This window comes from Ranitomeya variabilis, chromosome 1 (genome assembly GCF_051348905.1).
Source record: "Ranitomeya variabilis isolate aRanVar5 chromosome 1, aRanVar5.hap1, whole genome shotgun sequence".
NCBI classification, from domain to species: Eukaryota; Metazoa; Chordata; class Amphibia; order Anura; family Dendrobatidae; genus Ranitomeya; species Ranitomeya variabilis.
The window spans coordinates 854395225-854467313 of NC_135232.1; the positions used below are offsets into that span (position 1 = coordinate 854395225).

General features: G+C 41.6%; 1 protein-coding gene across 1 annotated transcript; it reads left to right on the forward strand.

Moving 5' to 3' along the window:
• The first annotated feature begins 17293 nt into the window (after nt 1–17293).
• On the forward strand, nt 17294–47330 carry LOC143787851 (albumin-like). Its single transcript, XM_077276961.1, has 15 exons — nt 17294–17425; nt 17879–17942; nt 18416–18548; nt 23397–23602; nt 24950–25082; nt 25429–25529; nt 26204–26333; nt 26738–26952; nt 30680–30812; nt 30895–30992; nt 31375–31513; nt 37298–37521; nt 37808–37940; nt 46714–46768; nt 47199–47330. Exons 1-14 carry the CDS (start codon nt 17347–17349, stop codon nt 46756–46758), a joined length of 1833 nt encoding a protein of 610 aa, XP_077133076.1. The 5' UTR covers nt 17294–17346; the 3' UTR covers nt 46759–46768; nt 47199–47330.
• The last annotated feature ends 24759 nt before the right edge of the window (nt 47331–72089 follow it).

Here is a 72089-nt window from a genome sequence, read left to right on the forward strand (position 1 = left end):
TATCTAATGTATATATACTGTGAGATTGCAGCCGGACAGGTCCGCTACGGGAGATATGTGTCACCAAGGTGGTTTGCATCAGTGAGGTAAAGCCTAGAGAAGCGGACTCCTGCACTTTAGTGCTGATAGTTTTTTTTTTAAATAGGGCAGTATGGGTATGGGTTCTTGAAAGAAGTCAGAAGAGATTGGTGGGACTGGCTGCTTCCTTATCTTCTTACCTTTCTTATCTCCACCCAGTGAGCTGAATGGCCTATTTAAGGCAGCTCAGCCACTTTAAGCCCCCGTCTCACTAAGCGAGATCGCTAGCGAGATCGCTGCTGAGTCACAAGTTTTGTGACGCAACAGCGACCTCAGTAGCGATCTCGCTATGTGTGACACGTAGCAGCGACCAGGCCCCTGCTGTGAGATCGCTGGTCGTGTCGGAATGGCCTGGACCTTTTTTTGATCATTGAGGTCCCGCTGGGTAGCATACATCTTTTATTATTACAGTCATGAAGCACCAATATACTTTGTATAAATGAGTGGTAAATACCAACTCTCTCTAGGCACTCCTCAGGTGCCCTTCTGGGACTACTCCAAACCAATAAATAAACAAGAACACGGAGGAAAGAAGTCCACTTAAACATATTTAGAAAACAATATTCAAAAGGTTTATTAAGTAATGACAATCATATACAAATACAAATATGTAAGATACAAAACATGGGTGTATTGTCAATACAGCCATATAGCAGAAGACACATAAAGGAGAAAATGCGGCAATGACCAAGTCAGAGGGGAAGCACACAAATAAACCTTTCGGGTGGCAGCATCAATTCGAAGTATAGAGAAAACGTATGACCAAATGCAGTCACTATGTCCAACTCACGTGGCTAAATTACCCAAAATACATGATCACATATTCATATATACATATAGTCGCTGCTTACCCATTGTGAATCAGGTATGGCCTCCCCACCTCACTCGGTCCCCCCGGACGCGCGTTTCGCGTAGCTTTTTCAACAGGGTTCTCCTTTATGTGTCTTCTGCTATATGGCTGTATTGACAATACACCCATGTTTTGTATCTTACATATTTGTATTTGTATATGAGTGTCATTACTTAATAAACCTTTTGAATATTGTTTTCTAAATATGTTTAAGTGGACTTTTTTCCTCCGTGTTCTTGTTTATTTATTGGGTAGCACACATCGCTGTGTTTGACACCTTACCAACGACCTCGTTGACGACTCAGACACTGAATCGTCATAATAGCTCCCATGTGACATCGTTGTACAGGTCGCTACAGGTCGCTGGTGAGATGTCAAACAGTGAGATCGCAGCAGCGATTGTTGGGAAGATCTCACTGTTTGACATCTCACCAGCGACCACATAGCGACGCAGCAACGATCCCTGACAGGTCGTATCGTTGTCGGGATCGCTTTAGCGTCTGTTGTGAATTTGTTCTTGGGCTCTGTTGTGAATTTGTTCTTGGGCTCCCTCTGGTGGCCTTTAGCTTTATGGCTGGTCTTGGCTGGGTTCAGCTGTTTCATTTTTGCTGCTAAGCGGGGCCTATTTAGGCCAGCTGGACCTTTACTTGTTGCCTGCTGTCGGTGTATTCAGTCCTGATTCATTGCTTTCCTGAATATTCCTTGTGACCAGTCTTCTGCTAGGAGAAGCTAAGTTTGCTTGTTTATTTGCTCATGATTTCCTTGAAAACATTTCTCAGTATATTATAAGTTTAGTCCAGCTTGCTTTAATGTGATTTTTTGCTCGCTGGTTAGTTCTGGGGTGCTGAGGTGCTCCCCCCACATCGTTAGTTGGTGTGGGGGTTCTTGCACCCTCAGCGTGGATATTTTTGGATAGGGTTTTTTACTGACCGCATAGACTCTTTGCTGTCCTCTGTCTATCTAGTGATTAGCGGGCCTCCTTTGCTGAATCTGTTTTCATTACTGCGTTTGTGCCTTCTCCTTTACTCACCGTTATTATTTGTAGGGGGCTGTTCTATACTTTGGGATTATTTCTCTGAGGCAAGTGAGGCTTTGTTTCCCTTTAGGGGTAGTTAGTTTCTCAGGCTGTGAAGAGACGTCTAGGATTTCTAGGTACGTTCCACGGCTGCTTATAGTGTGTGCGGTTAGGATCAGCATTGCGGTCAGTCTAGTTACCACATCCCCAGAGCTCGTTCTATGTTCCTACTTAGCTGGTCAGATTTGTGATCCTAAGCCACAAGGATCATAACAAGCGTCGCTAAGTGTGACGGGGCCTTTAGTCTTGGTCTGTGTTGACAGGTGGAAAGACCTGCTGTGCTAGCCAGTCCCGATCAGAGTCAGATTAAGCATTGTGTTATCTGAACGAATGAGCCATTTTGCTGTATGGACTATTTTTGCTTCAGCTTCTTGCCAGAAGGCTGTACATTTGTGTATAGTGTAAACTTAGGACATTTAATAAATCATTGAACAAATGTACCTTGAGCCTGTGTGATACACTACCATATGCCAAAGAGCTGATTTTCTACTATATATATATATATATATATATATATATATTATATCCATTGCTATTAAGTGTACAAAAAGGAAGCAAGGGCAGCACATAATAAAAAAAAAATGCTCCCCCAGCAGCCAGGCAGCACCCTCACTACCTGGTTGGGTGCATATATTACATATAGTTCATAAACCAGTTATTCATCAACAGACCCTGGTGCAAGCTCTGAGTACTTCAAAATACTACCTGTTCACACATTCCCTAATAGACCAGTGTGTTATTTGATTCATTCGCAAGCAAAAAGTCAGTGATTTAAATCGAGGAGTGGTCATGAAGATTACCCAAGAAAAGAGAAAACGTGTCATCCAGCTCATCGATAGCGATCTCTCGGCCAAGAAAATTGTCAAACTGCATGATGTGAGTGCCATGTCAATTGGGAGAATATGAAATAATGTCTGTCCATCCATTCAAAAGCCAAAAGGTGGATATTCAGGCAAAATAACGAATAGGTTCATCACAAGGTCTATCAGTTCTGGTGTGACAAATAAGGTAGTGAGGTGTCTCATATGCTTTGAAATAGTGAGATAAAAGGCATCCATGCAAGCACCATGTGATGCACTTTACAGATGTCTGGAATGATGGCTTGAAAAAAAAGGTGAAGAAGCCTTGACTTCAATATTGTCATAACAAGTGTTGGCACGAGTTTGAGAAAAAGTATGAAAACTGCACAGTAGAAGATTGGAATTGGATGATTTGGAACGATGAGACAAAAGTCAATAGAGTCTGGAATAAACAAAAGAAAATGGGGCTAAAGGATTGAGAAATTGAAGAAACTGTCAAGTTCAGTGGAGGAAGCCTGATGATATGGGTTTTTTTCACAGCCAAAGGCATTGGATACTTGACCAGGATCAATGGTGGTCTCAGTGCTGAGCTGTATGTGAGTATCCAACAAGACGAGTTACTTCATACACTCGAGAACTATGGGTATGAACAGGACGACATAGTGTTCCAGCAAGATAACGACCTGAAGCATATGTTGTGACTGGCAAAGAAATGGTACATTGACAATGAAGTAGAGGTGCTGGATTGGCCCCCACAGTCCCCACTCCTCAACCCAATAAAACACTTGTGGGTAAAGTTGAATACAAAGCTACATACATACCTAAATAAGTCAACCATTATGCACCAACCTTGAGAACGTGTAGAAGAGACCTCGGATCAGATTTTTGGTTGAGAGTTAAGACATGTTTGAATCTGATTGAGAGCAGCCCAGAATGATACAGACAGTGTTGAAAGCCAAAGGTGGATTTACAAAATAAGAAAAATTTAAATTTAGATTTTTAGTAGCAAAACAGTAACAATGCAATGACATGACAAGAATCTGCATTACTAATCATATGCTAAATAGTTGCAAGTCAAGTTTATGTATGAGATAGCCAAGACATTGTTACCCTCATCAGTGTATACTCGTAGTAAACAAAAACCTAACTGACAAACATGCGTGTTTAGACCCCCTAAAAAAAATATATAAAATTTTTAAAAGCAGCATCTAGAATCCCACTCCAGTGATTTTCACGTATGGATAAATAAACTGTAAAGTTTCTCCTAAGCATTACAGTGTTAATCATGGACAGCAGCACAGGACTGCACACAGATAGCATCCATCTTCTGTCCATGATTTTCATGTACTCATAGACTTGTATTAGTATTTTTCATCCGTGATGCCCGTAAAAAATCAAGATGTCTCCGTAAGTGTTGCACGGACACACGGTCCGCCAAAAACTATGGATATGTGAACACAGCCTCATAGATCATAATGGGTACATGAAAATCATGGATACGTGAAAAACAAACTTCTGAACGAGGCCTAATAGCGAAAAAAAAAACACATTCACAATGAGATATATCAGTGTACAAAGTCCCAGATGACATAAGAGCTACTGCAAGGCCAGGATTATAAGCAACAACCTGGCATGTCAGCACTTCTGTTTGCTTTATTTGAGGTTTGCTTATACCCCTGCTCCCAGAGCAGCCTCTGATGCTTTGTGTACTGATTTATTAATGTGTGAATGTGCTTTTCTTTCTAAAATGATACACGGGGTTTCCTGATTCAATATATGCAATGTTTTTATTTACAGCATTATATTTTTGTTAGTTGTTTGTTATTGGCGTTTACTGATAATATACAGAAATATTACTATCTGTCATTGCTCCGGTAATTTTACCCTATACACTAAATTAATTAGAATCTTGATTCCTGTAAGCGCGGTGTGCCTTAGACCTTGCTCACATTCATGTTGTTCAAAAGACATAAATGGACTCCAGCTCCACGACCACAGTAAATAATGTATTCTCAGTGCGAATGAGTACACAGACATCAGCGCAATTAAAATATCATGATAGACAAATGAAAATTCCATCTACGCATTTCAGGTAAATATACCATTAGTCATCATGGCATGTGCACACAAGTCAGATTTTTTATATGGCCTGAATTTCCGGCTAATTAATAACTTGATTAGATCTCCTGTTGCTGCACTTGTTCTGACACCATAGAAGAAATCTAGAACCGGAACATACAAACATTACAGATAATGAGATATTCCAGTGTACAGGAATTAGTAGCTCTATTTCAAAATGAATAATAGCGAGTACGCTATGCATGTTACAAACAATCACTTTTCCTCTGCAAAAAAAAATTCTCCTCTATTGCTAGACTGTATTTCTCGATGGCATACACCTTCATTGATGGCGTATTTCCCTGGTGTTGATTAATGAAGTGTTTTGAAGCTTGTGATATCCTTTTATTTGTACTACTGTAATTATTAATGCCATAGACATGTTTTCTGACCCGCATCATTTCCCGCATGGTGCAGCCTACAGACTTTACAACGCACAGATTTCCATTTAAAAAAGTACAGTAACTATTCCCCACTTTTGCGGGAGTACATTGAAAAGGTTGTTTCCTTTTTGATGAGAAACATTTTTTTCAGCTTCAATAATAAATATTATTACAGACAACTGGTATTTCTATGGGGGCTAAGGGTATGTGCACACGTTCAGGAATTTTTGCGTTTTTTGCACATTTTTTCACGATAAAAATGCTATAAAATGCATAAAAAATGCTTAGATATGCATCCTATCATTTAGAAGGCATGCCGCAATTTTTGTGCAAATGATGCGTTTTTTGCAGATTTTTTGTGGATTTCCAATTGTTTTGGAGTGTCAGGGAAAAAACGCAAAAAATCCACATAAAATCCGCAAAGAAAACGCATCAAATCCGCGCAAAAAACGCTAAAAAAAACACGAAAAAAATGCATGCAGAATTCCTGCGGAAAACCTCAGGTTTATGTCAGGAAAATTCTGCATGCATTCCGGACGTGTGCACATACCCTTAATCTTCCCTTATTTTAGCAAACTTGGTTATGAGTTGGTAGGAGGAGTTTTAAATATTTAATTGGGATAATCCATGTATTAACCCATTAACCCCCAAGCCTGTTTTCACCTTCATGACCAGGTCAAATTTTACAATTCTGACCAGTGTCACTTTATGTGATAATAACTCTGGAACACTTCAACAGATTCCACTAATTCTCAGATTGTTTTTTTTGTTACATATTGTACTTCCTAATAGTGGTAACATTTCTTCAATATGACTTGTGTTCATTTGTGAAAAAAATGGAAAATTTGGCACAATTTTTGAACATCTTGCAATTTTCAAACTTTTAAATTTAAACCCTTAAATCAGAGAGTTAAGTCACACAAAATAGTTAATAAATAACATTTCCCACATGTCTACATCAGCTCAATTTTTGAAACATAACTTTTGTTTTGTTAGGAAGTTATGAGGCTAACAGTTGACCAGCGATTTCTAATTTAAAATTTACAAAACTATTTTTTTTGGAACCACATCCCATTTGAAGTGACATTGAGGGGCCTACATGACAGAAAATACCAAAAAGTAACACCATTCTAAAACCTTCACCCTTCAAGTTGTTCAAAACCACATTTAAGTTTATTAACCCTTCAGGTGCTTCACAGGAATTAATGGAATGTGGAAGGAAAAAATGAACATTTAATTTTTTTTCAGCAAAAAATGTCATTTTGGCCTAATTTTTTTATTTTTGCAAAGGTAATAGGAAAAAAATGATCCCAAATTAGTTGTGCTATTTCTCCTGAGTATGCCATTACCCCATATGTGGAGGAAAACCACTGGGCACACGGCAGCGTTCTTAAGGGAAGGAGCGCCATTTCACTTTTTGAATGTAAAATTTGCTGTAATAATGAGAGGATGCCATGTCGTATTTGGTGAGCCCCTGATGTGCCTAAACAGTGGAAACTGCTATTAAATGACACCATTTAGGAAACTATACCCCTCAGGGAACCTATCTAGATGCGTGGCGATCACCTTGAATCCCAAACACCCCTTCACAAAAGTTAATAATATTGGCCTGTGAAAATAAAAGAAATCACATTATTCACACAAAAATGTTTTTTAGCCCCAAATTTGCATTTTCACAAGGGTAACAGGAGAAATTCCACTGTACAATTCATCGTGCAACTTCTCCTGAGTGCGCCGATAACCCATGTGTGGGTAAACCTACTGTTTAGATGCACGGCAGGGCTCAGAATGGAAAGAGCGCCATTTGACTTTTTAAATGTAAAATTTGCTTGAATAATTAGCGGACGCCATGTCATATTTGGAGAGCCCCTGATGTGCCTAAACAGTAGACACCCCCCACAAGTGACACCATTTTGGAAACTAGACCCCTCAGGAAACTTATCTTCATGTGTGGTGAATACAGTAGAATTCTTGTATATTAAATTAACAGGAAAAAGGCAGGGGAAACAATAAACAAAAATAAAATTTGTTTCTAAAAAATCTTCCGTTACTTGAGACAGATGAAAAGTAAGACTTTGAAAAAAGTGCATAGGGTGGTATGTAAAAAAGGCACCTTACTTAGGCAATAATTTATTAAATAAAGGACTAAAAAAAGTCTAAAGTAAAAAAAGATTTGCTCTTGTAAAAAGTTTCTTTTAAATGCGGAATGAAAGCTTGCAACATGCGCACATACATTATAAAATGCAGAACCATTTTCAATCATGTAGTCTATATAATTCAATGCACTGAATGCATTGTAAAGTATGTAAGCTGCACCATGCGGGAAATGATGCGGGTCAGAAAACATGTCTATGGCATTAATAATTACAGTAGTACAAATAAAAGGATTTCGCAAGCTTCAAAACACTTTATTGATTACCACCAGGGAAATACCGCATCAATGACGGTGTAGTCCATTAAGCAAATGCAGTCTAGCAATAGAGGAGGTGATGAGAAAGAAATAAAAAAAAATAGGGAAGCTTGGTGGATTTTTCGAACTAAACACCAGACTCCCACATGGTTTAAATCTTAGGAAAACATTATGCTACACTATTTATGTCAATAAAAAAAAAATCAATAAAAAATGTAAAAAAAGGAAAAAAAATCCAATAATTTTTTTCCTACAATTTTTTTTTTTTTGCTGAGGAAAAGTGATTGTTTGTAACATGCATAGCTTACTCGCTATTATTCAAGTTGAAATAGAGCCACTAATTCCTTTACACTGGAATATCTCATTATATGTAATGTTTGTATGTTTAAGTTCTGGGATCCAAGAAGTATAATTTCTACTTGTGGAGAGTGACATGTTAAGCATGTCGAGATGAGGAGACTTAAAGCCGCAATGCTTCTCTGGGAAACATGCAAATTGTCTCTTCAGAGAGGAAGAGAACTAGAACTCTAGTGCCACCTATTGGAAGCAGAAATCCTAACAGTCAATGTAAACTCTTTAACCCCTTAAGCCCCAAGGGTGGTTTACACGTTAATGACCGGGCCAATTTTTACAATTCTTTCTGACCACTGTCCCTTTATGAGGTTATAACTCTGGAACGCTTCAACGGATCCCAGTGATTCTGACATTGTTTTCTCTTGACATATTGGGCTTCATGATAGTGGTAAAATTTATTTGATATTACCTGCGTTTATTTGTGGATAAAATGGAAATTTGGTGAAAATTTAGAAAATTTCGCAATTTTCCAACTTTGAATTTTTATGCCCTTAAATTACAGAGATACAGTACAGACCAAAAGTTTGGACACACCTTCTCATTTAAAGATTTTTCTGTATTTTCATGACTATGCAAAAGGTGGCTACTTTGAAGAACCTAGAATATAAGACATAATTTCAGTTGTTCCACACTTTTTAGTTAAGTATATAATTCCACATGTGTTAATTCATAGTTTTGATGCCTCCAGTGTGAATGTACAATTTTCATAGTCAAGAAAATACAGAAAAATCTTTAAATGAGAAGGTGTGTCCAAACTTTTTGTCTGTACTGTATGTCACACAAAATACTTAATATGTAACATTTCCCACATGTCTACTTTACATCAGCAGAATTATGGAACCAACATTTTTTTTGTTAGGGAGTTATAAGGGTTACCAGCAATTTCTCATTTTTACAACACCATTTTTTTAGGGACCACATCACATTTGAAGTCATTTTGAGGGGTCTATCAGATAGAAAATAGCCAAGTGTGACACCATTATAAAAACAGCACCCCTCAAGGTGCTCAAAACCACATTCAAGAAGTTTATTAACCCTTCAGGTGTTTCACAGGAATTTTTGGAATGTTTAAAAATAAATGAACATTTAACTTTTTTTCACAAAAAATTTACTTCAGCTCCAATTTGTTTCATTTTATCAAGGGTAACAGCAGAAAATGGACCACAATAGTTGTTGTACAATTTGTCCTGAGTACGCCAATACTCCATGTGTGGGGGTAAACCACTGGTTGGGCACATGGCAGAGCTCGGAAGGGAAGGAGCGCCATTTGACTTTTCAATGCAAAATTGACTGGAATTGAGATGGGACACCATGTTGCGTTTGGAGAGCCCCTGATGTGCCTAAACATTGAACCCCCTACAAGTGACACCATTTTGGAAAGTAGACCCCCTAAGAAACTTATCTAGATGTGTGGTGAGTAGTGTTGAGTAGTGTTGAGCAATACCGTCCGATACTTGAAAGTATCGGTATCGGAAAGTATCGGCCGATACTGGCAAAGTATCGGATCTAATCCGATACCGATACCCGATACCAATACAAGTCAATGGGACTCATGTATCGGACGGTATTCCTGATGGTTCCCAGGGTCTGAAGGAGAGGAAACTCTCCTTCAGGCCCTGGGAACCATATTAATGTGTAAAATAAAGAATTAAAATAAAAAATATTGCTATACTCACCTCTCAGACGCAGCCTGGACCTCACCGAGGGAACCGGCAGCGTTCTTTGCTTAAAATGCGCGTTTTTCCTTCCTTCCGTGACGTCACGGCTTCTGATTGGTCGCGTGCCGCCCATGTGGCCGCGACGCGACCAATCACAGCAAGCCGTGACGTAATTTTCAGGTCCTTCTAGGCATTCAGTATTTTAAAATTACGTTCCGGCTTTGTGATTGGTCGCGTCGTGGTCACATGGGCGACGCGACCAATCACAAGCCGTGACGTCACGGGAGGCAGGAGATGCGCGCATTTTTAAAATTACGTCACGGCTTGTGATTGGTTGCGTGCCGCCCATGTGACCGCGACGCGACCAATCACAGCAAGCCATGACGTAATTTCAGGTCCTGATGCCTATTTCTGCATTCAGGACCTGAAATTACGTCACGGCTTGCTGTGATTGGTCGCGTCGCGGTCACATGGGCGGCACGCAACCAATCACAAGCCGCGACGTAATTTTAAAAATGCGCGCGTTTCCTGCCTCCCGTGACGTCACGGCTTGTGATTGGTCGCGTCGCCCATGTGACCGCGACGCGACCAATCACAAAGCCGGAACGTAATTTTAAAATACTGAATGCCTAGAAGGACCTGAAAATTACGTCACGGCTTGCTGTGATTGGTCGCGTCGCGGCCACATGGGCGGCACGCGACCAATCAGAAGCCGTGACGTCACAGAAGGAAGGAAAAGCTTGCATTTTAAGCAAAGAACGCTGCCGGTTCCCTCAGTGAGGTCCAGGCTGCGTCGGAGAGGTGAGTATAGCAATATTTTTTATTTTAATTCTTTATTTTACACATTAATGTTGTATTTTACACATTAATGTTGTTTCGATACCGATACCCGATACCACAAAAGTATCGGATCTCGGTATCGGAATTCCGATACAGCAAATATCGGCCGATACCCGATACTTGCGGTATCGGAATGCTCAACACTAGTGTTGAGCATTCCGATACTGCAAATATCGGGTATCGGCCGATATTCGCTGTATCGGAATTGTGATACCGAGTTCCGATATTTTTGGGATATCGGACATCAGAATCGGGATCCATATTCATGTAAAAAATAAAGAATAAAAATAAAAAATATGGATATACTCACTCACCGATGGCCCCTGGCTCTCAGCGGTGCAACCGGCAGCCTCCGTTCCTAAGAATGCAGTGAGTGTAGGACCTGCGATGACGTCGCAGTCTTGTGATTGGTCGCATGACCGCTCATGTGACCGCTCATGTGACCGTGACGTCATCGAAGGTCCTTCACTCACTGCATTTTTAGGCTGCCGGTTGCACCGCTGAGAGCCAGGGGCTGTCCGAGGGTGAGTATATCCATATTGTTTATTTTTATTCTTTATTTTTTACATGAATATGGATCCCAGGGCCTGAAGGAGAGTTTCCTCTCCTTCAGACCCTGGGAACCATCCAGGATCGCTCACTATTACGTTCCGATATTTGTGTCCCATTGACTTGTATTGGTATCGGGTATCAGTATCGGCGATATCTGATATTTTTGGGATATCGTCTGATCCAATCCGATACCGATACTTTCAAATATCGGAAGGTATCGCTCAGCACTAGTGGTGAGCACTTTGACCCCCAAGTGCTTCACAGAAGTTTATAATGCAGAGCCATAAAAATAAAACATCAAATTTTTTCACAAAAATGATCATTTTGCCCCAATTTTTTATTTTTCCAAGGGTAAGAGAAGAAATTATACCTCAAATTTTGTTGTGCAATTTGTCCAGAGTACGCTGATACCCCATATGTGGGGGTAAACCACTGTTTGGGCGCATGGCAGAGCTCGGAAGGGAAGGAGTGCCATTTGACTTTTCAATGTAAAATTGACTGGAATTGAGATGGGATGCCATGTTGCTTTTGGAGAGGCACTGATGTGCCTAAACATTAAAACCCACCACAAGTGACACAATTTTGGAAAGTAGACCCCCTAAGGAACTTATCTAGATGTGTGGTGAGCACTTTGACCCACCAAGTGCTTCACAGAAGTTTATAATGTAGAGCCGTAAAAATAAAAAATAATATTTTTTCCCAAAAATAAATTTTTGCCCCCAATTTTTTATTTTCCCAAGGGTACCAGAAGAAATTGTACACCAAAAGTTGTTGTGCAATTTGTCCTGAGTACGCTGATACCCCATATGTGGGGGTAAACCACTGTTTGGGCGCATGGCAGAGCTCGGAAGGGAAGGAATGCAGTTTGACTTTTCAATGCAAAATTGACTGGAATTAAGATGGGACACCATGTTGCGTTTGGAGAGCCCCTGATGTGCCTAAACATTGAAACTCCCCCATAAGTGACACCATTTTGGAAAGTAGACCCCCTAAGGAACTTATCTAGATATTTTGTGAGAGCTTTGAACCCCCAAGTGTTTCATTACAGTTTATAATGCAGAGCCGTGAAAATAAAAATTATTTTTTCTTCCATATAAATTGTTTTTTAGCCCCCAGTTTTGTATTTTTCAAAGGGTAACAGGAGAAATTGGACCCCAAATGTTGTTGTCCAATGTGTCCAGAGTACGCTGATACCCCATATGTGGGGGAACCACCGTTTGGGTGCATGGCAGAGCTCGAAAGGGAAGGAGCGCCATTTGGAATGTAGACTTAGATGGATTGGTCTGCAGGCGTCATGTTGCATTTGCAGAGCCCCTGATGTACCTAAACAGTAAAAAAAACACAATTGACCCCTATATTGGAAACTAGACCCCGCAAGGAACTTATCTAGATGTGTTGTGAGAACTTTGAACCCCAAGTGTTTCACTAAAGTTTATAACGCACAGCCGGGAAAATTTAAAAAAATTTTTTACCACAAAAATTATTTTTTTAGCCCCCAGTTTTGTATTTTCCCAAGGGTAACAGAAGAAATTGGACCCCAAAAGTTGTTGCCCAATTTGTCCTGAGTACGATGATACCCCATATGTGGGGGGAACCACCGTTTGGGCGCATGGCAGAGCTCGAAAGGGAATGAGCGCCATTTGGAATGCAGAATTTGATGGAATTGGTCTGCAAACGTCACTTTGCATTTGCAGAGTCCCTGATGTACCTAAACAGTAGAAACCTCCCAAGGGTGATCCCATATTGGAAACTAGACACCACAAGGAACTTATCTAGATGTGTTGTGAGAACTTTGAACCCCCAAGTGTTTCACTACAGTTTATAACGCAGAGCCGTGAAAATAAAAAATAATTTTTTTCCCACAAAAATGGTTTTTTAGCCCCCCAAATTTTTATTTTCCCAAGGGTAACAAGAGAAATTTGACCCCAAAATTTGTTGGCCAATTTGTCTTGAGTACGCTAATACCCCATATGTTGGGGTAAACCCCTGTTTGGGCGCATGGGAGAGCTTGGAAGGGAAGGAGCACTGTTTTGCTTCTTCAACGCAGAATTGGCAGGAATTGAGATCAGACGCCATATCATGTTTGGAGAGTCCTGATGTGCCTAAACAGTGGAAACCCCCCAATTGTAACTGAAACCCTAACCCAAATATACCCCTCACCCTAATCCCAACCACAACCCTAACCCCAACCACATCCCTAACCCCAACACACCCCTAACCCTAATCCCAACCCTAACCACACCCCTAACTCCAACACACCCCTAACCCTAATCCCAACCATAACCCTAACCACACCCCTAACCCTGACACACTCCTAACCCTGACACCCCCAACCCTAATCCTAACCGTAAATGTAATCCAAACCCTAACACTAACTTTATCCCCAACCCTAACTGTAGCCCTAACCCTAACTTTAGCCCCAACCCTAACTTTAGCCCCAACCTTAACCCTAACTTTAGCCCCAACCCTAACTGTAGCTCCAACTTTAGCCCCAACACTAACCCTAACTTTAGCCCCAACCCTAACCCTAACTTTAGCCCCAGCCCTAACCCTAACCCTAACTTTAGCCCCAACCCTAACTGTAGCCCTAACCCTAACCCCATCCCTAACCCTAGCCCCTACCCTAACCCTAGCCCTCAACCTAACCCTAGCCCTAACCCTAGCCTTAACCCTAGCCCTAATCCTAGCCCTAACCTAACCCTAGCCCTAACCCTAATGAGAAAATGGAAATAAATAAAACATTTTATTTTATTATTATCCCCTAACTAAGGGGGTCATGAATGGGGGTTTGATTTACTATTTATAGCTGTGTTTTAGCGGATTTTTATGATTGGGAGCCGTCACACACTAAAGACGCTTTTTATTGCAAAAAAAATTTTTTGCGTCTCCACATTTTGACAGCTATAATTTTTCCATATTTTGGTCCACAGAGTCATGTGAGGTCTTTTTTTTGCGGGACGAGTTGTCGTTTTTATTGGTACCATTTTCGGGCACATGTCATTTTTTAATCGCTTTTTATTCCGATTTTTGTGAGGCAGAATGACCAAAAACCAGCTATTAATGAATTTCTTTTGTGGGGGGCGTTTATACCGTTCCATGTTTGGTAAAATTGATAAAGCAGTTTTATTCTTCAGGTCAATACAATTACAGCGATACCTCATTTATATTTTTTTTATGTTTTGGCGCTTTTATACGATAAAAACTATTTTATAGAAAAAATAATTATTTTTGCATCGCTTTATTCTGAGGACTATAACTTTTTAATTTTTTCGCTGATGATGCTGTATGGCAGCTCATTTTTTGTTGGACAAGATGTTTTCAGTAGTACCATGGTTATTTATATCCGTCTTTTTGATCGATCGCGTGTTATTTCACTTTTGTTCGGCAGTATGATAATAAAGCGTTGTTTTTTGCCTTTTTTTTACGGTGTTCACTGAAGGGGTTAACTAGTGGGATAGTTTTATAGGTCGGGTCTTTACGGACGTGGCGATACTAAATATGTGTACTTTTTATTGTTTTTGTTTTTTTTAATTAGATAAAGAAATTTATTTATGGGAACATAATTTTTTTTCTTTATTTAGGAATTATTTTTATTTATTTATTTTTTACACATCTAAATTTTTTTTTTTCATTATCACATTGTCCCGGGGGGAAGGGGGGGGGACATCACTATATAGTGACAGATCGCTGATCTGACACTTTGCAGAGCACTGTGTCAGTTCAGCGATCTGACGTACACTGCTCCAGGCTTACAGGCACCTGCTCTGAGCAGGCGCTTGTAAGCCAACTCCCTGCAGGACCCGGAAGTATCCCAGTGACCACTTTGGATCAGGGGCCTGCAGGGAGGAGAGGCTCGGTACAATGTGAGCACATCGCGTTGTACCGAGGGTTTCAGAGAAGCCCGCAGAGAGCCCCCTCCCTGCGCGATGCTTCCCTATGCCCCCAGAACGCTGCGATCATCTTTGATCGTGGTGTACCGGGGGTTAATGTGCCAGGAGCTGTCCGTGACCACTCCTGGCACATAGTGCCGGATGTCAGCTGCGATAGTCAGCTGACACCCGGCTGCGATCGGCCATGCTCCCCCCGTGAGCGCGGCCGATTGCATATGAAGTAATATCCCGTCGCTGGGAATTAAGTCCCAGGTCACTTCGACGGGATAGTACGTCATATGGGATTAAGGGATTAACGAGACTTGTCACTTAACTTAGGATAAACTACCCATAACATGCATTTGGCACCAGCTTTTTCAAAGGGGCTTTCACAATATGAATGTGAACCTAGCCTTATTGTAACAGTATCAATTATTGTTTTTGAAGAGTTTTAGCATGGTTTCTCTTTTTTTGTGTGTGAATAGATGTATAAAGTAAATTTTGTATATTTTAGCTATTTTTTTTTACATTACAATATGTGCTGAAAAATTTTTGAAATCTGATTTGAGTGTGATGCATCAGCACTAAATAGTCTGAGTTGGTGAAGTGAAGAGAGAAAAATGTAGGCAAAAATTAAGTTTATGGGATAAAATAAATAAAAATTGGCATGTGCATATGCCCTAAAAATTTCTGGTGCAAGCAATTATCTTCATAAGTCACATATTTAGTGAAAGGAAGACCATCTGTGTGTAATCTATCACATGGTCTGTCAGTATATACACACCTTTTCTAAAAGGCCACAGAGGCTGCAACACCATTAAGAAAGAGGCACCACAACCAAACACCATGAAGACCAAGGAGATTTGCAAACAAGGAAGGGACAAAGTTGTTCAGACATACAAGTCAGGGTTGGGTTATAAAAAAAAATAACCCAATCTCTGAGCACCATCAAAACTATTATCATCAAAAGGAAATAACATGGTGCCACAACAAACCTGCCAAGAGAGGGCTGCCCACCAAAACTCTCAGCCCAGACAAGGAGGGCATTATTCAGAGAGGCAGCACAGAGACCAAAGGTAACCCTGAAGGAGCTGCATAGTTTAAAAGCAGAGACTGGAGTATCTTTCCATATGACCACAAAAAGCCGTACACTCCATAGAGGTGGCCTTTATGGAAGAGTGGAGAGAAAAAAAGACTTTACTTACACACAATAATTGTAAGGCTCATTTTGAGTTTGCCAAAAGACATGTGAGAGACTCACGAAATGTATGGAGGAAGGTGCTGAAACCAAAACGTTTTGGCCACAAAGGTAAACACTATGTCTGGCGCCAAATCAACACAGCTCATCACCTCAAGAACACTATCCCCACAGAAAAACATGGTGGTGGCAGCATCATGCTTTGAGGATGTTCGACAGCAGAGACAGGGGAAATGGTCTGAGTTGAGGAGAAGATGGATGGAGCAAAATACAGGGATATTCTTGAGCAAAACCTGTTTCAGTCTGTCAGTGTTTTGAGACTGGGACGGAGGTTCACCTTCCAAGAAGACAGTGACCCAAAGCATGCTGCTAAAGCATCACTCCAGTGGTTTAAGGGGAAAGGTTTAAATGTTTTGGAGTGACCTAGTCAAAGCCCACACTGTAATTAAAATGAGAATCTGTGGTCAGACTTGATGATTGCTGTTCACATAGGAGAACACCTAACTTGAAGGAGCTAGATACTAACTTTAGGGCGGCGAATAGTTATACATACTGAAGTTTTCAGGTATTGTGTCCCATTTGTTGTTTGCTTCACAATAAAAAAAACCTAATTTTAACAGTTGAGGGCATATTCTTTTCATGAACTGATGCAAACCCTTAAAATAACCAGTGAAATTCCAGGTTGTGAGGTAGATAAACAAAAAACATGTCAGGAGGGGGGGAATACTTTCTCAAACCACTGTATATATGAGTAAAATATAGGGGAACAACATAGAAGTGTTATGTCTTTTTTATTATTTTACCTTTGTACACATTTGGAGTAGACAATGAACAGAGACCGAGGAGCTGTCATAATCAAGGATCACTTTACTTAACCTTTTGTTTGTAGTTTCATTGAGTAATAACCTAAGACTGATGTAGTTCATCTGTGGACATCTACCTGATATACAAGGACTTTTAAAGAGATGGGTGCCAGTATCAACCTAATTTACAAATAGTGTGTTTTTGCCATCCCCCTATTTCAATCACAAGGTAAATATTAATAATTTATAGAACCAGTCTGGTTAATCATTTGTAAATGGAGCCAGACAACATATATATTCACAAGATTTTCACGTATTCTCCAGGCTTCTGAGAGGTCCTCCCCAAAGAGCTGCAGCCATGAAGTGGGTCACTCTGATTTGTGTGCTCCTCTGTACGATAGCTACTGAGTCAAGACATTTGCAAAAGAGGGATGTAGGTAAGTGAGGATTGTACTAAGTACTAACCAATATGTAATTATTATCAATGCAAACAAAACTTCACTAAACTATTCTTTGTCCAACACATAGAAAATAGTATGTGCTGCACTGTTACATTACATCCTGAAAAGACCATCCTGAAAATGTACAATTTTACAAGTTTAGTAGTCAATACTATGTATTATATTTTGTTATTATCTTAAGGGTTGATGCAAATTTAACTTCACAGTTACTGTATGTGACTAATGGCTGTTGCCAGAAACGCGTCAGTTCTTAAAATGTCACCAGTACTGGTTCGTTATTTTATGAACTTCTCATAAAGACTAAGATATTTTAGATATTTTAAGTTATTTCTGTTTAGATGTGCCAAATTTCTACTTTTCCACTAATGAGAATTATAATTTGCATGAAATTTATATTTATATTCTTCCCTGTCTTTTCATTTTTTCTAGAGCATCATCCCAGGCTCATTGGTAGCATGTATGTTACTCTCGGCCCAGAAAACTTTAAACACATGTAAGTATTTTTTATCTGTTTTTCCACAGTTTCTATCTTTTTAGCTATTTATAATTTATCCACTTTATTATGGGAACCTAAAATAATCATTGAAGCAGGGTGAATTTGGGCAGCAAAATTAGACATTAAATTATATGGCCTTTATACATCTCATCATTTAATTTGTCTCTACTAAGGGGCTGTTCTGCACAACCCACCAGCAATTAGGATAATTGACTCATTTGCAATCTACTAAAAACTAGGAAATGCTATTAAGTTTCTTTTTTACTATGCCATAGAGCAAAATATTATTTCTGTCCCAGTAGACTGGATAACAATAATATAAGCTCTTTAATTTCCATATAAATGTACACCCTTCTGCAAATATATTTACAATACTAGCAAGAATCGTAAAAATAAAGTAGTATTCAAAGCTGATTCCTTTAATGTGCTGCCATTTTGAGCGTCATTAACTTCATACTATTATTTTGTAGACTGCTTGCTATGACCGCTCAGAACTTCCAGAAATGTTCACTTCAACAACACATGAAACTGGTTCAAGAACTTTCCACCATTGCTGAACATTGTGTAGATGACGAAGATAAAGCAGATTGCAAGAAACCAATGGTATGAATGTTTGCTAGCGATAATTCCACAACATAGCTTTTACTCTGAAACCCCCACATTGAAAGTTATAATCATATAGCATGAAGATCCAAAGTAATCTTCCATATTTTACATATAGATTGGAGTCAGCTTCCATGTCACAAGCCAGCTGGATCTCTACAGAAAAAACAAATCAGTCTAATGTGAAAAGTTTTTTTTTTTAAATTAAAAGGTTGTCCCAAAAGCAACACAATACATTTTAATTAAGAGATCTTGTAATAATAATAAGCTACACAATTGGCTGTTATTTCCCCCCCCTGTGATCTTATAAAGGTGCCCCTGCTATGTATGGTGTAATGAATGTTTCTGACCATGCAGGGACATGTTCTGCACATAATACATCTTTTGACCAGGGAATAAAGAATAAGCCATTATACAGATGACATAGGAATGGCTAGCAGCTGCTGCTTACTGTGAGGTAAAACATTACTCAGCCTGTTTTATCACAGGAGCGAGTGTTTTAGCCACATCTCCAGTCCCCTGAGCTCATCATAAATCAAATCAGTGAGGTAGGAGCTGCAGATCATGCTGAGCTCACTTGTCATGGACTTAGTTTATGTGAGCTCAAAGTGAGGGAGGCACGGCAAGAAACACTCTCTCCTGTGATTAAAACAGGCAGAGTAATGTTTTGCATAGCAAAATAAGAATTCGCTGTGCTCCCATGTTGTCCTGTTTGTATACTCTCTTTTGCTTCCTCCTCTGCCCATGAGCTGTGGTATGATCAGACCATGTCCCTGCATGGTCAGACACAGCCATTACACAGTACACAGTACACAGCAGGGGCACATTTATAGGATTATCTCAGCACAGGAACATTTTTTAACACATCTAATTGTGGAACTTATTATTATTCCAAGATCCATTGACTAAAATCAGGGCCGGAGTCAGCACCCGGCATACCCGGGCAAGTGCCCGGGCCCTAGCGAGATGGGGGGGCATTTTGACAAGAGTGAGCAACTTTTTACTATTGATGCTGCCTATGTAACATCAATAGTAAAAAGATATAATGTTAAAAATAATTTTAAAAAATCGTGCTATTCTCGCCTTCCGGCGGCCCCCGCAGCCTTCCCGATCCTCGCGATGCTCCCGGCAGCTTCCATTCCCAGTGATGCCTTGCGCAATGACCCCAGATGATGTAGGGTCACGCGAGACTGCTACATCATTACAGGTCATTGTCTTGCAAGACATTACTGGGAACAAGAGCATCACTAAGGCATGGGCTGGATCCGGGGGCTGCCAGATGGTTAGTATATAACTATTTTTTATTTTAATTCTTTTTTTAACAGGGATATGGTGCCCACACTGCTTTATACTATGTGGCTGTGTTATATACTAGGTGGCTGTGCTATATACTATGTGGGCTGTGTTATATTCTACGTGGGCTGTGCTATATACTACATGGGCTCAGCTGTGCTATATACTATGTGGGCTCAGCTGTGCTATATACTACGTGGGCTGTGTTATATACTACGTGGCTGTGCTATATGCTACGTGGCTGTGCTATATCCTTCATGGGCTTTACTATATACAATACTATGTGGCTGTGCTATATACTACATGGCTGTGCTATATGCTATGTGGGCTTTGTAATATGCTACTTGGCTGTGCTATATGCTTCGTGGGCTGTGTTATATACTATGTGAGCTGTGTTATGTGCTACATGGCTGTGCTATATGCTAAGTGGGCAGTGTTATATGCTACTTGGGCTGTGTTATATGCTACGTGGGCTGTGTTATATGCTATGTGGGCTGTGCTATATGCTATGTGGCTGTGCTATATTTTACGTGGGCTGTGTTATATGCAATGTGGGCTGTGTTATATACTACGTGGCTTTGCTATATACTACATGGCTGTGTTATATACTACGTGGGCTGTGTTATATACTACGTGGCTGTGCTATATGCTACACATTTTGCACTTTTACAAATGTTCTTTGTTAATACTTTCTAATGTTTGCAGAAACAAAGACAAAAGTGAACGGCACTACCCGAAACTTGTTGATTAAATTAAAGCTGGTGTATTAAGTCATTTTTGTCCAAAAGACAGCCACATTATAGAATTCTGGGCGCAACTCCATGTAAAATCAGATTTGTTCCATAGTGTGAAGAGAAGAAAAAATGGAATGCACTCACCGATCTCAAAAGGCAGCTTTTATTGAATCTTCATAAATAAAACTTCAGGCCCGGGGGAAGAGGAGTGGAGCTCGGGCGAGCAGGAGGAGATGACAGCCGTTTCGCGCAGTGCTTGCACTTCAATGGGTCTGCATGAGTGAGGGCTGGGCGGTGAACAAGATATGTCAGCTAGCAGACACATCCCCCACCCCCGCCCTCCCACTTGCCGAGAAATACACACATTAAAAAGCACTCATTAAAAACAAAAGAGAAAAGCCAAAATTGCACACCATAAATGACATAGGGAGATAACCATAGGAGTTGCTGGCAAAAAACAAAACAAAAAAAAACTTCTTATCTAAACAGCTAACAGAGCCATTACCATTAATAAAATCACCAAAAAGACTTTGTGAATACATCTGAATACATATAAATACAAAACCTCACTATTTGGCAGCAATATTACAGGAAAAATTGCAGAGACATTTTCTTACAAAAAAAAAAAATTTGCAGAGATATTTTTTTTACAAAAAAACAGACATATCCACTCTGTCGTTGAAGCCTAGAGGACCCATTGCGCCAGTGCGCATGATCCATCTGGCTTCATGCCTCAAGAGGAGATAATCCCAGTTGCCCCCCCGCACGGGTGAGTTAACCCTTTCAATACCCGCAAATGTCAACACTGCGGGATTACCATCATGTCTATCCTTAACATGGGAAATCAATCTAGGAACACCTTGCCAGAAAGCACAGATTTTGAATGTTCATGGAATCTGACATATAGGGGACCGATAGTCTTCCCTATATTAAAATACTTACTCGGGCAGAAAATAACATACACCACATGGTCAGTTTTACAAGTTATGAATTCATTAACTAGATGATCTATATCTCCCATATGTAGCGACCGCAATCAATGGAAATGAAAGATAGATTCAGACAGAGGGGTTACCCCGAAAATTTAGTCCAGTCAGCTCTAGACAGAGAGGTAGATAATGAGGAGGTTGGACTAATGCGTGATAAGAGGAAAATGAATAAGGGTAAAAGATTTGCATTCTGTTTTCGTTTTAGTGCTATGGATAATCACATACGCTCATCTATTAGAAGGAATTGGCATTTATTAGAGCGTGATAAAGATATAGTGGATATTGTAGCCAGGGGTCCTTTGATATCTAATAGAGGTAGTATGAGATTGAGAGACAGATTGGTCAGGAACCGAATTGTGAAAAGTAACAGCAATTGGTTGCGTTCTAGTATTCCCAAAGGAAACTTCAAATGCGGACATTGTCCTTTTTGTGATCAACATATTACGGAGCAGTCGCTACATATGGGAGATATAGATCATCTAGTTAATGAATTCATAACTTGTAAAACTGACCATGTGGTGTACCGTATGTTTTCTTATTGTAAGTATTTTAATATAGGGAAAACTATCCGTCCCCTATATGTCAGATTCCGTGAACATTCAAAATCTGTGCTTTCTGGCAAGGGTGTTCCTAGATTGATTTCCCATGTTAAGGATAGACATGATGGTAATCCCGCAGTGTTGACATTTGCGGGTATTGAAAGGGTTAACTCACCCGTGCGAGGGGGCAACTGGGATAATCTCCTCTTGAGGCATGAAGCCAGATGGATCATGCGCACTGGCGCAATGGGTCCTCTAGGCTTCAACGACAGAGTGGATATGTCTGTTTTTTTGTAAAAAAAATGTCTCTGCAATTTTTTTTTATTTTGTAAAAAAATGTCTCTGCAATTTTTCCTGTAATATTGCTGCCAAATAGTGAGGTTTTGTATTTATATGTATTCAGATGTATTCACAAAGTCTTTTTGGTAATTTTATTAATGGTAATGGCTCTGTTAGCTGTTTAGATAAGAAGTTTTTTTTAGGTTTTTTTTTGCCAGCAACTCCTATGATTATCTCCCTATGTCAGTTATGGTGTGCAATTTTGGCTTTTCTCTTTTGTTTTTAATGAGTGCTTTTCAATGTGTGTATTTCTCGGCAAGTGGAAGGGCGGGGGTGGGGGATGTGTCTGCTAGCTGACATATCTTGTTCACCGCCCAGCCCTCACTCATGCAGACCTGTTGAAGCACAAGCACTGCGCGAAACGGCCGTCGTCTCCCCCTGCTCGCCCGAGCTCCACTCCTCTTCCCCCGGCCCTGAAGTTTTATTTATGAAGATTCAATAAAAGCTGCCTTTTGAAATCGGTGAGTGCATTCCATTTTTTCTTCTCTTCACACATTCTAATGTTTACTTTAAAAAGTTTTCCATTAAAAGATTGTCATATTCAATGTATGCAGTTTTTCCTTTGCAGCAAGTTTAGCTAACAATGAAATGCCTACTGGTAACTGAGGTCACAAAAATTGGCATATAAGGGGCTGACTTATATAAAGCCCCTCTGCTCTATGGTATTGTAGAATTTACAATAGCTATCGCTCATGTAAGAAGTGAAATCTGGCATTGTACTATACCTATATTTCTCTGCTGTATCTGCACATCATTAATCGTGGTATGTGTTAAAGGGGGGGGGGCCCACTGAGATTCTTTCGCCCGAGGCCCTCAAAAACCTGGAGCCGGCCCTAACTAAAATGTACTTTACTTTAACAGTAGAACAACCCCTTTAAGCATTCCTCAGAGGTTTTTTTCACATTGTCTTCTTCAAATGACACATCTGATTTATTTTCTTTCATGCTTTTACAGAGTACAATTTTCTATGATAAAGTATGTACAGGATCAGACGAAATGCAAACTTATCCCTGGAAAGCTGATTGCTGTGGAAAGCAAGACCCAGAAAGAGAGAAGTGTTTCCATGACCATAGAGATACCAACATTGAGCCATTTAAGAAACCAGATGCTGCTGCTGCTTGTAAACTGCAGACAGAAGACCCTCATGAAGCTTTCCACTAGTAGGTGTTTGCATTCATTTTTTTAATGAATTTTCTTATTCCTTTTGTCATTTGTGTGTAATGTGTATATGTAGTATACCTATTGGTGCAGTCGTTCATATCACCATATAAATCTATCATAACATGTTTCATACTTGCACATCTGTGCCCAGAAGTGTAATTTGAAGCTAAGGAGCAGTAAGTCAAAATCTGCAAAAAACCTCCCTTAGGCTAGTTTCACATTTACGTTTAAAACGCAAACGCAGGTGGTGAAAAAAATGCATGTAAATGCGTGCAAACGCTGTGTTTTTTAGACGCATGCGTTTTCTCAAAAACGCGGCGTTTTGACGCGTTTACATGCGTTTTTTCCTGCGTTTGCGTTTTTGAAACGCATGCTGAGAAGTGTGTGACAGATGCCAATCATCAAAATCATCTAGAAAACCCACTAAAAATAGAAATAGCTAGGGTTGGGGTTAGGGGTAGGGTTAGGGTTTGGATCCCTTTATCACCTTGATGGGTTAGGGTTGGGGTTAGGGTGAGGGTTTGGTTCCCTTTATCACCTTGATGGGTTAGGGTTGGGGTTAGGGTGAGGGTTTGGTTCCCTTTATCACCTTGATGGGTTAGGGTTAGGGTTTGGATCCCTTTATCACCTTGATGGTGGGGGGTGGCTTATCAGTGTGTATTCTTGTTTTTTTCTATTGAAACGAATGCGTTTAAAATGCAAACAAACGCATGTGCTTAAAAATGCATGCGTTTACATAGACAGCAATACATTTTTTGCGGCAAAAAAACGCCTCTAGAAATTACTACATGTTGCATTTCTGCAACCAAACGCAAGCATAGAAACGACGCATGCGTCGTCAAACGCGGCAAAACGCATACAAAAAAAACGCATGCGTTTTTAATGTTAAATATAGGGAAAAAAATGCATGCTTTTTTTGCGCTAAAACGCAGCGGTAAAGAACGCAAATGTGAAACCAGCCTTAAAACCATATATATGTGGCTTCATATATTGCCAAGAGACTGGATGCAACTAAAGCATCTGCACCCACTATTGCTACCTCTTGGACATCTGCATGAGAAATTATATCTAGCCAGAAAATAAATTAGCTATAAAAAGTTATGAAATGTTACAATATACTTTGTATTTCAGTTCCCCACAGTTTTAAGACCTCTGCTTCCTATCAGTGAACAGAAACAATTCCCCAAACCTGTCCTCATCATGTTCAATATCTGCTGACAGCAAGCAGAGATCCTGAAACTGATTAATAACTAATAGAGAAAGTTGCATAATTTTCAGGAGATGAGGTTGGCGCTTTAGCTAGGATGTAGATGGCTATCCTAACCATATGGTTTGTTTACTTTCAGCTACACTGATACTGTTGCTAAGAGACACCCATCTCTCTACCCCCCGGCAGTTCTGGGGCTTGCTAAACAATACAGCCTTATTATGAATGACTGCTGTGCAGAAGAAGAGAAGGAGAAATGTTTCGATGCCAGGGTATGGTGTGCAACGTTTTACTGTAAAATTGTATTAATTTATAATCACAACCATATCTACCGAAAGGACCTGACCCCTGTATACCCTGTGTGCTCTGTATACATCAGTGTTCTTCTTTCCATGCTCTTTGGATTGTTTACATGGAGATCTCCGAGGAAGGGGAATGTGGACAAAGAAAGCTCTAAGTAACCTAGTCCAGGAGCACTTCCCTGCAGTTCAGGAAATAGACTATCAAAAACCAAGTAGCTTGAGAGGACACAAAATGCCAGAACCCATTTAAATTTCACAAGACTTTGTAATATGTTTCTTATTTTTTTCCTCATTATTTTGTTTTGTAATTTTCCAGTTCATTGACGTTCAAAAAACCACACTTTATTTAGAATATCAACAGAAACATACTTGCCATGTTCTTAAATCATTCCCACCAGAGAGAGTCTACTATGCCAAGTAAGTCACAGACTACTCGATTATTGATTGACTGTTATTGCTATTTATTCATAATTCAAGGGTTTAGCTAGTAGGGGGCTAGTAGGGCACCTAGGGGCTGAGTGCCAGGAAGGGATCAAGTAGGCCGTAGGAAAAAGAGCCACTTTCCCAGTTAGCCACTACCTACCTTTATCATATTCTGTTTCATAATTTGTCATAATGTGATATAGTGTACCTAGAAGAAACAGAAATACTACAGGGGTGACATAAATGTGAACTGTATCTACAACAAACTTTGCATAAGTTGATAGTATATGGAACTTTTTAGAGACCTTAGAAACTTCTTACCTATAAACAGATTAGATGATTAGTGTCTTAACACGAGGGTCATATCACTGGGACTCCCATGGGTTCCCATGTTCCTAGTTCGAGTATCAGTGCACATATGCGTCCTCTGATTCATTTAAATATTTTCAAATAGTCCTTAAATAGAATCGCATGGTGTTTTCACAACATCCTATTAATTCAAATGGGGAACACGAAACTCCCATTCTAATGGTTGGTGGAGGTCTTAGTGGTGGAATCTTCAGCATCCAAACATTTATCATGCATTGTGAAGATAGGTGAAAATCTGCGATCTTGAGAAAACACCTATAACCTGTTAATATTTCCTAATTTGCATTTCTCTTCTTCAGAAAACTTGTTAAATTTGCTAAGAAATTCCCTGGCTCTTCTTTTGATGCTGTACATAAGCTCACGCTTGAATCAGTGCATTTGAGTAAGGACTGCTGTAAGGATGATGTGGTCGAATGTATGACTGAGAAGGTAAGACAAGAAAGACACAAATGCTACAGCAAAGAAAAAAACTTTGAGTTTATGGATAGGTTTCGTAGGATAGTATATTATTATTTTATTATTTCCAATAGTCATGGGGACAACGGGACCTCATAGCAAGAGTCCTATCACAGCACCTAAGCACTAAAAGAAGGTCAAACCCCTCAACCTTGTAAGACATGGAAAGGGATATCTGTTGCTGGACTTACAAAGTTATTTTGCCGCTCCTGTTATTTTGCCGCTCCTGAAGCCTCTTATTCTTCTCACCCACTAATAAAACTAGTAAACTTTGATCAGATCCCGGGCACAGCATTTCAGAACATGTCTTCTTCTAGACCACTGTAAGTGGGTAAAGTGCAGCCATAGGACTAATCCTTTATGTCTCTATCTGGCAGATGGAATACATCCAGCATATCTGTGACAATCAGGAAAAGATATCACCCAACTTGAAAGCTTGTTGTGAAAAGAGTATACTTGAGCGCACACCCTGCATGATTGCCTTGCCCAAGGACGACATCCCAGCAGATCTGCCTAAAGAAATGAAAGAGTTTGTAGAGGCCGACGATGTGTGCAAACATTATGCAGATGAAAAAGATGTCTACTTAGCAAAGTAAATATACTTAGATTCAGATGTAGCATATTTATACAATTCTATACTAATAGCAATCTCTATTTTGGTTAAGCAAATTCAGATTGGGTAATGGTGGAAACTCCACAAAACATAGGAGATTTATTTACTAATGATATATATATATATATATATATATATATATATATATATATATATATATATATATACATATATATACCCTGTACATTACACTCACTGGCCACTTTATTAGGTACACCTGTCCAACTTCTTGTTAACACTTAATTTCTAATCAGCCAATCGCATGGCCGCAACTCAGTGCATTTAGGCATGTAGACATGGTCAAGACAATCTCCTGCAGTTCAAACCGAGCATCAGTATGGGGAAGAAAGGTGATTTGAGTGCCTTTGAACGTGGCATGGTTGTTGGTGCCAGAAGGGCTGGTCTGAGTATTTCAGAAACTGCTGATCTACTGGGATTTTCACGCACAACCATCTCTAGGGTTTACAGAGAATGGTCCGAAAAAGAAAAAAAATCCAGTGAGCGGCAGTTCTGTGGGCGGAAATGCCTTGTTGATGCCAGAGGTCAGAGGAGAATGGGCAGACTGGTTCGAGCTGATAGAAAGGCAACAGTGACTCAAATCGCCACCCGTTACAACCAAGGTAGGCCTAAGAGCATCTCTGAACGCACAGTGCGTCGAACTTTGAGGCAGATGGGCTACAGCAGCAGAAGACCACACCGGGTACCACTCCTTTCAGCTAAGAACAGGAAACTGAGGCTACAATTTGTACAAGCTCATCGAAATTGGACAGTAGAAGATTGGAAAAACGTTGCTTGGTCTGATGAGTCTCGATTTCTGCTGCGACATTCGGATGGTAGGGTCAGAATTTGGCGTAAACAACATGAAAGCATGGATCCATCCTGCCTTGTATGGAGCATCTTTGGGATGTGCAGCCGACAAATCTGCGGCAACTGTGTGATGCCATCATGTCAATATGGACCAAAATCTCTGAGGAATGCTTCCAGCACCTTGTTGAATCTATGCCACGAAGAATTCAGGCAGTTCTGAAGGCAAAAGGGGGTCCAACCCGTTACTAGCATGGTGTACCTAATAAAGTGGCCGGTGAGTGTATATATATGCAAATACAGTGGGTTTGTATTTGACAATGAATACAGTAAAATGTAGGTTACAGATTTATACAGTGGGTACAGAAAGTATTCATACCCCCCTTTAAATTTTTCACTCTCTGTTTCATTGCAGCCATTTGGTAAATTCAAAAAAGTTCATTTTTAAAAAAAATGAATGTACACTCTGCACCCCATCTTGACTGAAAAAAACAGAAATGCTGAATTTTATGCAAATGTAATAAAAAAGAAAAACTGAAATATCACATGGTCATAAGTATTGAGACCCTTTGCTCAGACACTCATATTTAAGTCACATGCTGTCCATTTCCTTGTGATCCTCTTGAGATGGTTCTACTCCTTCATTGGAGTCCAGCTATGTTTAATTAAATTGATAGGACTTGATTTAGAAAGGCACACACCTGTCTATATAAAACCTCACAGCTCACAGTACATGTCAGACCAAATGAGATCATGAGGTCAAAGGAGCAGGGCAAGGAGATCAGAGACAGAATTGTGGCAAGGCACAGATCTGGCCAAGGTTACAACAGAATTTCTGCAGTACTGAAGGTTCCTAAGGCTACTTTCACACTAGCGTTAACTGCATTCCGTCACAATGCGTCGTTTTGCCTAAAAAACGCATCCTGCAAAAGTGTTTGCAGGATGCGTTTTTTCACCATTGATTTACATTAAGCGACGCATTGTGACGGATTGCCACACGTCGCACCCGTCGTGCGACGGATGCGTCGTGCAGTGGCGGACCGTCGGGAGCAAAAAACGCTACATGTAACGTTTTTTGCTCACGACGGTCCGCTTTTTCCGACCGCGCATGCGCGGCCAGAACTCCGCCCCCACCTCCCCGCACCTCACAATGGGGCAGCGGATGCGCTGGAAAAATGCATCCGCTGCCCCCGTTGTGCGGCGGAGACAACGCTAGCGTCGGGAACGTCGGCCCGACGCACAGCGACGGGCCGAGCCCGACGCTAGTGTGAAAGAAGCCTAAGAGCACAGTGGCCTCCATAATCCTTAAATGGAAGAAGTTTGGGACCACCAGTAGTCTTCCTAGACTTGACTGTCCAGCCAAACTGGGCAATCGTGGGAGAAGAGCATTGGTGAGAGAGGTAAAGAAGAACCGCAAGATCACTGTGGTTGAGCTCTAGAGATGCAGTAGGGAGATTGGAGAAAGTTCCATAAAGTCAACTATCAGAGCAGAGCTCCACCAGCTCTGCTGTGATAACCCCAAGGCCATTATCTCAGTAAATTTGAATAATTAACAAAAAAAAACTTGCAAAGGCTTCCTAAGTTTTTAAAAAGGTCCCTTATTTTGCTGACTTCCAGAAGGCAGTCACTGACACACTCCACAAGGAGGTTAAGCCATAAAAGGTCATTGCTAAAGAAGCTGGCTGTTCACAGAGAGCCGTATCCAAGCGTATTAATGGAAAGTTGAGTGGAAGGAAAAAGGGTGGTAGAAAAAGGAGCACAAGCAACTGGCATAACCACAGCCTTGAAAGGATTGTTAAGAAAAGGCCATTCAAATATTTGGGGAAGGTTCACAAGGAGTGGACTGCTGCTGGAGTCATTGCTTGAAGAGCCACCACACACAGACGTATCCAGGACATGGGCTAAAATTGTCACATTCCTTGTGTCAAGCCACTAATGCCAATAGACAATGCCAGAAGCATCTTACCTGGACCAAGGAGAAAAAGAACTGGACTGTTGTTCAGTGGGCCAAGGTGTTGTTTTCAGATGAAATTAAATTTTACATTTCATTTGGAAATCAAGGTCCCAGAGTCTGGAGGAAGAGTGGAGAGGCACACAATCCAAGCTGCTTGAGGTCGAGTGAGGTTTCCACAATCAGTGATGGTTTGGGGAGCCATATCATCTGCTGGTGTAGGTACACTGTGTTTTATCAAGACCAAAGTCAGCGCAGCCGTCTACCAGGAAATTTTAGAGCACTTCATGCTTCCCTCTGCTGACAAGCTTTTTAGAAATGGAAATTTCATTCTCCAGCATGACTTGGCACCTATCCACACTGCCAAAAATACCAATACCTTGCATAAAAACAACAGTATCACTGTGCTTGATTGGCCAGCAAACTAGCCTGACCTTAACCTCATAGAGAATCTATGGGATATTGTCAAAAGGAAGATGAGAGACACCAGACCCAACAATGATGACAAGCTGAAGGCTGTTATCAAAGCAACCTGGGCTACCGTAATACCTCCGTAGTGCCACAGGCTGATCGCCTCCATGCCACGCCGCATTGATGCAGTAATTGATGCAAAAAGAGCCCCGACCAAGTATTGAGTGCATGTACTGAACATATATTTCAGAAGGCCAACATTTCGGATTTTAAAATCATTTTTCAAGCTGGTGTTATGTAGTATTCTAATTTACTGAGATAATGATTTTTTCATTGGCTGTAAGCCATAATCATCAGCATTAACAGAAATACACACTTGAAATAGATCACTCTGTATTCAGTTGTCCTATTTATAAATATATTCCAATAATTTTTTATTTTAAATCTACTTGAAGGAAATTTTACTGTGACATATATGTACATAATGATAATGTAGTTTACAGCATCTAATATTGTTTTAATATTTATGCTCTCTTGTAGGTTCCTTTTTGAATTTGCAAGAAGGCATCCAGAATTATCCGACCTATCCTGTATGAGAGTTGCTAAAGGCTATGAAGCCCTGCTCAAGAAGTGCTGTGCAGAGGAACATCCTGCGGATTGTTACAAGGCTGCGGTAAGATGTCTTTTACCTAGACAATCACCTGTCAAAATAAAAAACAGGTAATAGAAATAATCTACTTTTGGTTTCTTTGCAGCCTCAACTGTTTGAAGCCAGAATCAAAGCAATCCAAGCTCTAGCAAAGCAAAATTGTGACGCTTATGCAAATAATGGACCTGATGTTTATCATGCTGAGTAAGTTTCCATCAGTAATTCTGTGACTAACTTAACTATTGTTGGGGTCAGACAAAAAAGATACAAAAAATTGTTCTGTTAATAGAATACATAGTGATTATAGGTATTATTTTGACCTGGTTGATATTTAGATATGCACTTGTATTCTGTGGAATATATTAATAATTCTATATGCTGAATGTTTAATTACTGTGATTAAAGCCCAAGAGTCTACTGCATGGAGCATTAAACTAAGTTTATTGATTTGACCTTAGAGTCAATCAAAGTGATTGTAAGTGATTGCTGTATGATTGTACAAACACTGTCTAAAAACATGAATCCTAGTTTTAAGTAATTTGATAAGAAAATTTCCTAATGTAGGAGATATTTTTTTGCTTGTCAGAGTGCTAGGACGCTACGTACCAAAAATGCCACAGATGTCAGATGAAACTCTAATTGGAGTCACAGGTAAAATGACGAAATTTGCTGGCAAGTGTTGTGCACTTCCTGAGAACCAAAGACTGACTTGTGCAGATGACAAGGTATGTTGCTTTCATGTGTTCGGTCCAAAAGTCCTAGGTGCGGTCCTAGGTACTGATTCTTTTAATTTCATGGATCAGGTCACATTAGAAAATAATAATTCAAAAAAAGCTTTTAAACCTTACCAATGGAATTGGCGTAGATATAGTGAAGGGTCCATGAAAATCATTGCACAAAATTTTCACAATCTTATAGAAATAATCCAGAATGTCCCCTCAACATTCGTGCACACTGGGTACATATATTCAGTGCAGGATAACAATGATCCCGAAAATTGATTCTCAAATAAAGAAATAAATCTTTAATTGAAACTTGGATATGTATATTTCCTGCCAAAGAGCTCCATAGGTGTCTACCAACATACAAATCGTACAGAAAAATATGTCAGGTTCATTCAGACTCCAAAATTATGCTTCTAGCAGTTAATCAGTTTATACCGACAGTGCCCAACAGCCACTTATGGATGCCATACAGCTAAGTGCAGCCTTCATATGCAGAACTCTGCTGGCTATATAGAAGAAATGGCCCATTTTGACGAAACAATAATCAGGGAATGAGTGTTCATAAGAGCACTTGTTCCTTAGTCTAGGATCATCCAAATATTCCACCAAACTCCTGATTAACTAGAAAAATATTTGTTCATCGTGTGCAATGATTTTTAAACAGGCTTAAAATATGTATTGGCATCACATTCACCCTGCCAATAACAAGTAGCTTCATGGGGACAGAATGATAGCTTTCATGATCTTTCTGTGCATATAGAATATTTGTTGGCCTATGTTGAGAGCCGATTGACTAATATATAGTCGATTGGCAATTATTTAATGACTGCAGTTGGCACTTCTAAAGGGACCATAAGAGTCCTTCCTAGGGCCAATTACATAAATTCTTCCAAGAAAAAAACCAAGCACAAGGTGCACTACTCAATTATAAATATTATAGACAATGGGGTGCAATATCAGTGGAGAAACTGTAACATGCAAAAAGAGAAAAAAAGAACCACTGTAGGATATGCACACCACCACTGTTATGTTAAAAGGGAAAAACATTATTAACAATTGAAGGTTAAAACAAAATTAAAACCATGTGGGTCCCCCCCCCCATGCAATTAACATACCACATTGGTAACAATTCATGGCCCCTAAAAATACATGCCCTTAATGCATCAAACATGACAATAAATACAGCAGCATGATCAAATAGAAAATAACGATCAAAATCCCAGTATGTGGTAAACACAATACTTATCCCTTTAAATATATGTATCACAATGTTATAGAGTAGACCAGGCAACACACTCAATTAAATAAATAACACCAAGCAATTGCCTATCACAGCAATACCTATACTGCTGGGTGACAGACAAGCCCTAGGGTGTAAGCTAAATAAATAGATGAAGGTGCCGAAATCGCACCTCACTGAACCTGCAACATGGGCCCTGCATGAGAAAAACATGAGGACCATCTGGAACCCGTCCGAGACAGGAAGCAAGGGAGAAGAGGAGCAAGGGGGGAGGAGGAGACCAGTACCTCACTCATATCGCCGTCAACAGAACGGCTTCATCAGGGGAAGTAGCACTAGCAGTTAATGCACGTATTAAATACCTTAAATCATTAGTGGTCAGTGTGTGCCAGTAAGTGTCAGGCAGGAATCGGAAGTTACGTGGTACCAATGTGGTATGTTAATTGCATGGGGGGGACCCAAATGGTTTTAATTATGTTTTAACCTTCAATTGTTAATAAAGTTTTTCCCTTTTAACCCCTTAGTGACGGAGCCAAATTTTTTAAATCTGACCAGTGTCACTTTATGTGGTAATAACTCTGCAACGCTTCAACAAATCCCAGTGATTTTGAGACTGTTTTTTCGTGACACATTATACTTTATGATAATGGTAAATTTAGATCAATAGGTTTTGTGCTTATTTATAAAAAATCACAAAAATTTGAGAAAAATGTTAAAAAATTAGCAATTTTCTAAATTTGAATGATTTTCCCTTTAATCCTGATGGTCATACCACAGCAAAACATTAATAAATAACATTTCCCTCATGTTGGCTTTACATCAGCACCATTTTTAAAATGTTATTTTATTTTGTTAGCATTTTAGGAGGTTTAAAAATGTAGCAGCAATTTTTCATTTTTTCAGGGAAATTTACAAAATTTATTTTTTTAGGGACTTATCCATGTTTGATGTGACTTTAGGGGTCTCATATATTGGGAAACCCCCAAACGTGATACCATTTTAAAAACAGCACCCCTAGACATATTGAAAACTGCTGTCAGATAGTTTATTAACCCTTCTGGTGCTTTACAGGAATTAATGCAAAGTGGTATGACAGAAATGAAAATGTGTATTTTTACCACCTAAATGCCTCTAACTTGTGAACAGATTACTAGAGCTGTTAGACTGTAAGGCCGCTATTTGGTCGTGAATTGCCATCGCAAACATCAGGACCACCAAATAATGATCTGAGGGCACCAGTTTGGATAAAGAGGAAGCCCCCAGACTCTGTTAACCAATTATAATGATGTAGTCACTATTGACAGCAGCATCTAAGGGGTTTAACAGATATGGACGGTGCAAACAATGATCGTGGCTGATGCAGCAAGTTGTCAGCAATAGTGCACAACCGACAGCTGCTGGATTGTCACCTGTATGGGGATGCTATTCTCTTATATCTCAGGTCAGTTAAAAGACGTATTGGCTGTCACTAAGGGGGTAACATAACATTGGTGGTGTGCATATCCTACAGTGGTTCTTTTTTTCTATTTTTATAAATTAAATAAATTCTTGTCTCACGCACAACCCAAAAACTTCTCAGAATGCTTTGGCCCCAATTCTTTAAGACAGGTGTTTTGTATGCCAGTATCAGTGACGGAAACATTGGAGTAAAATGTGTCGCATTCATACCAGGTGTGCTCCTTTTATTGACTTTGGCGCATCTTCAGCTGCCCGGCACTAGCTTTAGAAACCTATACAAGCCAGGCCCGACATACATTTCTTATGTAATTTATGCCACTTTTGTTTAAATTATGATGAGTTTGTTGTTCGTGCTTGACCCTGCCCCCAGTTTCTGCCCACTTTTCAAAAAATAGTTGGAATAGGCAAAAAAAAATTGGAGAAATCAAACAGTAACTTTGATTTGTACGAAAATCTGAGTAACATTCAAGCAGTTTTACGACAGAGTAACGGCCCTTTTGAATACAGTGCACATAATCCACCTTATAAATTAGAAACATTTAGATACTAGAAAACCCTGTTAAAAAGATGCCAAAAAATGCCCAACAATGATCAGAAACGCTGTGTTTGAAGGCACCCTAAGGCTATGTGCACACGTTGCGGATTAGGCTTAGGAATTTCTGGTGCGGATTCTGCATCTCTTGGCAGAAAATGTAGGTGCGAATTTGACGTGTTTTTTGTGCGGATTTTGTGCGGTTTTGCTGCGGATATTGTGCGGATTTTTTTGCGGATTTACTGCGTTTTTTACCCCAGCGAATTTCTGTAATGGAATGGGTACAACAACGCTGCAGATCCGCAAAAAAGAAGTGACATGTTACTTCTTTTAATCCGCAGCATTTCTACACGGAATTTTCTGCACCATTAGCACAGCATTTTTCTTACCATTGATTTACCGTATATACTCGAGTATAAGCCGACCCGAGTATAAGCCGACCCCCCTAATTTTGCCACAAAAAACTGGGAAAACTTATTGACTCGAGTATAAGCCTAGGGTGGAAAATGCAGCAGCTACCGGTGAATTTCAAAAATAAAAATAGATGCTCCATACTGTTCATTATGGCCCCATAGCTGTGCCATATAGTGCTCTGCACCATTCATAATTGCCCCATAGCTGTGCCATATAGTGCTCTGCACCGTTCATAATTGCCCCATAGCTGTGCCGTATAGTGCTCTGCACCATTATTGTCCCATAGCTGTGCCATATAGTGCTCTGCACCATTATTGCCCCATAGCTGTGCCATATAGTGCTCTGCACCGTTCATAATTGCCCCATAGCTGTGCCATATAGTGCTCTGCACCGTTCATAATTGCCCCATAGCTGTGCCATATAGTACTCTGCACCATTATTGTCCCATAGCTGTGCCATATAGTGCTCTGCACCATTCATTATTGCCCCATAGCTGTGCCATATAGTGCTCTGCAACATTATTGCCCCATAGCTGTGCCATATAGTGCTCTGCACTGTTCATAATTGCCCCATAGCTGTGCCATATAGTGCTCTGCACAATTATTGTCCCATAGCTGTGCCATATAGTGCTCTGCACCATTTATTGCCCCATAGCTGTGCCATATAGTGCTCTGCACCATTATTGCCCCATAGCTGTGCCATATAGTGCTCTGCACCATTATTGCCCCATAGCTGTGCCATATAGTGCTCTGCACCATTATTGCCCCATAGCTGTGCCATATAGTGCTCTGCACCGTTCATTATTGCCCCATAGTTGTGCCATATAGTGCTCTGCACCGTTCATTATTGCCCCATAGCTGTGCCATATAGTGCTCTGCACCGTTCATTATTGCCCCATAGCTGTGCCATATAGTGCTCTGCACCGTTCATTATGGCCCCATAGCTGTGCCATACAGTGCTCTGCACCATTATTGCCCCATAGCTGTGCCATATAGTGCTCTGCACCATCCATTATTGCCCCATAGCTGTGCCATACAGTGCTCTGCACCATTATTGCCCCATAGCTGTGCCATACAGTGCTCTGCACCATTATTGCCCCATAGCTGTGCCATATAGTGCTCTGCACCATTCATAATTGCCCCATAGCTGTGCCATATAGTGCTCTGCACCATTATTGCCCCATAGCTGTACCATATAGTGCTCTGCACCATTATTGCCCCATAGCTGTGCCATATAGTGCTCTGCACCGTTGCCCCATAGCTGTGCCATATAGTGCTCTGCACCGTCCATTATTGCCCCATAGCTGTGCTGCTGCTGCAATAAAAATAATAAAACACATACTCACCTGTCTTGCTTGCAGCTCCTCAGCGTCCCGTCCCGGCGTCTGTCCGCACTGACTGATCAGGCAGAGGGCGGCGCGCACACTATATGCGTCATCGCGCCCTCTGACCTGCACAGTCAGTGAGGAGAGACGCCAGGAAGATGGCGCGGCGCCCGGCGTGTGGAACGAGGACAGGTGAACATGTAATACTTACCTGCTCCCGGCGTCCCGCTCCTTCCCCCGGACAGCTGGTCTTCGGTGCCGCAGCCTCTTCCTCTGTCAGCGGTCACCGGCACCGCTGATTAGAGAAATGAATTATGCGGCTCCGCCCCTATGGGAGGTGGAGCAGCCTATTAATTTCTCTAATGAGCGGTCCCACGTGACCGCTGAACAGGGGAAGAGCTGCTGCACCCGGAGACCGTGGGACGGGCAGGGGGAGCGTCAGGATCGCTGGGACTAGGTAAGTATGCCTCGGGCGCCCTCTCCCCCTCACCCGCCGACCGTGACTCGAGTATAAGCCGAGGGGGCACTTTCAGCCCAAAAATTTGGGCTGAAAATCTCGGCTTATACTCGAGTATATACGGTACATTGTACTGTATTTCACTTGCGGATCTGCAGCGTTTCTGCACCGTTAAAAACACTGCTGATTCGCAGGAAATCTGCAACGTGGGCACATACCCTCAGGCTAATTACAAGTTGGCATTGCTAAATAACAATTGATACTGAATACAGAAGGCACAATTTATTAGATTTTTGGTTATAATCTACACTGATAACAGTTTTTCATCAATTAAAATATACTTATTTTTGCATTTCCAGCTGGATATATTACTAGGAGAAATGTGTGAAAGAGAATCACAAACATTCATAAACGACCAAGTTCATCATTGTTGCATTGACTCTTATTCGGACAGAAGACCATGTTTTACAAACCTTGGTCCTGACCCATCTTACAAAGCACCAGAGATTGATGTAGCTCACTACAAAGGTGGTGCTGATATCTGTGAGGGGACAGAAGAGGAGCAGAAACGCAAGAGGCTTGGGTAAGTTCATTAATTACATCTGGAGCCAATGTTATTATTGCTTATGTTCCCAACTTACTCTTTGATAAAAACCTATCTAGATAAGTAACATCCAATTCTTGGGTGATGCTACATTTCATAAATTCTATTATAATAGAAAAAGATCTCGAATTGTAGATGAGTCGGGGTGCCAAATATCCTAGCCCTTTTTTTAGGCTTGGGCGATGCTGAATATGTAATGTACAGATATTCTTTTAGTTTGTTCTGGTTGCCTTTATTGTTCTATCCTTTTCTAAATAAATTGCAGATTGTTGACTCGTGTCCTGAAAGACAAGCCTGATACCCCACGAGAGAACATAAATCAGATTATTGGAAAATTCAATGAAATAAGAGTGAAATGCTGTGAAGCAGAAGATCACCAAGCCTGCTTTGACAGTGAAGTAAGTTTCTTGTATTATTGTTCACTGTGACTGCAGCTATTTTACATCTAGCGTGAATTAATCTGCATTTACACTCAAAGATTATAGTGAATGAGAGTTTTTAATAATTAGTTATAATTTTTCAGTGTGTGTAGGCTCCTGCTCCCTTGAAGAAAAGGCATTCATTGGGTGAAGTGATCTTTTGTATAAGATCACTGTTCTCGTCAATGCATTGTCCACTTATAAGAAACATGGAAACTTATTTCAGTGCACATCGTTTACCACGGTCTGCCTGTGTAAACAGGCTAATAAACAACCAACGATTGGAAAAGCTTTACCGATCAGCGGTCATTCAGTGCTGCCGGTCAGTCCATGTGAACAGACCTATTAAATAGGTTGCTTTACTTTACTATAATTGAGACTATTTTAGATCTAAGGTGAGTTAAGGTGAGTTAAGGTCTGTTTACAGAGAAAGATCGCGGATGAGTAAATTTTTACCGATCGGCGTTGGTTTGGCTAGATACCGTATACTAGATTGCTTAGTGCACATAGGCTACACAGGACTACGCAACACCGAAAATGGAAAAGATCATTTCACCCGAAGAATGAGAACTTTTAATTTGGTGATCACCAGACTGTGTACACGGCAAGATAATCGCTTTTTGAAGAACACTCGCTCACAATTATCTTGCAGTGTAAGTGAAAACTATCGTGGACTTAAATCATGACATATTTTGTATTTAAACCCATTAATAAGTTTCTGTTTCTAGATATAAGACTTTTAAACTTAAAGGGTAACTAAAGTGTAATCTGCAGTTTCCTCCTATATATTTGACATAATTTTTTGATTCACTGCTTTGAACTCAGCTCGCCTCAATACACTTTGGCCTACTGGCTGTCTGAGAATCTGCAATAACTTTTCTGCTGATCAGAGGAGATGTTGAGCAAATGTAATGTCATTCTCTTCCTCTGTAAAACAGAAAAGATACAGTATAAGGGCAGCGGGATAGACATCATTATAAATACCAAAGGATAAGAGGGTCTACTGTGTATGTCGCCTGCGGGAAGGGACACTGTACAAGACTAGGAATTAGAGAGTGCAAAAAATAGAGAGAATGTGAATCACGTGGTATGTGACTGCTCACACTAGCAATGGAGAATAGAAACTTGAGGGCTCAAACGAAACTACTTGACTGCTTGATACATATTTGCAAAAAAACAAAAAGCACAGACAAGAAACTGTAATCTCGCTGCATAGTATGTCTCAGGTCATATAATTTATTAGGCTTTCTTATATAGCTCCATCACATTCCACAGCGCTTTACAGACATTGTCACTGTCCCCAAAGGGGACAACCAACGGAAAACCTGAAGAAAACCCATGCAAACACAGGGAGAACTGTTGTGAATTCTGCTCTTGGACTCCCTCCGGTGGTTGTTGGTGGTAGTGCAGTTGTCTCTGGGTTGTAATCCAGGGCAGGTGTTTCTGCTGATTGCAGCTCTACTAGGTATTTAGGTGTGCAGGATCCATGAGTCCCTGCCAGTTGTCCATTGTTCTTGGAGGGATTGCATCTCTGTCTGGCTCCTCATGCCCTGCTGTCAATTCAGCTAAGATAAGTGTCTGGTTTTTTGTCTCTGTAGCACATATTCTGTGTGCTTTACATTTCAGTGCAATTTATTGTGTTTTTGTCCAGCTTAGACTTTGTTTGGATTTTTCAGTCATGCTGGAATCTCTGGAGATGCAGATATACATTCTATGTCTTTAGTTAGATGTAGACTATTTTGTATTATCTGCTGTGGATATTTTTAGGGTTTTAATACTGACCGCTTAGAATTCTGTCCTATCCTTTTCTATTTAGCTAAAAGTGCCTCTTTTGCTAAATCCTGCTTTCTGCCTGCGTGTGTCGTTCCTCTTATCCTCACAGTCAATATTTGTGGGGGGCTGCCTATCCTTTGGGGTTCTGCTCTGAGGCAAGATAGAATTGCCATTTCCATCTATAAGGGTATTTAGTCCTCCGGCTGTGTCGAGGTGTCTAGGACGTGTTAGGTACACCCCACGGCTATTTCTAGTTGCGGTGTCAGTTTAGGGTTGCGGTCAGTACAGGTACCACCTACTCCAGAGAGCGTCTCATGCGGCTCCAGGGTCACCGGATCATAACAGTACAACTGGCCAACAATGAGTTAAATGCATCTCAGAAGAAGGGAAGAAAGGTGTTGAGTAGTGTTGAGCGATACCGTCCGATACTTGAAAGTATTGGTATCGGAAAGTATCGGCCGATACCGGCAAAGTATCGGATCCAATCCGATACCGATACCCGATACCAATACAAGTCAATGGGACTCAAGTATCGGACGGTATCCCTCATGGTTCCCAGGGTCTGAAGGAGAGGAAACTCTCCTTCAGGCCCTGGGAACCATATTAATGTGTAAAAGAAATAATTAAAATAAAAAATATTGCTATACTCACCTCACCGAGGGAACCGGCAGCGTTGTTTGCTTAAAATTCGCACGTGTACTTCCTTACGTGAAGTCCCGGCTTGTGATTGGTCACGTGCCGCCCATGTGGCCGCGACGCGACCAATCACAGCAAGCCGTGACGTAATTTTAGGTCCTTCAGGATTTTAAAATTACGTTCTGGCTTGTGATTGGTCGCGTCGCGGTCACATGGGCGACGCGACCAATCACAAGCCGTGACGTCACGGGAGGCTGGACACGCGCGCATTTTAAAATCTGGGAATCCGGCCTTGCTTAATGTAGACTCCTTTTTTCAGGCTCTATGATGAACCAAATTCTGTGGATCATGCTGAGAAGACCTTGTTGGTCCTGTCTCAAGGTCAAGAAGCGGCAGAATTGTATTGTCAGAAATTTAGAAAATGGTCTGTGCTGACTAAATGGAATGAGGATGCTTTGGCGGCAATTTTCAGAAAGGGTCTTTCTAAATCTGTTAAAGATGTTATGGTGGGGTTTCACACGCCTGTTGGTCTGAGTGATTCTATGTCTCTGGCCATTCAGATTGATCGGTGCTTGCGGGAGCGCAGAACTGTGCACACTGTGGCGTTGTCCTCAGAGCAGATACCTGAGCCTATGCAGTGTAATAGGATTCTGTCTAGAGCAGAACAACAAGGATTCAGACGTCAGAATAGGTTGTGTTTTTACTGTGGCGAGGCTTCTCATGTCATTTCAGTCTGCCCTAAGCGTACAAAGAAAATCGCTAGTTCAGTTACCATCAGTACTGTACAACCTAAATTTCTGTTATCTGTGACCTTGATCTGCTCATTGTCGTCATTTTCTGTCATGGCGTTTGTGGATTCAGGCGCCGCTTTGAACTTAATGGACTTTGAATTTGCCAGGCGTTGTGGTTTCCCCTTGCAGCCTTTGCAGAACCCTATTCCTTTAAGGGGCATTGATGCTACACTTTGGCTAAAAATAAACCCCAGTTTTGGACACAGGTGACCATGTGCATGGCGCCAGCCCATCAGGAAGATTGTCGTTTTCTGGTGTTGCATAATTTGCATGATGCTATTGTGCTGGGTTTTCCATGGTTGCAGATACATAATCCGGTGTTGGATTGGAAATCTATGTCTGTGACTAGTTGGGGTTGTCAGGGGGTTCATAATGACGTTCCTTTGATGTCAATCTCCTCTTCCTCCTCTTCTGAAATTCCAGAGTTTTTGTCTGATTTTCAGGATGTATTCGATGAGCCCAAGTCCAGTTCCCTTCCACCGCATAGGGACTGTGATTGTGCTATTGACTTGATTCCAGGCTGTAAGTTTCCTAAGGGCCGACTTTTCAACCTGTCTGTGCCTGAACATACCGCCATGCGGAGTTATGTTAAGGAGTCTTTGGAGAAAGGGCATATTCGACCATCTTCTTCACCGTTGGGAGCGGGATTTTTTTTTGTTGCTAAGAAGGATGGCTCCTTGAGACCCTGTATTGATTATCGCCTCTTGAATAAGATTACGGTCAAGTTTCAATACCCCTTGCCTTTGCTTTCCGATTTGTTTGCTAGGATTAAGGGGGCAAGTTGGTTTACTAAGATTGACCTTCGAGGGGCATATAATCTTGTTCGAATTAAGCAGGGTGATGAATGGAAAACTGCGTTTAATACGCCCGAAGGCCATTTTGAATACCTTGTGATTAGTGTTGAGCGATACCGTCCGATACTTGAAAGTATCGGTATCGGAAAGTATCGGCCGATACCGGCAAAGTATCGGATCCAATCCGATACCGATACCCGATACCAATACAAGTCAATGGGACTCAAGTATCGGACGGTATTCCTGATGGTTCCCAGGGTCTGAAGGAGAGGAAACTCTCCTTCAGGCCCTGGGAACCATATTAATGTGTAAAATAAAGAATTAAAATAAAAAATATCGCTATACTCACCTGTCCGACGCAGCCGGGACCTCAGCGAGGGAACCGGCAGCGTTGTTTGTTTAAAATTCGCGCTTTTACTTGGTTACGTGAAGTCCCGGCTTGTGATTGGTCAGGGCGGCCATGTTGCCGGGACGCGGACCAATCACAGCAAGCCGTGACGAAATTACGTCACGGCTTGCTGTGATTGGTCCGCGTCCCGGCAACATGGCCGCCATTAACCAATCACAAGCCGTGACGTCACGGGAGGCTGGACATGCGCGTATTTTGAAAAGCGCGCGTGTCCAGCCTCCAGTGACGTCCCGGCTTGTGATTGGTTAATGGCGGCCATGTTGCCGGGACGTCACTGGAGGCTGGACACGCGCGCTTTTCAAAATACGCGCATGTCCAGCCTCCCGTGACGTCCCGGCTTGTGATTGGTTAATGGCGGCCATGTTGCCGGGACGTCACTGGAGGCTGGACACGCGCGCTTTTCAAAATACGCGCATGTCCAGCCTCCCGTGACGTCCCGGCTTGTGATTGGTTAATGGCGGCCATGTTGCCGGGACGTCACTGGAGGCTGGACACGCGCGCTTTTCAAAATACGCGCATGTCCAGCCTCCCGTGACGTCACGGCTTGTGATTGGTTAATGGCGGCCATGTTGCCGGGACGCGGACCAATCACAGCAAGCCGTGACGTAATTTCGTCACGGCTTGCTGTGATTGGTCCGCGTCCCGGCAACATGGCCGCCCTGACCAATCACAAGCCGGGACTTCACGTAACCAAGTAAAAGCGCGAAATTTAAACAAACAACGCTGCCGGTTCCCTCGCTGAGGTCCCGGCTGCGTCGGACAGGTGAGTATAGCGATATTTTTTATTTTAATTCTCTTTTTTACACATTATTACATTAATGTTGTTGCGATACCCGATACCCGATACCACAAAAGTATCGGATCTCGGTATCGGAAATTCCGATACAGCAAGTATCGGCCGATACCCGATACTTGCAGTATCGGAATGCTCAACACTACTTGTGATGCCATTCGGGCTCTCTAATGCTCCATCTGTTTTTCAGTCCTTCATGCATGATATCTTCCGGAATTATCTTGATAAATTCATGATTGTATATTTGGATGACATTTTGAATTTTTCCGTTGATTGGGAGTCTCATGTGAAACAGGTCAGGATGGTATTTCAGATCCTTCGTGATAATGCCTTATTTGTGAAGGGGTCTAAGTGTCTCTTTGGAGTGCAGAAGGTTTCTTTTTTGGGCTTCATTTTTTCTCCCTCATCTATAGAGATGGATCCGGTTAAGGTTCAGGCCATTCATGATTGGATTCAGCCCACATCCGTGAAGAGCCTTCAGAAATTTTTGGGCTTTGCTAATTTTTATCGCCGTTTCATTGCTAACTTCTCCAGTGTGGTTAAACCCCTGACCAATTTGACGAAGAAAGGCGCTGATGTGACGAATTGGTCCTCTGCGGCTGTCTCTGCCTTTCAGGAGCTTAAACACCAATTTACTTCTGCCCCGGTGTTGCGTCAGCCGGATGTTTCTCTTCCGTTTCAGGGTGAGGTTCCTTGATTGGTTCCTTGATGAAACAATGTGCCTTCTTCTCCCGTAAGTTTTTGCCTGCTGAACGCAATTATGATGTCAGCAATCGGGACTTGTTGGCTATGAAGTGGGCGTTTGAGGAATGGCGACATTGGCTTGAGGGAGCCAAGCACCGTATTGTGGTCTTGACCGATCATAAAAATCTGATTTACCTCGAGTCTGCCAAACGGTTGAATCCTAGACAGGCTCGATGGTCCCTGTTTTTCTCCCGTTTTGATTTCGTGGTCTTGTATCTTCCGGGTTCTAAGGATATTAAGGCTGATGCCCTCTCTAGGAGTTTTTTGCCTGATTCTCCTGAGGTCCTTGAACCGGTCAGCATTCTGAAGGAATGCCATTTCTCCTGATTTATGACGGGTTCTTCAGGAATTTCAGGCTGACAAACCTGATCGCTGTCCAGTGGGGAAACTGTTCCTGATAGATGGACTAATAGAGTGATTTCTGAGGTTCATTGTTCTGTGTTGTCTGGCCATCCTGGTATTTTTGGTACCAGAGATTTGGTTGGTAGGTCCTTTTGGTGGCCTTCTTTGTTGCATGATGTGCGTTCTTTTGTGCAGTCCTGTGGGACTTGTGCGCGGGCCAAGCCTTGTTGTTCCCGTGCTAGTGGGTTGCTTTTGCCTTTGCCGGTCCCTGAGAGGCCCTGGACGCATATTTCTATGGATTTTATTTCAGATCTTCCGGTTTCCCAGAGGATGTCGGTTATCTGGGTGGTTTGTGACCGGTTCTCTAAGATGGTTCATTTGGTGCCTTTGCCTAAATTGCCTTCCTCTTCTGATTTGGTTCCGTTGTTTTTTCAGCATGTGGTTCGTTTGCATGGTATTCCGGAGAATATTGTGTCCAACAGAGGTTCCCAGTTTGTTTCTAGGTTTTGGCGGGCCTTTTGTGCTAGGCTGGGCATTGATTTGTCTTTTTCTTCCGCATTTCATCCTCAGACAAATGGCCAGACCGAGCAAACTAATCAGGCTTTGGAAACTTATTTGAGATGCTTTGTGTCTGCTGATCAGGATGATTGGGTGGCTTTCTTGCCATTGGCAGGGTTTGTCCTTAATAATTGGCTAGTTCAGCTACCTTGGTTTCGCCCTTCTTTTGTAATTTTGGTTATCATTCTCGTTTTTCTTCAGGGCAGGTTGAGCCTTCTGATTGTCCTGGTGTGGATTCTGTGGTTGACAGGTTGCAGCAGATTTGGGCTCATGTGGTGGACAAATTGGTGTTGTCTCAGGAGGAGGCTCAGCGTTTTGCTAACTGTCGTTAGTGTGTTGGTTCCCGGCTTCGGGTTGGGGATTTGGTCTGGTTGTCTTCCCGTCATGTTCCTATGAAGGTTTCTTCCCCTAAGTTTAAGCCTCGGTTTATTGGTCCTTATAGGATTTCTGAGATTATCAATCCGGTGTCTTTTCGTTTGGCCCTTCCGGCCTCTTTTGCCATCCACAATGTTTTCCATAGATCTTTATTGCGGAAATATGTGGTGCCCGTTGTTCCCTCTGTCGATCCTCCTGCCCCTGTGTTGGTTGATGGGGAGTTGGAGTATGTGGTTGAGAAGATTTTGGATTCTTGTTTTTCGAGGCGGAAGCTTCAGTATCTTGTCAAATGGAAGGGTTATGGCCAGGAGGATAATTCTTGGGTTTTTGCCTCTGATGTCCATGCTGCTGATTTGGTCCGTGCCTTTCATCTGGCTCGTCCTGATAGGCCTGGGGGCTCTGGTGAGGGTTCGGTGACCCCTCTTCAAGGGGGGGGGTACTGTTGTGAATTCTGCTCTTGGGCTCCCTCCGGTGGTTGTTGGTGGTAGTGCAGTTGTCTCTGGGTTGTAATCCAGGGCAGGTGTTTCTGTTGATTGCAGCTCTACTAGGTATTTAGGTGTGCAGGATCCACGAGTCCCTGCCAGTTGTCCATTGTTCTTGGAGGGATTGCCTGTGTGTGTCGTTCCTCTTATCCTCACAGTCAATATTTGTGGGGGGCTGCCTATCCTTTGGGATTCTGCTCTGAGGCAAGACAGAATTCCCATTTCCATCTATAGGGGTATTTAGTCCTCCGGCTGTGTTGAGGTGTCTAGGACGTTTTAGGTACACCCCACGGCTACTTCTAGTTGCGGTGTCAGTTTAGGGTTGCGGTTACTACAGGTACCACCTACTCCAGAGAACGTCTCATGCGGCTCCAGGGTCACCGGATCATAACAGAGAACATACAAACTCCTTGCAGATGTTGTCCTTGGTGGGATTTGAACCCAGTACCCCAACGCTGCAGTGCTAACCACTGAGCCACCATGCTGCCCATATGTGTCCTATCTGATAAGTGGCTTGAGTTATTTCTCTGTCAATCCCCATCAACTCAGATGAAAATGAGCACATGAAGGAAAAAATTATGTATGGTCAGTGAGAAAACATAATACTACCATTTACACAACTTTTTGGACAAATTTACTACTCCTGGCTAATATTTACATGTACGTTTAGTGGGGAACTATGCTAAATATAAATAAGAATTGTTGCATATCTTCAGGCACTTTTATATAACTTTATGCCATCTATTGAGTAGCTTTTTTACGCCAATATTTTGAGACAATGTTTGGTACAATTGTGGTTCACTTTGTTGCATTTAATTCAAGCCCTCTCCCGCCACGTCAAGCAATGTTTATTTGTAACTAAAAGTGCCCAAAACAAATGATAGTTTTGAACTTTTGATGCAAATTAAACCAGAGTTTTGGCAAATTTGTATTAGTAAATGAGACCAGAAAACTGAAGAAAATGAGTTTGAAGAAGGTATGTCTATTCTGTAAATGTCTCATATTTTTTATGGATTAACTTCTTGATATTTACATTTGGGTTTTTTTCCTTCCAGAGACCAGATTTTCTTGTACAGTTGAAGACTTTGCTCTCGCACTAGTATAAAGCAGGTAAATATGTGAAATTGTACACAAATAGCCATACCAGAAAGTAGATCCTAATATAACTAGATCATTTTATCATGGTAAAATCGTGAGTTGGCATTAATAGCGAAACACCGATACATTATTATAATCTTATATAGAACATTAATATACAGTAACTTCTATCTTTATCTGTGAATCTGTTGACCCGCTTTTATTTATTTATTTTTATATCCTTCATCCTCTGTTTAGCGTTGTCTGTATTCAATTAGGAAAAAGAACACAAACTTTAGCTTTAGTCACGTTGGACTTTTTAAGGTGCACAGATGATATTATTCTATGATTTTCAAGCAACTCACAAGCAGCCCAATGCCCCATGTGTCCCTTGTACGATTACATCTTAAATATGTTGATTTAATTGCATTTATGCCAATTATTCTAATTATTCTTTCCACAGACTGCAGTCTCACTGAGGAACAAGACCAGGAACTTTTGATATTCGATCATTAGTACAAGTTTCAGAAGACTCAAACTAACAAAGTATACAGAGCTATTTTACAACTTGAAATAAAAGATCTTGCGAATTAAACTTCAGTCTCTTGTTTTCTCTGTTGGGGTAGTAAAATCAATTATGTGATCAATTAAGACATATGAAGAAGATACCTAGGGGTTATAGAAAACAGCAAAAAGTACATGTAAAAAGAGCTAAATAAACTGTAATATACTGCATGTATATTAAAGGGAATCTGATTTTGCTAAGAATCTGACAGCCCCATGAGGAAGGGACAGAGACACTGAATCCAGTGATGTATTACTTAGTATACTGGTTGTAGCATTTATGATAGAATCATAGTTTTCCCTGCTGCAGATAGCAGAGCTCAGTTGTTGAGCTGTGTATAACTCCGACCACACCACAGCTTTCTGTGTACATTGTATAGTGACAGAGAGCTGCTAATCAGTGCTGGGAATGTGGCTGGACTAGGATGCACAAGGCCAGTTGTCCTGCAGTGATACTTTTACTTCTGATAAGACACTGATTGCATTGAATCAGTAGAGCACAGCTTGTTATGGACCTGGTGGTTAGGAGCACTTGGAATGACCTGATGAGTAAACTCAAAAAACGGAACCAGCTCTGGGAAGTGGGAACTCTGCTGACCGCAAACTCTACTCCTATCGCACACACTAGAAATAGCCGTGGAGCGTACCTAACTCTCCCTAGACGCCTCTTCACAGCCTAAGAGCTAACTACCCCTAAAGATAGAAATAGAAGCCTAACCTTGCCTCAGAGAAATTCCCCAAAGATAAAGGCAGCCCCCCACATATATTGACTGTGAGTTAAGAGGAAAGTCACAAACACAGGAATGAAACAGGTTTTAGCATAGGAGGCCAGACTTACTAAATAGTCAGAGGATAGAAAAGAATACTATGCGGTCAGCATAAAAAAGCTACAAAACCACGCAGAGTATGCAAAAAGACCCCCGCACCGACTCACGGTGTGGAGGTGCAACACTGCACCCCAGAGCTTCCAGCTAGCAAGGAAACATCATGATAGCAAGCTGGACTAGAATTTAGCAGAGCTAAGAAATATATTCAGGTAGCAGTAACAACAAATGAACTAGCAGGGACTTAGCTTCTGCTGGAGTAGACAGGTCCTCAGAGAAGTCCAAGAGAGATCTGAACCAATTCTGATACATTGACAGCTGGCATCAGGTAACGATCTGAGTGGAGTTAAATAGGGAAGCAGCATAGCAACATAACAAGAGCAGCTGATAAAGTCAACCTAGTGACCAGCAGTTCCGCTCGAAGCCACCAGAGGGAGCCCAAGAGCAGAACTAACCAAAGTACCATTCATGACCACAGGAGGGAGTCCGAGAACGGAATTCACAACAGTACCCCCCCCTTGAGGAGGGGTCACCGAACCCTCACCAGGGCCCCCAGGCCGATCAGGACGAGCCAAATGAAAGGCACGAACTAAATCGGCAGTATGGACATCGGAGGCAACAACCCAGGAATTATCCTCCTGACCATAGCCCTTCCACTTAACCAGGTACTGAAGCTTCCGTCTCGAAATACGAGAATCCAAAATCTTTTCCACCACATACTCCAACTCCCCCTCAACCAACACCGGAGCAGGAGGATCAACGGAGGGAACCATAGGCGCCACGTACCTCCGCAACAACGACCTATGGAACACATTATGGATGGCAAAAGAAGCTGGAAGGACCAAACAAAATGACACAGGGTTGAGAATTTCAGAAATCTTATAAGGACCAATGAAACGAGGCTTAAACTTAGGAGAAGAAACCTTCATAGGAACATAACGAGAAGACAACCAAACCAAATCCCCAACACGAAGTCGGGGACCAACACGACGGCGGTTAGCGAAACGTTGAGCCTTCTCCTGGGACAACGTCAGATTGTCCACTACGTGAATCCAAATTTGCTGCAACCTGTCCACCACAGAATCCACACCAGGACAGTCAGAAGGCTCAACCTGCCCCGAAGAAAAACGAGGATGAAAACCAGAGTTGCAAAAAAAAGGCGAAACCAAAGTAGCCGAACTAGCCCGATTATTAAGGGCGAATTCAGCCAATGGCAAGAAGGTCACCCAATCATCCTGATCAGCAGAAACAAAGCATCTCAGATAGGTTTCCAAAGTCTGGTTGGTTCGTTCGGTTTGGCCATTTGTTTGAGGATGAAAAGCCGAAGAAAAAGACAAATCAATGCCCATCTTAGCACAAAAGGACCGCCAAAACCTAGAGACAAACTGGGAACCTCTGTCCGACACAATGTTCTCCGGAATGCCATGCAAACGAACCACATGTTGAAAAAATAATGGCACCAAATCAGAGGAAGAAGGTAATTTCGGCACGGGTACCAAATGGACCATCTTAGAAAAGCGATCACAAACCACCCAGATGACAGACATCCTTTGAGAGATAGGAAGATCTGAAATAAAATCCATTGAAACATGCGTCCAAGGCCTTTTCGGGACTGGCAAGGGCAAAAGCAACCCACTGGCACGAGAACAGCAGGGCTTAGCCCGAGCACAAGTCCCACAGGACTGCACAAAAGAACGCACATCCCGTGACAAGGAAGGCCACCAAAAGGACCTAGCCACCAAATCTCTGGTACCAAAAATCCCAGGATGACCAGCCAACACTGAGCAATGAACCTCAGAAATAACTCTGCTAGTCCATCTATCAGGGACAAACAATTTCTCCACTGGACAACGGTCAGGTCTATCAGCCTGAAACTCCTGCAGCGCCCGCCGCAAATCAGGGGAGATGGCAGACAGAATTACCCCCTCTTTGAGAATACCAGCCGGCTCAGGGACTCCCGGAGAATCAGGCACAAAACTCCTAGAAAGGGCATCCGCCTTCACATTCTTAGAACCTGGAAGGTATGAGACCACAAAATCGAAAAGGGAGAAAAACAGCGACCATCGAGCTTGTCTAGGATTCAACCGCTTAGCAGACTCGAGATAAGTCAGATTTTTGTGATCCGTCAAGACCACCACGCGGTGCTTGGCCCCCTCAAGCCAATGTCGCCACTCCTCGAATGCCCACTTTATAGCCAGCAGCTCCCGATTACCAACATCATAATTACGCTCAGCAGGCGAAAACTTTCTAGAAAAGAAGGCACATGGCTTCATCACAGAGCCATCAGAACTTCTTTGAGACAAAACAGCCCCTGCTCCAATCTCAGAAGCATCAACCTCGACCTGAAAAGGGAGCGAAACATCTGGCTGACGCAACACAGGGGCCGAAGAAAAACAACGTTTCAGCTCTTGAAAAGCCTCATCGGCCGCAGAGGACCAATTCACCACATCAGCACCTTTCTTTGTCAAATCAGTCAAAGGTTTAACCACACAAGAAAAATTAGCGATGAAGTGACGGTAAAAATTAGCAAAGCCCAGGAATTTCTAGAGGCTATTCACAGATGTAGGTTGAGTCCAATCATAAATGGCCTGAACTTTAACAGGATCCATCTCGATAGTAGAAGGGGAAAAAATGAAGCCCAAAAAGGAAACCTTCTGAACTCCGAAGAGACATTTAGACCCCTTCACAAACAAGGAATTAGCACGAAGGACCTGGAATACCATTCTGACCTGTTTCACATGAGACTCCCAATCATCCGAAAAGTCCAAAATATCATCCAAATATACAATCATGAATCTATCCAGATACTTTCGGAAGATGTCATGCATAAAGGACTGAAACACAGATGGAGCATTTGAAAGCCCAAATGGCATTACCAGGTACTCAAAATGGCCCTCGGGCGTATTAAATGCTGTTTTCCATTCATCGCCATGTTTAATACGTACAAGGTTATACGCCCCTCGAAGATCTATCTTGGTGAACCAACTAGCCCCCTTAATCCGAGCAAACAAATCAGACAGCAGAGGCAAAGGGTACTGAAATTTGACCGTGATTTTATTGAGAAGGCGGTAATCTATACAGGGTCTCAGAGAACCATCCTTCTTGGCCACAAATAAGAACCCTGCTCCCAACGGTGATGAAGACGGGCGAATATGCCCTTTCTCCAAGGACTCCTTCACATAAGTCCGCATAGCGGCGTGCTCTGGCACGGATAAATTGAAAAGTCGGCCCTTAGGAAACTTACTACCAGGAATCAAATTAATAGCACATTCACAATCCCTATGAGGGGGTAGGACACTGGATTTGGGCTCATCAAATACATCCTGGTAATCCGACAGAAACTCAGGGACCTCAGAAGGAGTGGAAGCAGAAATTGACACCAATGGAACATCGCCATGTACCCCTTGACAACCCCAACTAGACACAGACATTGATTTCCAATCCAATACTGGATTATGAACCTGTAGCCATAGCAATCCCAACACGACCACATCATGCAAATTATGCAACACCAAAAAGCGAACATCTTCCCGATGTGCAGGAGCCATGCACATGGTCAACTGAGTCCAGTACTGAGGTTTATTCTTGGCCACCGGCGTGGCATCAATTCCCCTTAATGGAATAGGATACTGCAAAGGCTCCAAGAAAAAACCACAGCGCCTGGCAAACTCCAAGTCCATCAAATTCAGGGCAGCGCCTGAATCCACAAATGCCATAACCGAGTAGGATGACAAAGAGCAAATCAGAGTAACAGACAAAAGAAATTTAGGCTGTACAGTACCAATGGTGACAGACCTAGCGAACCGCTTAGGCTACGTTCACACTAGCGTTGTGCGCCGCTGCGTCGGCGACGCAACGCACAACGCACGCAAAAACGCGTCAAAACGCACGCAAAAACGCTGCGTTTTGCGACGCATGTGTCGGTTTTTGCCGAAAATCGGACGCAAGAAAAATGCAACTTGTTGCGTTTTCTTGGTCCGACGCTTGCGGCAAAAAAGACGCATGTGTCGCACAACGCAACAAAAAAAACCGCATGCGTCCCCCATGTTAAGTATAGGGGCGCATGACGCATGCGTCGCCGCTGCGTCGCCGACGCAAACCCGACGCACATTAGCTTAACGCTAATGTGAACGTAGCCTTAGTGCGCTTAGGACAATCAGAGATTGCATGAGTGGGGTCACCACAGTAAAAACACAGCCTATTCTGACGTCTGTGTTCTTGCCGTTCAGTTCTGGTCAAAGTTCTATCACATTGCATAAGCTCAGGCCTCTGCTCAGAGGGCACCGCCAAACTGTGCACAATTTTGCGCTCGCGCAAACGCCGATCAATTTGGATGGCCAAGGACATTGACTCATTCAGACCAGCAGGCGTGGGGAATCCCAACATAACATCCTTAAGGGCTTCAGAAAGACCCTTTCTAAAAATTGCTGCCAGGGCACACTCATTCCATTGAGTAAGCACAGACCATTTTCTAAACTTATGACAATATATCTCCGCTTCATCCTGACCCTGACACAAAGCTAGCAAAATTTTCTCTGCCTGATCCACTGAATTCGGTTCGTCATAAAGCAATCCAAGCGCCAGAAAAAAACGCATCTACATTAAGCAATGCAGGATCTCCTGGCGCAAGGGAGAATGCCCAGTCTTGAGGGTCGCCACGCAACAAAGAAATAATAATTTTTACTTGCTGAATGGGGTCACCAGAGGAGCGGGGTTTCAAAGCAAGAAACAGTTTACAATTATTTTTGAAATTCAGAAACTTAGATCTATCCCCAGAAAACAACCCAGGAATTGGAATTCTAGGCTCTAACATCAGATTCTGAACTACATAATCTTGAATGCTTTGTACTCTTGCAGTGAGATGATCCACACAAGAGGACAGACCTTGAATATCCATATCTACACCTGTGTCCTGAACCACCCAGGGGTTAAGGGGAAAAGAGATACAAAACACACTGCAAAGAAAAAAAAATGGGTTCAGAACTTCTCTTATCCCTCTTTTGAGATGCATTAACACTTTATGGGCCAGCTTGTCATGGTTCTCAATGGCAAGAGAACATAGTAAAGCATACAAAAGGACTAGCTCTTGGAAGATGGGAACTCGAGCTGACTGTGAGCTAAACCTACCGCACAACTAACAGTGGCCGGGTAGCGTGCCTACGTTTTATCCCTAGACGCCCAGCGCCAGCCGGAGAACTGACTGACCCTAGCAGAGGAAAATACAGACCTGGCTTACCTCTAGAGAAATTTTCCCCAAAAGGCAGAGGAAATTGACATACGAAGTATGAAGATAGGTTTAGCAAATTGAGGTCCGCTTACTAGATAGTAGGAAGACAGAAAAGGGAACTTCACAGTCAGCTGAAAACCCTTTCAAAACACCATCCTGAAATTACTTTAAGACTTTAATATCAACTCATGACACCAGAGTGGCAATTTCAGCTCACAAGAGCTTCCAGCCTCAGAAATAATCAATCACAGAGAACTGGAACAAAAATGCAAAACAAACTTAGGACTACAAGTCCAACTTAGCTGATAGTAGTCTAGGAGCAGGAACATGCAACAGAAAGGCTTCTGGTAACATTGATGGCCGGCATAGAAATGACTGAGGAGCAAGGTTAAATAGAAAACTCAATAAAAAAGAAAATACTAGCTGCGCTGGAGTCAAAAGGTAAGGGGACCGTGTGTGAACAATGACTCATAAACCAAATTAAATTAAACTGCTGCAAATGAATATATTAAAAACATATGTATAATAACCTGGTGATGAAAGAAGGAACCAGAAGATACGACCGCTAGTATGGTTGTCTTTCTCCGCTGTGTCTTGGTGGTATTCTGTTCGTTCATATAATCCAGGATCAATATAGTTTGTTTTGCAGGCTTGGCAACAAAATCTTTTAGATGTACGAAGCGCAGATACTGTCCCGGCCGGTGACAGAAAATCACGCGCTCGTTATCTCTGTGCAGTCTCTGCACGCTGCTCGGCTGGGCTGATAGGTGCACTGCTGGCCGCAGGACCTTCCGTGACGTCACGTACACGTGATAACTCACGTGACAGCCTATGGAGAGTGTGGGGAGCCAATTCCTACGCGTTTCGGAGCAAAAGAACGTGCTCCTTCCTCAGGGATGGCCCCTATTAGATGGTGTATTCATTTTATAGCCTGCAGCGGTCATGTGACTGCACTAGGTATTGAATGCGAATAATTCAATTTCGCTATTCAAACCTTTAGGAACTAGAGTGTCAAGTCTGAAGATCATTTTGGTTTCCTCCCTTGACATTTGCCGAATAAAATCACCTCCTCTCCAACATTCCTGCACCTTTTTAAGGCCAGTGATAGTAGTGCCACTTATTGACCCATTATGGTGGGTCAGAAAATGCTTAGAAAGCGGGTGACCCTCAAATTTTTTCTCAATATTTCTAATATGTTCGTTAATTCTTGTCTGAAGGGCCCGCTTAGTTCTTCCAATATATATTTTATCGCAGGGGCACCTGATGGAATAGATCACCCCTTTGGTGTTACAGGATATAAAGTCCTCAATTCTCCACTCAGTGGTTTCTTTAACCAGAAGATATTGTTTTTTAGTTTTCAATAATTTACACGATTTACATTTTAAGCAGGGGAAAAAACCGTGATGTTGACGCAGAAAGGAATATTTAAACATAGAAGACGAACGTGGCACTGTGGGGGCTATTTTATTCCCCAAGTTCTGGGCCTTTTTGTAAATAAATAACGGATGTTCCGGGAGTTTTTCTCCAATTATTTTATCTTCTTTCAGAATATTCCAGTATTTATTAACTATTTTCCTAAAAAGATGCGTGTTAGCACTATACCTAGTAATAATGGGAACAATTTCCCATGGTGGTTGTTTGTTTTTTTCTTTATCTTTATTTTGGAGGAGGTGTGATCTCGGTAATTTATTAACTTGATTTTTTGCCAAGGATAAAGAACTCTCTGAATAGCCCTTATTAATAAATTTCTTCGTGAGCAATTCTGCTTCTAGATCAAAGTCTTGTGTACGAGAACAGTTCCTCTGTGCCCGAATCAGCTGACTTTTGGGAACATTAAGTAACCAATTTGGGAGATGACAACTGTTTAAAGCAATATAATTATTCCCATCTGTAGGCTTATGGAATGTTTTGGTATGAATTTTCCCTTCAGTGATAAAAATATGGAGGTCCAAAAAATTAATAGATTCAGTACTGGTGGTACCCGTAAATTTTAAAAAATATGAATTTTTATTTAAAACATTAATAAAATCAGATAATAAATCGGGGCCACCAGACCATATAAAAACAATATCATCAATGAATCTTTGCCAGAGCACCAGGTTCGCACCCCACAGGGAATTTGCGTAAATGGTGTCATGTTCCCATTGGCCTACATAAAGATTTGCATAACTTGGTGCGAACCTGGTGCCCATAGCAGTACCCCACTGCTGGGAGTAATAGTGCGTCTGATATTTAAAATAATTATGAGTCAATATAAAACGCATGCAGTCTAAAATAAATAAAATTTGGTCTTTCGGAAGTATTCCTTGTTTCTCCAGAAAGAATTTTGCCGCTGTGCATCCTTTCTCATGTTGTATGACAGTATATAATGAGGTGATGTCTAAAGTGCCCATGATATAGTGATCTTTCCATTCCACAGTTTCCAAGATTCTAAGAATATGCGTGCTGTCTTTTAGATGTGAAGGAAGTTCCGGTACCAATTTCTGTAGATGACAGTCTACATATTTAGATAAATTTGCCGTTAGGCATCCCACACCGGATATTATCGGTCTACCGGGGGGGTTAGTTGAATTTTTGTGAATTTTCGGGAGATAGTAAAAATAAGCTGTTTTTGGATGATTTATATTAATGAAGTCAAACTCCCGTTTCGTGATAATTCCTTGTTCCAAACCCTTCTTAGTCAAATCTTTCATTTCATGAATAAAAACATCAGACGGGTCTTTTTGTAGGAGACAATAAGTGTTCTGATCTCCTAATAAACGTAGACATTCTTTCGTATAGTCTTCGGAATTGAGAATTACTATACCTCCCCCTTTATCCGCTGGTCTGATTGTGATAGCTTTATTAGCTTGAAGCTGTTTAATAGCTTTTTGCTCTTCACAAGTCAAATTATTCTCGAATCTGGAGCATCTTTTATCTGAAATTCTTCTAATGTCCCTAATGACATTATTTTGGAATGCTTCGAACGCCTCCGAATACTCTTGTATTGGGTTAAAACTTGATTTAGCCCTCAATGTAGTGTGAATAAAAGGGTCCCTAGGTGGTGATAAATTGGTGCTTCTAGTGATTGTGTTTTTCAAAAAATGTTTTTTTACGGCCAAATTTTTCATGAATAATTTAATACCGATAAACGCCTGAAATTTGTCAAATTTGGCCCTAGGAGCATATTTCAAACCTTTGTTTAGTAGAGAAATTTCTTTCTTTTCTAATGTATGTCTACTAAGATTGAATATTTTTTGATCAGATGTAATATCTAGTTCTTTTTTCCTAATTGTTTGCTCCCTCTTTTTTGGGGCAAGTTTCCCGCCCCTACACCCTCTTTTTCTGATTTTTTTAAGGCCACCTGAAAAAAAGGGTGATTCTTGTGTTTATTTTTCTGTAAGAGTGGTTCATTCAGACGAGTTTTTCCCAAGGGTTTAACCGTTTTTTTCAACGCTTTTTTAGGAGTTTTTTTGGGGGTATGAGAACGCTGTGTTCTGGGAGAATTATTAGCACTAGTTAGTTTCATCTCTAATCCACTAGTAGATGGAATATCTTCATCTTTATCAAAAACCTGGAAACGGTTTTGAAAAGCATGAAAGGATATAGGTGTATAAATAGAGATCTCATGAGTAGAAAGCCCCGATTCCATCGAGATGTTGCTAACTTCCAATGGATTCACGGAGTTTAGATGTCCAGAATCTTCAACCTCCTCCGTTAGATGTAAGGAGAAGTTATCATTTGTTATAGAGCTCATATTCGTTTCGTCTAGTGTTATAAATTGATTGTAATGTGTAGGATTTTGATGTTCTTCTCTATGTATACCTTCTGCATTTCTATTATAGATATTCTTGTCCTGAGGGGATGGTCCGCATAAAGATTGTGTGGTCCAATTGGGAATCTTATCTCTACCAAATTTGGACTGTTTTTTAACAAGAATCTCTTTCTCCTTTGCTAGGATTCTGATCCTTATGCTTTTTGAGAGCCTCAGGATATCGGGATGTGATTCAAATGGTCTTATCTCATCACATAATTTAGAAATATTTCTTTTTAATACACTTAAATGTTGTTTCCTTTTATCAATTATAAAGGAGACTGTTTTAATTGAGAAATCTTTAAACATAGACTCCCATTCCCGAACGGTTTCTGGATCACCAATGTCACCAGAAATGGGTTTGTATACTGTTAAACCCTTTGGTATGCAGTTAAAGGACAAATATCTCTCCAGTGTAGCAATTTCCCAAAGGTCCCTCATTTCTTTAATTAGAAGATGTTCCAGATTTTTTAGGGTTTCTATTGCTTTGGTAGCATCTTCCATATTTGGTGTCTCCGGAGTTTCTATCTGGGCACAATTAAAAAACTTTTGAATGGTATGGATTCTTTTATTTCTATCCAACAAAAGGTCCCTCATGTTGAAAGATGGTGTGATGCTGCTATGTAGGTGAGGTAGTAAAAAATAAACAAAATAAGAGGGTATATGTACCAAAAAGCGCTAACACACCTTTGAGACCTGCAGCTGATAGTTGCACAGTACTACCAACTGTGTCAATATAAGTAATTCAATAAAAAAGAAAATACTATCTGCGCTGGAGTCAAAAGGTAAGGGGACCGTGTGTGAACAATGACTCATAAACCAAATTAAATTAAACTGCTGCAAATGAATATATTAAAAACATATGTATAATAACCTGGTGATGAAAGAAGGAACCAGAAGATACGACCGCTAGTATGGTTGTCTTTCTCCGCTGTGTCTTGGTGGTATTCTGTTCGTTCATATAATCCAGGATCAATATAGTTTGTTTTGCAGGCTTGGCAACAAAATCTTTTAGATGTACGAAGCGCAGATACTGTCCCGGCCGGTGACAGAAAATCACGCGCTCGTTATCTCTGTGCAGTCTCTGCACGCTGCTCGGCTGGGCTGATAGGTGCACTGCTGGCCGCAGGACCTTCCGTGACGTCACGTACACGTGATAACTCACGTGACAGCCTATGGAGAGTGTGGGGAGCCAATTCCTACGCGTTTCGGAGCAAAAGAACGTGCTCCTTCCTCAGGGATGGCCCCTATTAGATGGTGTATTCATTTTATAGCCTGCAGCGGTCATGTGACTGCACTAGGTATTGAATGCGAATAATTCAATTTCGCTATTCAAACCTTTAGGAACTAGAGTGTCAAGTCTGAAGATCATTTTGGTTTCCTCCCTTGACATTTGCCGAATAAAATCACCTCCTCTCCAACATTCCTGCACCTTTTTAAGGCCAGTGATAGTAGTGCCACTTATTGACCCATTATGGTGGGTCAGAAAATGCTTAGAAAGCGGGTGACCCTCAAATTTTTTCTCAATATTTCTAATATGTTCGTTAATTCTTGTCTGAAGGGCCCGCTTAGTTCTTCCAATATATATTTTATCGCAGGGGCACCTGATGGAATAGATCACCCCTTTGGTGTTACAGGATATAAAGTCCTCAATTCTCCACTCAGTGGTTTCTTTAACCAGAAGATATTGTTTTTTAGTTTTCAATAATTTACACGATTTACATTTTAAAAAGGTGCAGGAATGTTGGAGAGGAGGTGATTTTATTCGGCAAATGTCAAGGGAGGAAACCAAAATGATCTTCAGACTTGACACTCTAGTTCCTAAAGGTTTGAATAGCGAAATTGAATTATTCGCATTCAATACCTAGTGCAGTCACATGACCGCTGCAGGCTATAAAATGAATACACCATCTAATAGGGGCCATCCCTGAGGAAGGAGCACGTTCTTTTGCTCCGAAACGCGTAGGAATTGGCTCCCCACACTCTCCATAGGCTGTCACGTGAGTTATCACGTGTACGTGACGTCACGGAAGGTCCTGCGGCCAGCAGTGCACCTATCAGCCCAGCCGAGCAGCGTGCAGAGACTGCACAGAGATAACGAGCGCGTGATTTTCTGTCACCGGCCGGGACAGTATCTGCGCTTCGTACATCTAAAAGATTTTGTTGCCAAAGCCTGCAAAACAAACTATATTGATCCTGGATTATATGAACGAACAGAATACCACCAAGACACAGCGGAGAAAGACAACCATACTAGCGGTCGTATCTTCTGGTTCCTTCTTTCATCACCAGGTTATTATACATATGTTTTTAATATATTCATTTGCAGCAGTTTAATTTAATTTGGTTTATGAGTCATTGTTCACACACGGTCCCCTTACCTTTTGACTCCAGCGCAGATAGTATTTTCTTTTTTATTGAATTACTTATATTGACACAGTTGGTAGTACTGTGCAACTATCAGCTGCAGGTCTCAAAGGTGTGTTAGCGCTTTTTGGTACATATACCCTCTTATTTTGTTATTTTTTACTACCTCACCTACATAGCAGCATCACACCATCTTTCAACATGAGGGACCTTTTGTTGGATAGAAATAAAAGAATCCATACCATTCAAAAGTTTTTTAATTGTGCCCAGATAGAAACTCCGGAGACACCAAATATGGAAGATGCTACCAAAGCAATAGAAACCCTAAAAAATCTGGAACATCTTCTAATTAAAGAAATGAGGGACCTTTGGGAAATTGCTACACTGGAGAGATATTTGTCCTTTAACTGCATACCAAAGGGTTTAACAGTATACAAACCCATTTCTGGTGACATTGGTGATCCAGAAACCGTTCGGGAATGGGAGTCTATGTTTAAAGATTTCTCAATTAAAACAGTCTCCTTTATAATTGATAAAAGGAAACAACATTTAAGTGTATTAAAAAGAAATATTTCTAAATTATGTGATGAGATAAGACCATTTGAATCACATCCCGATATCCTGAGGCTCTCAAAAAGCATAAGGATCAGAATCCTAGCAAAGGAGAAAGAGATTCTTGTTAAAAAACAGTCCAAATTTGGTAGAGATAAGATTCCCAATTGGACCACACAATCTTTATGCGGACCATCCCCTCAGGACAAGAATATCTATAATAGAAATGCAGAAGGTATACATAGAGAAGAACATCAAAATCCTACACATTACAATCAATTTATAACACTAGACGAAACGAATATGAGCTCTATAACAAATGATAACTTCTCCTTACATCTAACGGAGGAGGTTGAAGATTCTGGACATCTAAACTCCGTGAATCCATTGGAAGTTAGCAACATCTCGATGGAATCGGGGCTTTCTACTCATGAGATCTCTATTTATACACCTATATCCTCTCATGCTTTTCAAAACCGTTTCCAGGTTTTTGATAAAGATGAAGATATTCCATCTACTAGTGGATTAGAGATGAAACTAACTAGTGCTAATAATTCTCCCAGAACACAGCGTTCTCATACCCCCAAAAAAACTCCTAAAAAAGCGTTGAAAAAAACGGTTAAACCCTTGGGAAAAACTCGTCTGAATGAACCACTCTTACAGAAAAATAAACACAAGAATCACCCTTTTTTTCAGGTGGCCTTAAAAAAATCAGAAAAAGAGGGTGTAGGGGCGGGAAACTTGCCCCAAAAAAGAGGGAGCAAACAATTAGGAAAAAAGAACTAGATATTACATCTGATCAAAAAATATTCAATCTTAGTAGACATACATTAGAAAAGAAAGAAATTTCTCTACTAAACAAAGGTTTGAAATATGCTCCTAGGGCCAAATTTGACAAATTTCAGGCGTTTATCGGTATTAAATTATTCATGAAAAATTTGGCCGTAAAAAAACATTTTTTGAAAAACACAATCACTAGAAGCACCAATTTATCACCACCTAGGGACCCTTTTATTCACACTACATTGAGGGCTAAATCAAGTTTTAACCCAATACAAGAGTATTCGGAGGCGTTCGAAGCATTCCAAAATAATGTCATTAGGGACATTAGAAGAATTTCAGATAAAAGATGCTCCAGATTCGAGAATAATTTGACTTGTGAAGAGCAAAAAGCTATTAAACAGCTTCAAGCTAATAAAGCTATCACAATCAGACCAGCGGATAAAGGGGGAGGTATAGTAATTCTCAATTCCGAAGACTATACGAAAGAATGTCTACGTTTATTAGGAGATCAGAACACTTATTGTCTCCTACAAAAAGACCCGTCTGATGTTTTTATTCATGAAATGAAAGATTTGACTAAGAAGGGTTTGGAACAAGGAATTATCACGAAACGGGAGTTTGACTTCATTAATATAAATCATCCAAAAACAGCTTATTTTTACTATCTCCCGAAAATTCACAAAAATTCAACTAACCCCCCCGGTAGACCGATAATATCCGGTGTGGGATGCCTAACGGCAAATTTATCTAAATATGTAGACTGTCATCTACAGAAATTGGTACCGGAACTTCCTTCACATCTAAAAGACAGCACGCATATTCTTAGAATCTTGGAAACTGTGGAATGGAAAGATCACTATATCATGGGCACTTTAGACATCACCTCATTATATACTGTCATACAACATGAGAAAGGATGCACAGCGGCAAAATTCTTTCTGGAGAAACAAGGAATACTTCCGAAAGACCAAATTTTATTTATTTTAGACTGCATGCGTTTTATATTGACTCATAATTATTTTAAATATCAGACGCACTATTACTCCCAGCAGTGGGGTACTGCTATGGGCACCAGGTTCGCACCAAGTTATGCAAATCTTTATGTAGGCCAATGGGAACATGACACCATTTACGCAAATTCCCTGTGGGGTGCGAACCTGGTGCTCTGGCAAAGATTCATTGATGATATTGTTTTTATATGGTCTGGTGGCCCCGATTTATTATCTGATTTTATTAATGTTTTAAATAAAAATTCATATTTTTTAAAATTTACGGGTACCACCAGTACTGAATCTATTAATTTTTTGGACCTCCATATTTTTATCACTGAAGGGAAAATTCATACCAAAACATTCCATAAGCCTACAGATGGGAATAATTATATTGCTTTAAACAGTTGTCATCTCCCAAATTGGTTACTTAATGTTCCCAAAAGTCAGCTGATTCGGGCACAGAGGAACTGTTCTCGTACACAAGACTTTGATCTAGAAGCAGAATTGCTCACGAAGAAATTTATTAATAAGGGCTATTCAGAGAGTTCTTTATCCTTGGCAAAAAATCAAGTTAATAAATTACCGAGATCACACCTCCTCCAAAATAAAGATAAAGAAAAAAACAAACAACCACCATGGGAAATTGTTCCCATTATTACTAGGTATAGTGCTAACACGCATCTTTTTAGGAAAATAGTTAATAAATACTGGAATATTCTGAAAGAAGATAAAATAATTGGAGAAAAACTCCCGGAACATCCGTTATTTATTTACAAAAAGGCCCAGAACTTGGGGAATAAAATAGCCCCCACAGTGCCACGTTCGTCTTCTATGTTTAAATATTCCTTTCTGCGTCAACATCACGGTTTTTTCCCCTGCTTAAAATGTAAATCGTGTAAATTATTGAAAACTAAAAAACAATATCTTCTGGTTAAAGAAACCACTGAGTGGAGAATTGAGGACTTTATATCCTGTAACACCAAAGGGGTGATCTATTCCATCAGGTGCCCCTGCGATAAAATATATATTGGAAGAACTAAGCGGGCCCTTCAGACAAGAATTAACGAACATATTAGAAATATTGAGAAAAAATTTGAGGGTAACCCGCTTTCTAAGCATTTTCTGACCCACCATAATGGGTCAATAAGTGGCACTACTATCACTGGCCTTAAAAAGGTGCAGGAATGTTGGAGAGGAGGTGATTTTATTCGGCAAATGTCAAGGGAGGAAACCAAAATGATCTTCAGACTTGACACTCTAGTTCCTAAAGGTTTGAATAGCGAAATTGAATTATTCGCATTCAATACCTAGTGCAGTCACATGACCGCTGCAGGCTATAAAATGAATACACCATCTAATAGGGGCCATCCCTGAGGAAGGAGCACGTTCTTTTGCTCCGAAACGCGCAGGAATTGGCTCCCCACACTCTCCATAGGCTGTCACGTGAGTTATCACGTGTACGTGACGTCACGGAAGGTCCTGCGGCCAGCAGTGCACCTATCAGCCCAGCCGAGCAGCGTGCAGAGACTGCACAGAGATAACGAGCGCGTGATTTTCTGTCACCGGCCGGGACAGTATCTGCGCTTCGTACATCTAAAAGATTTTGTTGCCAAGCCTGCAAAACAAACTATATTGATCCTGGATTATATGAACGAACAGAATACCACCAAGACACAGCGGAGAAAGACAACCATACTAGCGGTCGTATCTTCTGGTTCCTTCTTTCATCACCAGGTTATTATACATATGTTTTTAATATATTCATTTGCAGCAGTTTAATTTAATTTGGTTTATGAGTCATTGTTCACACACGGTCCCCTTACCTTTTGACTCCAGCGCAGATAGTATTTTCTTTTTTATTGAATTACTTATATTGACACAGTTGGTAGTACTGTGCAACTATCAGCTGCAGGTCTCAAAGGTGTGTTAGCGCTTTTTGGTACATATACCCTCTTAAATAGAAAACTCCCACATCCTGATGGAAACAGGTGAACAGAGGAGATGAAGCACAAAAGTGCAGTACCACCAGAAACCACCGGGGGAGCCCAGAAACCAAATTCACAACAGTACCCCCCCCTCAAGGAGGGGGCACCGAACCCTCACCAGAACCACCAGGGCGATCAGGATGAGCCCTATGAAAGGCACGGACCAAATCGGAGGCATGAACATCAGAGGCTGTCACCCAAGAGTTATCCTCCTGACCGTAGCCCTTCCACTTGACCAGATACTGAAGTCTCCGTCTGGAAACACGGGAGTCCAAGATCTTCTCGACAACGTACTCCAACTCACCCTCAACCAACACCGGAGCAGGAGGCTCAACGGAAGGCACAACCGGTACCTCATACCTGCGCAACAATGACCGATGGAAGACATTATGAATAGAAAAAGATGCAGGGAGGTCCAAACGAAAGGACACAGGGTTAAGAATCTCCAATATCTTGTACGGGCCGATGAACCGAGGCTTAAACTTAGGAGAAGAAACCTTCATAGGGACAAAACGAGAAGATAACCACACCAAGTACCCAACACAAAGACGAGGACCAACACGACGACGGCGGTTGGCAAAATGCTGAGTCTTCTCCTGGGACAACTTCAAATTGTCCACCACATGCCCCCAAATCTGATGCAACCTCTCCACCACAGCATCCACTCCAGGACAATCCGAAGACTCCACCTGACCGGAAGAGAAACGAGGATGAAACCCCGAATTACAGAAGAAAGGAGAAACCAAGGTGGCAGAACTAGCCCAATTATTGAGGGCAAACTCCGCCAAGGGCAAATAGGCAACCCAATCATCCTGATCCGCAGACACAAAACACCTCAAATAAGTCTCCAAGGTCTGATTAGTTCGCTCGGTCTGGCCATTAGTCTGAGGGTGGAAAGCAGACGAAAAAGACAAATCAATGCCCATCCTAGCACAGAACGCTCGCCAAAATCTAGACACGAATTGGGTTCCCCTGTCAGAAACGATATTCTCCGGAATACCATGCAAGCGCACCACATTTTGAAAAAACAGAGGAACCAGCTCGGATGAGGAAGGCAACTTAGGCAAGGGAACCAAATGGACCATCTTAGAGAAACGGTCACACACCACCCAGATGACAGACATCTTCTGAGAAACAGGGAGATCAGAAATAAAATCCATGGAGATGTGAGTCCAAGGCCTCTTCGGAATAGGCAAGGATAACAACAATCCACTAGCCCGAGAACAACAAGGCTTGGCCCGAGCACAAACATCACAAGACTGCACAAAACCTCGCACATCTCGCGACAGGGAAGGCCACCAGAAGGACCTAGCCACCAAATCCCTGGTACCAAAGATTCCAGGATGACCTGCTAACGCAGAAGAATGGACCTCCGAGATGACTCTACTGGTCCAATCATCAGGAACAAACAATCTACTAGGCGGGCAACGATCAGGTCTATCTGCCTGAAACTCCTGCAAGACCCGTCGCAAATCTGGGGAAACAGCAGATAATATCACTCCATCCTTAAGGATACCTGTAGGTTCAGAATTACCAGGGGAATCAGGCTCAAAACTCCTAGAAAGGGCATCCGCCTTCACATTTTTAGAACCCGGTAGGTAAGAAACCACAAAATTAAATCGAGAGAAAAATAACGACCAGCGCGCCTGTCTAGGATTCAGGCGCCTGGCGGACTCAAGATAAATTAAATTCTTGTGGTCGGTCAATACCACCACCTGATGTCTAGCCCCCTCAAGCCAATGACGCCACTCCTCAAAAGCCCACTTCATAGCCAAGAGCTCCCGATTACCAATATCATAATTTCGCTCAGCGGGTGAAAACTTACGAGAAAAGAACGCACAAGGTCTCATCACGGAGCAGTCGGAACTTTTCTGCGACAAAACCGCCCCAGCTCCGATTTCTGAAGCGTCGACCTCAACCTGAAAAGGAAGAGTAACATCAGGCTGACGCAATACAGGGGCGGAAGAAAAGCGGCGCTTAAGCTCCCGAAAGGCCTCCACAGCAGCAGGGGACCACTCAGCAACATCAGCACCCTTCTTAGTCAAATCAGTCAACGGTTTAGCGACATCAGAAAAACCAGTTATAAATCGACGATAAAAATTAGCAAAGCCCAAAAACTTCTGAAGGCTCTTAAGAGAAGAGGGTTGCGTCCAATCACAAATAGCCTGAACCTTGACAGGGTCCATCTCAATGGAAGAGGGGGAAAAAATGTACCCCAAAAACGAAATCTTTTGAACCCCAAAAACGCATTTAGAACCCTTTACACACAAGGAATTAGAGCGCAAAACCTGAAAAACCCTCCTGACCTGTTGGACATGAGAGTCCCAGTCATCCGAAAAAATCAAAATATCATCCAGATACACAATCAAAAATTTATCCAAATATTCACGGAAAATGTCATGCATAAAGGACTGAAAGACTGAAGGGGCATTTGAAAGACCAAAAGGCATTACTAAATTCTCAAAATGGCCCTCAGGCGTATTAAATGCGGTTTTCCACTCATCCCCCTGCTTAATTCGCACTAAATTATACGCCCCACGAAGATCAATCTTAGAGAACCACTTGGCCCCCCTTATTCGAGCAAACAAATCAGTAAGCAGTGGCAAAGGATACTGATATTTAACCGTGATTTTATTCAAAAGCCGATAATCAATACACGGCCTCAAAGAGCCATCTTTTTTAGATACAAAGAAAAAACCGTCTCCTAAGGGAGATGACGAAGGACGAATATGTCCCTTTTCCAAGGACTCCTTAATATATTCCCGCATAGCAGCATGTTCAGGCACAGATAGATTAAATAAACGACCCTTTGGAAACTTACTGCCCGGAATCAGATCTATAGTACAATCGCACTCTCTGTGCGGAGGTAATGAACCAATTTTAGGCTCCTCAAAACGTCACGATAATCAGATAAAAATTCCGGAATCTCAGAGGGAATAGATGACGAAATGGAAACCAAAGGTACGTCCCCATGAGTCCCCTGACATCCCCAGCTTAACACAGACATTGCTTTCCAGTCGAGGACTGGGTTATGAGATTGCAGCCATGGCAATCCAAGCACCAACACATCATGTAGATTATACAACACAAGGAAGCGAATAATCTCCTGGTGATCCGGATTAATACGCATATTTACTTGTGTCCAGTATTGTGGTTTATTACTAGCCAATGGCGTGGAGTCAATACCCTTCAGAGGTATAGGAACTTCCAGAGGCTCTAAATCAAACCCACAGCGTTTGGCAAAGGACCAATCCATAAGACTCAAAGCGGCGCCAGAGTCGACATAGGCGTCCGCGGTAATAGACGATAAAGAGCAAATCAGGGTCACAGATAGAATAAACTTAGACTGTAAAGTGCCAATTGAAACAGACTTATCAACCTTCTTAGTACGTTTAGAGCATGCTGATATAACATGAGTTGAATCACCACAATAGAAGCATAACCCATTTTTTCGCCTAAAATTCTGTCGTTCGCTTCTGGACAGAATTCTATCACATTGCATAATCTCTGGCGCCTTCTCAGTAGACACCGCCAAATGGTGCACAGGTTTGCGCTCCCGCAAACGCCGATCAATCTGAATAGCCATTGTCATGGACTCATTCAGACCTGTAGGCACAGGGAACCCCACCATAACATCCTTAATGGCATCAGAGAGACCCTCTCTGAAATTCGCCGCCAGGGCGCACTCATTCCACTGAGTAAGCACAGACCACTTACGAAATTTTTGGCAGTATATTTCAGCCTCATCTTGCCCTTGAGACAGGGCCATTAAGGCTTTTTCAGCCTGAATCTCTAAATGAGGTTCCTCATAAAGCAACCCCAAAGCCAGGAAAAACGCATCCACATTGAGCAACGCAGGATCCCCTGGTGCCAAAGCAAATGCCCAGTCCTGAGGGTCGCCCCGGAGCAAGGAAATTACAATCCTGACCTGCTGTGCAGGATCTCCAGCGGAGCGAGATCTCAGAGACAAAAATAATTTACAATTATGTTTGAAATTCTGGAAGCGAGATCTATCCCCGGAGAAAAATTCAGGTAAAGGAATTCTAGGTTCAGATATAGGAGCATGAATAACAAAATCCTGTAACCTTTGAACCTTCACAGCGAGATTATCCAAACCTGTAGCTAAACTCTGAGGATCCATATTAATCAGGTGAAATCAGAACCATTCAAGGATTAGAAGGAGAGAGAGACGAAGGCTGCAGTAAGCAGAGATGCAAGTGAATCAACTAATGAGCAAACTCAGGAAAAAAAAAATAATAATTCTCTGCAGAGTTCTTTTCTCTCCTTTCTTCTGCCAATTATTTTAACCCTTGGCCGGCCAAACTGTCATGGTTCTCAATGGCAAGAGAACATAGTAAAGCATACAAAAGGACTAGCTCTTGGAAGATGGGAACTCGAGCTGACTGTGAGCTAAACCTACCGCACAACTAACAGTGGCCGGGTAGCGTGCCTACGTTTTATCCCTAGACGCCCAGCGCCAGCCGGAGAACTGACTGACCCTAGCAGAGGAAAATACAGACCTGGCTTACCTCTAGAGAAATTTTCCCCAAAAGGCAGACAGTAGCCCCCACATATATTGTCGGTGATTTCAGAGGAAATTGACATACGAAGTATGAAGATAGGTTTAGCAAATTGAGGTCCGCTTACTAGATAGTAGGAAGACAGAAAAGGGAACTTCACAGTCAGCTGAAAACCCTTTCAAAACACCATCCTGAAATTACTTTAAGACTCTAATATCAACTCATGACACCAGAGTGGCAATTTCAGCTCACAAGAGCTTCCAGCCTCAGAAATAATCAATCACAGAGAACTGGAACAAAAATGCAAAACAAACTTAGGACTACAAGTCCAACTTAGCTGATAGTAGTCTAGGAGCAGGAACATGCAACAGAAAGGCTTCTGGTAACATTGATGGCCGGCATAGAAATGACTGAGGAGCAAGGTTAAATAGAAAACTCCCACATCCTGATGGAAACAGGTGAACAGAGGAGATGAAGCACAAAAGTGCAGTACCACCAGAAACCACCGGGGGAGCCCAGAAACCAAATTCACAACACCAGCTGTACTGTTATGGACCTGGTTAGGAGCACTTGGAATGACCTGATGAGTAAACTCAAAAAACGGAACCAGCTCTGGGAAGTGGGAACTCTGCTGACCGCAAACTCTACTCCTATCGCACACACTAGAAATAGCCGTGGAGCGTACCTAACTCTCCCTAGATGCCTCTTCACAGCCTAAGAGCTAACTACCCCTAAAGATAGAAATAGAAGCCTAACCTTGCCTCAGAGAAATTCCCCAAATATAAAGGCAGCCCCCCCACATATATTGACTGTGAGTTAAGAGGAAAGTCACAAACACAGGAATGAAACAGGTTTTAGCATAGGAGGCCAGACTTACTAAATAGTCAGAGGATAGAAAAGAATACTATGCGGTCAGCATAAAAAAGCTACAAAACCACGCAGAGTATGCAAAAAGACCCCCGCACCGACTCACGGTGTGGAGGTGCAACACTGCACCCCAGAGCTTCCAGCTTGCAAGGAAACATCATAATAGCAAGCTGGACTAGAATTTAGCAGAGCTAAGAAATATATTCAGGTAGCAGTAACAACAAATGAACTAGCAGGGACTTAGCTTCTGCTGGAGTAGACAGATCCTCAGAGAAGTACAAGAGAGATCTGAACCAATTCTGATACATTGACAGCTGGCATCAGGTAACGATCTGAGTGGAGTTAAATAGGGAAGCAGCATAGCAACATAACGAGAGCAGCTGATAAAGTCAACCTAGTGACCAGCAGTTCCGCTCGAAGCCACCAGAGGGAGCCCAAGAGCAGAACTAACCAAAGTACCATTCATGACCACAGGAGGGAGTCCGAGAACGGAATTCACAACACAGCTTTGCAATTTATACATCACTGGAATCAGGGTCTCTGTTCCTACATCATGTTAGTTTCAGATTACATAGCAGAAACCCAGTTCCCCTTAAATACCATGTCAAGGGGGCTATAATGTAATTTTCATAAGGAATCATTTTTACATTCATTTTTAGCCCAACTGGAAATTTGTGGTCATATGGGAGAGGGGTAAAAGAAAACTAAGGATTAAATGAAACCTACAAACTGAAACAGTTACAACTAAATACTTAATTTATTATACTGTTCTTACATGGATTAACAGCTATTTATTCACTATAATATTTTTTAAATATAGCACATCTTCCAAAAGTTTGGGAGTAGGGTTGAGCGAAACGGGTCGATCATTTTCAAAAGTCGCCGACTTTTGGCTAAGTCGGCGTCTCATGAAACCCGATCCGACCCCTGTGCTTGTCGGCCATGCGGTACGCGACTTTCGCGCCAAAGTCGCGTTTCAATGACGCGAAAAGCGCCATTTCTCAGCCAATGAAGGTGAACGCAGAGTGTGGGCAGCGTGATGACATAGATCCTGGTCCCCACCATCTTAGAGAAGGGCATTGCAGTGATTGGCTTGCTGTCTGCGGCGTCACAGGGGCTATAAAGGGGCGTTCCCGCCGACCGCCATCTTACTGCTGCTGATCTGAGCTTAGGGACAGGTTGCTGCCGCTTCGTCAGAAGCAGGGAGAGCGTTAGGCAGGGTCCACTAACCACCAAACCGCTTGTGCTGCAGCGATTTCCACTGTCCAACACCACCTTCGGTGTGCAGGAACAGTGGAAGCTATTTTTTTTTTTTCCCCTCAGCGCTGTAGCTCATTGGGCTGCCCTAGAAGGCTCCGTGATAGCTGTATTGCTGTGTGTACGCCACTGTGGAAACCAACTGCTTTTTTCAAAGCACATATCCTCTTGTTCCTTCCTTTCTGCACAGCTATCTTTTTTGTTTGTCCACACTTTTTATTTAATTTGTGCATCAGTCCACTCCTATTGCTGCCTGCCATACCTGGCTTACATTACTGCAGGGAGATAGTAATTGTAGGACAGTTTTTGGTTTTTTTTTTGTTTTTTTTGTGGGAGATTAAGATTGGCATTTCTGCTACAGTGCCATCCCTGTGTGTGCCATCTCTCACTGAGTGGGCCATAGAAAGCCTATTTATTTTTTCCGTGATTTGTGTTCTAAATTCTACCTCAACACAAAAACACTACATCAATCAGTGGGAGAAAAATATTGGCCTCAGTCAGGGCTTGTGTGCCACTGCTGTGTGTGCTATCTCTCATTCAGTGGGCTATAGCAAGCCTATTTTTTTTTTTATTTTTTTTTAATATTATTTGGTTTCTAAAGTCTCCCTGAAAAAAAAAAAAAAACCTAAAAAAACAGTGGGAGAGTAATATTGCCCTTTCAGCTTGTGTGCCAGTCTTGACTCCTGGGTGTGCCACCTCTCTCCCTCTCATTCAGTGGGCCATAGAAAGCCTATTTATTTATTTTTTTTAAATATTATTGGGTTTCTAAAGTCTCCCTTAAAAAACAAAAAATACATAAAAAAACAGTGGGAGAGTAATATTGCCCTTTCAGCTTGTGTGCCAGGCTTGACTCCTGGGTGTGCCACCTCTCTCCCTCTCATTCAGTGGGCCATAGAAAGCCTATTTATTTTTATTTTTTTAATATTATTGGGTTTCTAAAGTCTCCCTTAAAAAACAAAAAATACATAAAAAAACAGTGGGAGAGTAATATTGCCCTTTCAGCTTGTGTGCCAGTCTTGACTCCTGGGTGTGCCACCTCTCTCCCTCTCATTCAGTGGGCCATAGAAAGCCTATTTATTTTTTTTTTTAAATATTATTGGGTTTCTAAAGTCTCCCTTAAAAAACAAAAAATACATAAAAAAACAGTGGGAGAGTAATATTGCCCTTTCAGCTTGTGTGCCAGTCTTGACTCCTGGGTGTGCCACCTCTCTCTCTCATTCAGTGGGCCATAGAAAGGCTATTTTTTTTTGTTTTTTTAATATTATTTGGTTTCTAAAGTCTCCCTGAAAAAAAAAAAAAAACATACAAAAAACAGTGGGAGAGTAATATTGCCCTTTCAGCTTGTGTGCCAGTCTTGACTCCTGGGTGTGCCACCTCTCTCCCTTTCATTCAGTGGGCCATAGAAAGCCTATTTTTTTTTTTTTTTAAATATTATTGGGTTTCTAAAGTCTCCCTTAAAAAACAAAAAATACATAAAAAAACAGTGGGAGAGTAATATTGCCCTTTCAGCTTGTGTGCCAGTCTTGACTCCTGGGTGTGCCACCTCTCTCTCTCATTCAGTGGGCCATAGAAAGGCTATTTTTTTTTTGGTTTTTTTAATATTATTTGGTTTCTAAAGTCTCC

Coding starts and splice junctions, on each gene's coding strand:
- LOC143787851 (XM_077276961.1), top strand. CDS start 17,347: ATGAAGTGGGTCACTCTGATTTGTGTGCTCCTCTGTACGATAGCTACT. Junction 17,426..17,878: donor TTTGCAAAAGAGGGATGTAG/GTAAGTGAGGAT, acceptor CATTTTTTCTAG/AGCATCATCCCAGGCTCATT. Junction 23,603..24,949: donor CCTCATGAAGCTTTCCACTA/GTAGGTGTTTGC, acceptor GTTTACTTTCAG/CTACACTGATACTGTTGCTA.